The sequence below is a fragment of the Drosophila guanche genome, unplaced genomic scaffold (genome assembly GCF_900245975.1).
Source record: "Drosophila guanche unplaced genomic scaffold, DGUA_6, whole genome shotgun sequence".
Classification (NCBI taxonomy): domain Eukaryota; kingdom Metazoa; phylum Arthropoda; class Insecta; order Diptera; family Drosophilidae; genus Drosophila; species Drosophila guanche.
The window spans coordinates 8721400-8774139 of NW_022995744.1; the positions used below are offsets into that span (position 1 = coordinate 8721400).

General features: G+C 42.9%; 2 protein-coding genes across 4 annotated transcripts; both read right to left on the bottom strand.

Moving 5' to 3' along the window:
• Nucleotides 1–2866: 2866 nt before the first annotated feature.
• LOC117579239 (somatostatin receptor type 5) lies at nucleotides 2867–4667 on the bottom strand. Its single transcript, XM_034265021.1, has one exon. The coding sequence runs from the start codon at nucleotides 4578–4580 to the stop codon at nucleotides 3102–3104; it is 1479 nt and encodes a 492-aa protein (XP_034120912.1). The 5' UTR covers nucleotides 4581–4667; the 3' UTR covers nucleotides 2867–3101.
• A 17306-nt stretch (nucleotides 4668–21973) lies between these two features.
• LOC117579472 (serine-rich adhesin for platelets-like) lies at nucleotides 21974–23135 on the bottom strand. 3 transcript variants are annotated; one of them, XM_034265362.1, is made up of 4 exons: nucleotides 23054–23135; nucleotides 22850–22995; nucleotides 22219–22329; nucleotides 21974–22159 (listed from the first exon to the last, which is right to left on the bottom strand). In XM_034265362.1, the coding sequence occupies exons 2-4, from the start codon at nucleotides 22893–22895 to the stop codon at nucleotides 22074–22076; spliced, it is 243 nt and encodes an 80-aa protein (XP_034121253.1). In that variant the 5' UTR covers nucleotides 22896–22995; nucleotides 23054–23135; the 3' UTR covers nucleotides 21974–22073. The 3 variants fall into 3 exon arrangements, with proteins under 3 accessions (XP_034121253.1, XP_034121252.1, XP_034121254.1); XM_034265361.1 differs by having other exon boundaries at nucleotides 22045–22159; nucleotides 22219–22995; nucleotides 23054–23129; XM_034265363.1 differs by lacking the exon at nucleotides 22219–22329 and having other exon boundaries at nucleotides 22098–22159; nucleotides 23054–23129.
• Nucleotides 23136–52740: the final 29605 nt, after the last annotated feature.

Genomic DNA, 52740 nt, shown 5'->3' on the forward strand with positions numbered 1-52740 from the left:
TCTTCTTGTGAAATCCATTGGATAAACACTCCATTAAGAACAAACCTCTCGTGAAGCAAGCAACTTTGGAGACACTCGACTTTAAGCCAAGGAAGACGCATTTGCACTTAAGAGGTCCGGTGCTGGTCCAGGTCCAGGTCCAGGAAAGCCAACAGCGAAATGCATTTACAGCGTAATCCAATCTTGGCAATAATGAAATGCTAAGTGCCAGACACACACTCACACAGAGATTCCCAATTGGAGTTGCACTCAGAAGAGGCCGGAAGCAGCATCCCAGTAGGGCAAACAGAACACTCTGTTGGCGACCAACCGAAAATGCAACAGACCCTCAGGGAAGTCTCTCTGGCTCTGCCTCTGGATCTGCCTCTATCCTGTGTCACGTTTTGTATTTTACTCTTCGTTGTTTGTGTGTCTGCTGCAGGGCTAAGGAATAACCAGGACAGGATTTTTAATAACACACGTTCCAGATTGCTTTCAAGCCATACTTGTCACCAATCGTTTTTTGACCAGAAATCGGTTTTGTTAACGCTGATGAAAACAACGTTGGGCTGAATGGCACTTCACCATTGTCTTGGAGATGGCTTTTCAGGACCTGACACTGACATCTTTTCAGTGCCCAAGATTGCTTCACTTCAGCTTACCTTTTTTCGACTGGTAGTAGTAGGAGAAAATCGATTTACCCACTCATAAATGAGCACTGGGCAGACCACAAATTCAATTCGACACAAGTCTGACCACAGTTCTAATGCAATTCCTTTCACCATTGACCACAGATGGGTGAGTGACAGGCAGATGGCAGCCAGACAGGCGGGTGGGCACTCAAATTCCACAAACTAATCAACTAATAAGGCTCGATGCTTCAGCCGACAAATAGAGAAATTGCGGAATCAAGTCATAGCCACAACTCTACCCATAAATCAGATACAAGATACAACAGAAATCCTTGTAGGAAAATGGAAACCCCCAGCAGAGTGCCAAAGAGAGATGCAGGGGCTATGTCAAAAGCCAGAAGTAAGTGCCAGGGCATTCAAAAGTCAAGAGTAATAATGATACTGGTGCTGAAGGTGAAGCTGAATCCAAGGCAACAAATAAGCAAAAAAAAAAATCAAGGGAAATTCTCACAAATTTGCACTCGAAAAAGTTGCCAAGCTTCGCTCCGGCTTACGCAAATCCCCCGTTCAGGGCATACACAGACCAACACCCAGCTCTCTGCAGCTTTCAGCTTTTTGCCATTTACACTTTTTTTTGTACCTTTCAGGGGGAGGAGCTCCTGTTTCTCAACCATATTTGAGTTAACATTTTCACTTTTCACCTTCCGACGTGCAGTGCAGCCTAGCGCCGCCTGCAGGTTAAAGTACGAGTATTTCGCCCAACTCTTTATTCTGGGGCGCTGAAACGCATAAATCAATGGGGGTAAAATCAAGTAAGCAACAGCTCAGTTCAGCCCAGCCGGAAGATGGCAGCAAGCCAAGTTCCTAAACTTGATTTAATGCCGGTGCTGCAGCGGCATCAAGGCAGCAAGGAGAATACAATATATTGGCAGGTTGTTCTCCAAAGTGTTGCTGGCCTTAAAAGCTCTTAACCTGACTTGAATCGTATCGATATAAATCAGCAATAGCAGCAAAGAAATTCTCGGTCTCGTACTCGTTCTCGTTCTCGTTCTCAGTGCTGTCGAGGCTCACAAAGACCTTTCGATTTGTTATTTGACAAATGAATTTGTGGCGAAAGCTGATGTCAATCTTTAAATTGTTTAACGTTGAATGGGATTTAAAGGGAAAAGGCAACTGAGGGAATAAATTATATAGTGGCCGCACTCGATAATAATTTATAAAATTCCACTTTATTAACGCACTTTCAAGCACATTTATACGTAGTACATAAATTTAATACTTGTAGCCTAAAGTATAGTTCCATCCATGAGTTTTCACTGACCAACGATGCTTGGTAAACTAATTGAATTAATTTATATGCAACTGGGTAAACAGACGGGGAAACATCCACTCACATCAGCGCAGTCAACCAAGTAACATTTGCATAACTTATTAGGTATTAAATTTCCTTTGCCACGCCAAATATTTTGGAAGACTTGTCCGAGCGAGAAACATTCATTCATCGAAGGCAATGCCAATGCCAATTGCATTTGAATTTTTCTTTGGAATTTTCATGAACTTTCCCTAAAGTTTTCAATTAAAACTTAAGCGGTAGCCAAACAAGGTTCACGGAATCTTTATAGTTCAACTCAGTGGTCGACTGTGGCTGGCGCTCTTAAAAACTTTTTTTAATTCTTATTTTATGAGTGTTCTGGCTTAACTCTGGATGACTCTGCCGCTAAGCTGCTTATACTATGCAAATCTTTCTTATTCTCTTTTAATTGCATAACCAATTGTAATTAGCCGAACGGTTAAATATGTATGAAGTTTTAATAGGAAAAAGATTTACGCAGATTTAAACTAATTTAGGTTTATGTTTTATGAGTAAAGAGGTGTTTTGTTTTTCGGGGAATGAAGAGTTTATCGAGGAAGTACCAGTGGCAGCGTCTGAGTTTATGGCTGAAAATAAACTTTATCTATCTTATCATTTATCGATCCCAAGAAAAACTTTAAATATATAGTTACTTTTCTTACGCATTTTTAGCATATATAATACAAAAATAAATTAAGAAGATGCAAGCTTGCGTGGGAATACTTTTACCTATGTTATATTTTGTTTTATTTTTGTTTAATGATAATATCTTAGGGAACTTAAATAAAGTAAGTGAAGTAATTATGAAAATTGGAGGAGATTTAATGAGAAAGTGTCTAAGAAACAAATGAGTTGAAATTGCTTGAAATTCTCTTTTTTTTTGTTCTCCCCTTTCACCCATTAAAATATTTCAGTTCCATTTTCTTTTCATTTTTCGTTGTGTGGTAGAGAATTAGATTCCTTATACATAAATATTCCGAGCAGGGACACATTATAGTTAATCATTAATACTGCCAAAGTCTCTACTCAAATACGTAGTATTGCTCGAGAAAGTTTACAAGATTGTTTATTGGGTAGAAAATAATGAAATGCCTTTCCCTACGCCCATCGATTAGGAAGATATTGTGTCTTAAAGTTAGTTACAAATCTGTTTGCTGCATTGCACCGGAACCTCTTCTGGCCATAGTGCAGAAGGCCTCTCCCTGCTGCTCCCCCAGGCAGATGATCAGATTCTCCGGTTCCTTGGTGGCTGCAGAAGCTAATTTGCCATTGGAACTACTCGACTTTTGTGCCCCTGTCGATGCCGTCTTCTCCGCTGTCGTTGTGGAGGAGGTGCCGGTCGAGGAATTGTTGTTGCCCGCATTGTTGGCCAGCAGCTGTGGCACCTGGGGATTGGGGGTGAGCAGTCGCTTGGAGCCACCCCGACGACGACTGCCCTGCTTGGTGAATACACTCGGCTCCAGGTGCAGCTGGGCATTGATATCCTGCTGGGTCATGCAGGTGAAGGCCTTGAAGAAGCTCTTGCGAAAGTTTTCACTGAGAAAGGCATAGAGTATGGGATTGACGGCCGAATTGGAGTAGACCAGGGCGCCCAGTAGAAGAAAGATGAGTATCTCCAGGCGCGACAGGTCACGCTGAGCGGGATTCGAGTTGATTAGCGCCAACTGGGACATCCAGTGGGGCAGCCAGCAGCAGATGTACACCGTGATGACAGTCAGCACCAGTCGCGTGACCTTGCGATGTGCCCGCCGCTTCTCCTTGGACTTGGTCGCCTGTTTGGGACCCACCGATTTAAGTTTCCGTATGACCAGATAGTAGAAACTGAGGATGAAACAGAGCGGCGTGGCGAAGCCTAGGAAAAATGTGTACAGTATGAAAGTGGTTCCCGAATGTTTCTTATACGCATCCGGCCACATTATGTTGCACGAGTAGTTGACCCCGTCCTCCTGCTCCACTGTGCTGGCGTAGAGGATCACTGGGAGCATCAGCACTGCGGACGTGGACCAGGCCACCGCCGACACGATCTTGGCTATGTGCAGGGTGCGATATCGCGGCGAGGATATCGGATGGCAGACGGCTATGTACCTGTCCGCCGACATGATGAGCAGGAAGATCGAAGAGGTGAAGGATGTGATGGAGGTGCTGACCATGTACGCCTTGCACATGAATTCCCCGAAGCGCCAGCTGCAGATTCGCATTGTGTAGAGCAGGAAGGGTATGCCAATCAGGAAGCACTCATCTGCTATGGCCAGATTTAGGATGTAAATATTCGTCACTGTCTGCATCTTGGAGAACCGCAGCACCACATAGATCACCAGAGTGTTGCCAAAGAGCCCCACAATGCACACGAGTCCATACAGCACCACAGTGAATAGATCCGCCACGGAGTTCCTCGTGGCTATGCAATGCTCGTACGTGGGCAGATCCGTGCTGTAGGGAGGTGCATCCTCTGGGTGGATCGTGGAGCTGACACTGTCCCACCTCTGGCTCAGCTCTGTGCTGAAGAGACTCTCATTTGAGCCCTGCCAATTTGTGGTGTTTGCATGGGTTGATTCAGTTGACACATCCTCCCCTCGCACCCATTGCAACAGCCCCATCATCATTAGCCAGGTCAACATATTCTTGCACGTCTGTTGTGTGTCTCTGTGTGGTCTAAATTTAATTATATTATTCGGGTGTTGGTTGTTACGGTTGTGTCCCTCATTTGGTTTACCTGCAAAAACAAATTTCATTATCCCATTAAATATTTGATGTGTGCGTTTTGTGTGTGTGCTTTTGTTTTTGTGTATAAAATTATGCAAAATATGAAAACTTTTTGGCTGCTAATTAAAATAGTTTTTGGCATCTACTCGGCATGCGAGAGGAGCATTTTTCAGCTAATCAGCAGGGTGGTAAAAAAGGTAAAATTTAATAGAAATTCTTGCTGAAACTGCCTCAAGGGAAAGCACAATTCTCGTAGCTAAAGTTCCATCTTAATTATTCCCCAATTACTGCACATAAATGCACTCTCAATTTGCAAACAAACATCTTAAACAGGCACTTGTTGGCAAAATTATTGAATCCCAAGTTAAAAGTTAACACTGACAAATTATATGTACATGCAATGCGTTCCCCCATTAAGAAAACAAATCCCCTCCCAGGCTCTCTGACTTCTCTGACTTCACAACCAGACACACTTGGAGCACAACTTTTTTGGGCGAAAACTTTTGCCGACTTTCTGAAAAATTACACCAAAATCTTCAACTTTTTTTCTGACAAGTTGTAGAACAACCAATTCGGAAGGTAGAGCGAATTTATACACACATAAATCATATGTTTGCACAATTTATTTTAAGAAAAAATTGGCCAATTCATTTGCACACAAACACACAGAGAGAGTCCGGGGCAGTGGAAAAGTTGTTGATTTATGAAAACTCAGTTGATTATATATGGGTGTGGGGGATTGGGTGGGAAAATTAACATTTAAATTGAAATCAAATTACACACAATTTGTCAAGTCAAGCAAGCAGGAGAGAGCAGAAGCCAAACAGGAGATTTGTAGCTACCAATAAATAAATAAACAAATGAAATTGAAGCTGGGGCTCAATTTACGCAAGTATTTGCGGAGAATATATATTTTTGCTTCATTAAAATTCGGTTGTTTTCCTGCATTCTGCATAGCGAAGGGTCATCTTTTGATCCCGACATGGCTGTCCATGTGTCCTCGTGCGTGACAGAGGAAGAGTTAATCCTCTTAGTCTATGCTTATTTTAGAATTATCACAAACACAAACTTAAACCCAACTAAATATGAAGCGATGGTCCAAGTCATGTTGCAGATATAAAACGATTATTTTTGCTTCCCATATTAGTTAGTTAATTCCAAAGCAATTATTGACAATTTTAATTGAGGGATAAGTCAGAGAGTGCAGTAATTGGATGCTAAAATTATTGTTGGACTTTAAGGACGCCTGGAGATTATAATTTAAATTATATATTTTAATAATTTATTATGATTCGAACTTATAAGATTTTTACTTATTTGTTTACACACAAAAATCATTTTACGCTGTACAAGTGCTGCCACGTCTTCTGTCAAATGCCAGCTAATTGCGTATTGGCTACCCAATTAGCCCATTCAATTCCATAGATTGCCACCACATTTGAGCTGCAACGAGCAATCAAACTGGGATCAAGGCACTCGCCTGATGACAGGCTCTGCCATGTTCTCTGTGCCCGGGATTACAGTGGCGCAATCAATTAAAGGTGTATTTGACGTTGTTGTGTGTGTAATTAACATGTGATCAGTTGTGAGAGGTAGTCACCAGCATATAACCGTATGTAATGATGGGGATATGGGAGTAAAGGAGCTCTAGGGATTTATTTGGAATGCCATTTAAGCTGCAGGTTGCAGTTTATTTCGAATTGTAATTAAGGGTTGACATGTTTAAATCAATTTAAAGGTAGAGAATAAATTCCAGCCTGCTTCAGCTCCTTTCATGCTGATTTTCTATCTTAAACATTCACTCAATTCCATTGAAATTGTTTGTTGATATTCAATTTGATTGTTTTCGTAGACTTTCTGCAGAGAAACAACCAGTGTCAATACCCCTAAATTGGGGGCCTTAAGCATATCATACAGTCCACTGCCAAAGTATTGTATGTACCCCATCACCCCATGGCGCCCAGCGTTGTTTCCCTTGCATTCAATTCCTTCTTGGCTGGATTCTTTTGTAGCCATTATTGGCTTGTCGCATCCATTGAATTGTGTGGGGGGTTGTCCCTATTCCATCAGTGACCACAATCCGTAACCCCTAACTGCCGTTCCCCCACCCTCACGTGTGCTGTCGTTTGTTTGCTTGGAGATTTAACTTTGCAACCGTCGACAGGTGTAACACCCAGGGCCATCTCTCCCCAGTTTACACCCATCTTTGACTGCACAATTGTTGTTCAACATTTATTTTTTGTTGTGGCTGTGTGTGGCTGTGTGGGTCTGTGGCTGGCGTTTTCCTGCACTGCGTTTATTGTTGTTGCAAGTGTAACTGTTATCGGTAAACCGCAATGGAGGCACAAATCGCAAGGCAGCTGATTGCCTCGGTGGGGCAAAGATGGAGAAAGGGAGTGAAGGGGGATGCACTTCTATTGTGTCTGCAGTTCCATTTGACAACAGGCAACAGACGGCGGAGAAAGCCACTGACAAAGTTCTGTATGGGGAAAGAGACAGATATACAGATACAGATGTAAGTGAGAGAGAGCAAAGGGGGTAAGCTGTGGCCTCATCTGTGCTAAAGGACCCAAGCAACACCCAAAGGAAGGTGACGGAGCCATCATCATCTGCTCATCGCTCCCTTGACCACATGTTATTTTTATCTTCCTCTCTCTCCTTGCCTCTTCTCATTCCCTCTGTGTGCACGTACGTTCGTGTCTTTGTGTGCTCTGTTCTGCAGCATTTATTAAAAATTTATGCATTTTATGAGACCCTCAAGAGTGGCTCCTTAAATGCATTTCCCTCTCTCGCTTTTCTTGATGGGACACGGCATGTCTCTGCTCCTCAATTTTTCTCACTCTGACACTTCTCTCTCCCTTTCGCTCTCTGGCTCTTGATGATGTGACGAAAGGCTATAAAAATCAGCATTTTCAGCTTAGAGGGAGCTTATTTGGTCTCTGGGTTCGGCCATAAAGCTTACGAGTTCTATAAAATTGTACAATATCGAAGGCAAACGGACAAAGGACACAGCATGGCAGTCAATACAGTGTTGCATTTCATATTTTTGGGGATTTTCATAATGGTTTTGGTTACTTTAATAAAGTGAATGTTTTTGTGGAGTGATGAAAGGTTCTAACGAGTATTCAGGGCCCAAAATGTAAGGTAAATTTTGAAATTTTAATTAGGGATTAATTATACAACCCAACAAAAAAACAATTCTGGCCGGAGAAAATAAGAGTCAATCTTCGGAATATATTAATATTTTCCACCCATGCTATTTTAATTTACTTGAGAAACCGAACTGAAGATGCAGGCTTAGTCGATGAACTGCTTGCAAACACACTTCAAGGTAGAACGAACCAAACCTTCAGGTTTCATCGTTGAACTGCTTGCAACATATTACAATGCAGAACTAACCAAACCTTCAGGTGTAACCGTTGAACTGCTTGCAACACAGCACTGCTTCAGGGCTGAACGAACCAACCCTTCAGGTTTCAACAGCGCACTGCTTATGGTATTAATTTTCGCTTTATTTTCTACAATTAAATTCTTTAAAATAATAATCTAATTACTTTGAAAAGAAATTTATACTGATAATGTTCTGCACTTTATAGGATGAACTTTCCCCTAAAGTATTAATTTCCATACTTCTCGTATGTGTGTGTGTACTCCATTAATTGGATAACTCTTGTGAAACATTTTCGGCTAATTCTTGCCACTTAAAATGCTTAAAAAATGTTTCCATTATTTATAGGGATCGAAAACTTTAAGCTTTTATGTTGTACGCTTAATTAATTAAAACTTTATCAAAAGACCCTTGAAAATTGCATACAAGTGTGTGTGTGAGTGCGTGTTGTGTGAGTTTATGTGGATTACGTTACCAAAAAAACAGCTAGACGCCCAAAGAGCAAGACAAACAAGGCGCGGGGGTAACGTTTTACATGAAAAATATACTTGCGAAAGCAGTAGCAGGGGTGCTGGCAGTCTGTCTGCCAGGCAACAGCTTGGCCAAAGTGCAGCAGAAACAAGGTAATGCATTCCCACAAATCTGAATGGGATATGGGTAATGGCATGCCTTGAATAAATATTCCTTGGACCCTTGGCAAATGTTTATCCGCTTGCTTTGGTTTTGCAAGGAGCCCAACAACAAGCCACCCAAGCCCACAAGAGCGTAAAGCAAAGCTTCTGGAGTGCCGATGCATTGGATACCCTTCCTATAATGTGCAGGTATACGTTATAGTCATAAGATTTGCACGTAGAGCCACCTAGGGTTAGGTCTCTATTGAGTTGTTTTACCCATAACTGACCAATGATTCTGCAAGATTCTGCTCCAAGTAATTATACCCTTTGAAGGGACAGGCAACCATGAAAGTAAATCATAAGGGAGAGAGAGAGGCAAATGCAAAGAGCATAATTTTATGGATAAACACACCCAGTACACACTGGCATGTAAGCCGGCCTATACTCCTTGCTATGTTTGCACGTGTCTGTGTGTATGCGTGTCTCAGGATCAGTGGCATGCAAATATGACTACAAAATTTGCATGTATACACAACACACAAACACATAAACACACAAACACATGGCCGAAACACACACCCATGCTGAGAAAATGTCGCCCAGTCTTGTGCACAAGAGTGCACTTGGGATTCCGGGGTACACTTGTTTATAGAGCCCCTACAGCCGAGCATAAAGTGCAACATAAACAAAACTCACTCACCTACACCAGCGCTCCCAGAGTGCCACTACATCCTCCCACTGCCTTCCTATCTCTCTTTAATTTCTCTGTCTGCCTCTCTTACCCGCTTAATCCCACTTTTTTGTTTTGTTGGCAACGCACTTAATCTTTGGGGCACATTTTTGGGTGTTTAGGGCCACAGGTTGCCACTCACCCGTACCCTGGGCTCTGTCTGACCTTTGATAAAACACTCAAAACATGTGTTGCATAACACATAAAAACAACAACGACAACGACAACAACGACAACAACGACAGCGACAACCTCGACAACAAGTGCAATTATAATCCCAAGGGCTTTGTGCTTCAAACCTTTTGTTTCAGAATTTGAATTTTGCACACACACATCGGGCCTGATCAAAATATCAACTTGGGATTAACGCCCTTTGCTGCATTTGTGTATAATACTTTGTTGGGGAATGTTTTCCGATTTATGTACTTATTTCATCCAATTAAGGATTGGAATTGGTGGAAAGATTATTCCGTTGCATGGGCTCTGGGCTTGCAATATATATGGAAAACTTTAAGGCACATTCCAACCTCCACTGTAGAGTTTAACCATTGCGACCAAACCACATGCCTCATGTACATAAATGGTGCCCCGTATATTATCATCCCACCCACTCGGAAAGAGTTGGTTCAGCTTTTTGCTCATTGTCTGGTTGGTGTCTCTCTGTCTCTCTCTCCCGTTGTGCGGTCAGTTGTCTACCGAGTGTCCCCTCTATTCAGCATCCAAAGAGGGAATGCATGTAGGAATGAAGTGTGGCAAGTTGTTCTCGCCTCACACTGTAGGCTCAATTATGCCTGGAAGTTCATTGTTAACTCGTCTGGGGGGGTCCTAGGACCATAATGTCTGGCACCTAAGCCGGAGGTCCTGGAGATTGTTCTTTTCTCTCTCTCTCTCTCTCCCAGCCATTGGGTCTGTTGGTGTTCGTTTTTATTTATGGTAGTCATGGGTCGTTCTCCCACTTGGAAAAGGCAAACGTCTGGTTGCCTTTTAGCACACATATTTGCACCTTGTATAGACTGTTAGATGGGAGCTAGATGGTAGAGTCCTTCCGTGTTTGTGGATCCTTTGATGTGGTCTCTTGTTTGTTGTTTTATGTGGCTGCTTCTGTTGGCGTTGCCGTTTTGTGGTCTCACAGCGGCAGGGCGGGGCACGGCAGGCCGTTTGCCAAAAACTAAAATCTGCCATCGCATTTCCACTTTATTTTCACATTTTCACGGCCCTCACACCTATCAACCCGCCCCTAGCCACCACATATCCCTTCACATCTGTCTTTGAAGCTTTGTTCATTGTTCAGCCACACACACCCTCCTCATCGGTTCCATAGCTGTTTCCGATTTGGTTCTTTGTTGTTTGTGTTGCTGTTGCTGTGTTTTTTTTTGTGCCGCTCAATTCCGTGGAGCTTTTGAAAAATGTTTGTCAATTGCATGCTAAACGTTTATAGTGATTGGTGTGGCAGGAAATGCAAAGGGAAAAGCGATAAATAAAACAACAACAAAAACTTTCGCGATCTGTTGATAATATTCGCAGGAACTGTGACACGGTCTGTTGGCTCTTTAAGGATTTAAAGCCACCCAAAGAGAGCACGGAAACATTTTCTTTCAAATCGGATTGGCTGTAAGCTTCTCACACACACACACACACATACGCTCCGTAAAATTGTTTACAATTTTCCCCTTAAATGTTGTTTCCATGGACACTTTGCCCTTAAGCGGTTTAGGCTTAAGCCTTTTTAATTTTCCACAAATGTGGGAACCACAATTTTGATGCTCATAAGTAGATGACGGAAACAGAAACGACAGCGATTTAAAGAAAATCGTTTTATCAAATGGAATTTACGAATCCTTCCCCGCGGGTAATCCGTCGCCCAATTAGATCGGGAGGGAGTCAGTCCCTTACAAACAATTTAGTTGTGGAGTTCAAACATCATTGGCTGGCTTAAGGGCGCTTAACACTCGCCCAGCAGCACCGAGTGCAATTTATGGGAAGCATTCCCCAAGCCACACTCTCTACAATTTGCATAAATTAGCACCAAAATATATTACCCATGCCTGTGTGTACCCCTCTGTAGCCCTCACTCCCTGCTGCGATGTGTTTATTATTGTTCGCTTGGGGATGTGCTCATTGGTTTGTATGTGTTGGGGGTTTCGGGACAGCTGGATGCTTCGATAGTTCCGCCGGCTAATTTAACATAATTTTCGAGCAGCCATTGATGCTAATGGAACTACTCGTACGAGTACCCATACATTATGGGGTGGACTGTACTGTGGGAGCTGGGTGGTGGGCGGATTATGTTGCATATGTTGCAGGTCAACGAATCGTATAAATGCCCATGTAAATGGCACACCAAGGATTGTCACTAATTGCGTGGCAATCGAAAATCCTTTGTTGGCCAAGCGGTCTGGCTTTTACGTGCATTATGCATGTTATCCAGGGCCTTGGTTTGGGCGTTGTTTCACGGATACAGACACCAAAAATTGTGGTGACATTTTAGCTTACAGTTTAAGTTTAAAGTTTAACGCGATTGCTCACTGTTTGTGGCTAGAAACAAAGGAATTCCTTCCCTCTGTACTCAAGCAGCAACTTAATTGAATTATTTCCAGACAATCAACATCATTCATACGCCCTGTTTGCGCTTCTTGGCTATTTGCTTTACACTTGAAAAGGCCGGTACCAGCTGAGGCCGAGGCCTCTCTCTCTCTCTGACTTCAAACGGAGTTCTTTTTACTCCCCGAAGTTAATCACACAATTTGCTGCTGTCATCATCGTCAGCAGCAAAATGCCATTACCTAGGTAAATAATAACGTAGTCAGGAAGTAGGAGCTGGAGCAGGGCACTTTCCACTTTTAACGTGTCCGACGTGTTGATGGCGCTGCCAACTGACCACCCATAAAAATAAATAAATAAAATCCTCGCTGGAAATGGGCAAGGGAAAATGGATAAATCTGGCAAGCAGAAAATAGAAAACAAATCAAGCTGATTGGAGGGAAAGGCAAGCGCTCGCTCAATCGATTCATTCTCAGTTATTGGAACTTTATTTGTGGCTCGGTTCGCAATGCAATTAGGCAACATGAATGGCCAATTGATTGTTGTTGCTGTTGCTGTTGCTGTTTCTGTTTCTGTCGCCTCATTTGCTGACTGTTTCTGTTTTTTCCAGCAACTATGCCATGACATTCAGTCATCAACAATTTTCATTCAGTTGGTCAATCATTCTTGTTGTTTTATTATTCTACAATGGCAGAGGGGATAACACACACACAGAACTTGGCAGTAGAACGGAGGAACTGTTAGAGTTGTATGTGTATCATAAATGGCATTAAAACAGGGGTAAATATGCGGAAATTGTAATATTTTTTGTAGGGTATCCACTGGCCGAGCTCTCTCGCATTTGGCATTAACTTTTTGTTTACAAAATTTGCCAATTCTGCATTTTAGTGCGTCTTTCAATGTAGTTATTGTTGTTTTTGGTAGCCGATGATGCTTTTACTTTTTGGTTTTGGCTTTTCGTTCTCATCTGCTCATCGCATTCCTCTTCTGTCTGTCCTTCCGGCCGTTCATTGGAGTGTTCTCAATGTGTTTTGCAGCAGGCAGCCATGGCCAAACGGAATTGCCGTTGCTGTTGCTGTTGCCGTTGTTGATTCTCCCAGTTTATGGGTTCAATTAACCAGAAGCCATGAAAATCATAAAAATTATGAACTTTTCTCCCATTCCCCACATCGCATTTAAATTGATTGCTTTATAACTGACAGAATCGAGCGGGGTCTGGAAATACTTAACAGCTGTGTGGCCTAGAAAATTTCCTCATTAATCCAAACCAATTCTATTGTGTGGCGCACTGGACTCGACTCTCTATCCAATTAACATTAAATCATGTTCTTTACTAAATACATTATTTCATTATTCTGTTAGCCATGTCGTCACTCATTCCCCCTCATTTGTATCATTTTTCCATGGAAACTCAATCTATAATGCAGGAGCGTAGCCTTTATTCATTTCGTCAATCGCTAATTGAATTGCCAAATGGTACCAGATGCATAACAACAAAATCGATCGCCAGACATGTCAAATCAAGTAAAATGTCACAAAAGCGTTTGTGCTCCTGCTGGAGAGAGTCGACTGTTCTTGATTGATTGCATGATTTGCATTTGTAGTTAATTTTATATAGATTTCGATAGACCCATCTTTCACTAATAGTTTGTATTATTTTATGGCTCTAGTTCCCACCCACAGATACGATATTGAGTGATTCTAATCATTTGTTTACTCCATCCACATATCATTATCATTATCATTTTGGAGATATTTTGTTGTTGTTTTGGCTTTGGTTTAGTTATATTTTGCTGCTATCTTTTGTCGTCATTAACGTCATTGTTTAATTTGAACATTAATCATGGTCGCACCCTGACAATGGGGGGGCTAAAACTATGGCACAAAAAACATACAAAGGAGTTGGCAGTATTGCAACACAGGAAAAGTTGCGGCAGGTTGTGCGTTGGGTGGGTATTTATGGAGCACGTCTAATGAAGACGGGCAGGTCTTATTATTAGTTTTCTATTCGTACTCCGTAGTGTCTGCATATAAAAGAATTCATGTTGCACATGCGCACAAAAACTATTTCCTGAGGCAAAAAACATTATGAAATTCTTGCAGTGGCATCTGCAGGTCCTGCCCGACTTTTACCCAACATTCTGATGGTTTGGCAAACTTTGCTCTTGGCCTTTTTTTTACCCACAATTCTTGAGCAACCTTTTTTTGTTGCAAGACCTTTTTCTTTTTTACTTTTTCGCTGGACTTTTATGAGCACCTTAACACATAGTTTACTTGAGCATTTTCAGTGCCCTCATCATCTCTTCTATTCTCACTCTTTATTTTATACCATGGCTAATCATCACAGCCAACTGTTGGCTCACAGTAATTGACAGTTTTGCCATCAGTTGGCCCAGATGGAGCCATGGCTAAGTCCTCATTAACTCATCTATCATTATGTGGGGATGTGTTTGGATGTGGCCCCCCTCTCTAGTTTCCATCTCCGTCTCTATTTCCCTTGACGCTTTCATTAATTCTCTTTATGTAGGCCAATTCAGATGGCGGAGTGGGTGGAGACGGAGGTCCTGACACAGTTGGATATGATATCTGGAATTACCAACCACAGTTGGCTCTCTATCCCTATGCCTGTCTTTCTCTTACACGCAGATTATCTTATCTCTCCCCCGCTTAAGTTTCGTTTCGTTTTTTAATTTTTTTAATTTTTTTTTATAGGTTAACTCCAACGTCTGTGCCCCTGGATTCGACCCCCAATCTCTCTCTCTGTTTAAGGTTCTAGTCCGTAATTAATTGCAAAAGTTCCCTTCGTGTTCTCTCTCTCGTCTGATGCTGCACACAAAAAGTTCAAAGTTTATGGATGCTGGGAGCATGGGGGAAAACGCCGCCATCATCCGCAAGTGATGAGTGGCTGAAACCAGAGAAATGTCAATTATGATGAATAATAATACGAAAACTCTCTAATTAGCAGAGCGAAAACTTCATCGATGTATTGTCCTGTGGCTTCTAAACTTTAATTAATTATTAATTAAATGTTAGCGATAACTTTCTGAACTAGTCACCGACAAGCTGTGACATTATTGTTACCTCGAAACAAAGGAAAGGTTTGTTTTTTGGTAGCTTAAAAGTACGATGACAGTTTATGGCAATATTTAGAAGATAATAAAAGGGAATTTAGCATCTCTCCAAGTGAATTTATCTTTTAAATTTGTAGCATAAATTAAATATTAATTACTGTTGATCTGAGTGACAAATCTCTTTCTTCACTTCGGATCAGAAGAGTCACCAAAGAAGCAATTGTATGCTTCTTTAGCCATCAATTACCAGAAAGCAGCAGCAGCAGCAGCATCTCAAGAGATGTTGGAGCATCTCTGGCACTTGTTCCAACCATTTGAATCGTGGGGTTAGTCTCTTCTTCCTTTCGTCAGTCCCACCCGCTGCCTCGCCACTTGCTGGGTTTCTTTGAGATGGAAGAAGGATATGCCATCAGTCTTGTTGTTGTCTGTTTGTCTGACGCCGACGAAAGGTTAAGGCATGCATCGCCTTCCATCAAATTAGACGCATTTTCAACGCGCTTTGTCTGCGTTTCCTTTCCTTTCCTCCTGCTCGTATTGCCTTTGGCTATTACTTCTATCTCTCTTTCTCTCCCTGTTAGCACACCTCTTCTTCTAGCCCTTTCTGGTTGGTTTGTGCTTTTTTTGTTGCTTTGGCAATTTTCGAGCTGACGCCGCTTTGCCTTTACTTTTTATCACTTCATTTGCACTGAAATGTCAATGTGTGTTGCTTTTTCATCTCTCTTCTCTTCCCTCACTCCTCTGTCTGTCTACACACTCTCTCTATTACCCCCTCATCCCTTTCTCACATATTCCCTCTTCCATCTCCGGGTTCAAACAGCATTTGCCGAATGGCAGGAAGGAAGCAGTTTTGCTGCAATGATGTGGGCCATCCTGGGGTTGGGTGTACTTTTTTGGGTGGTCCGTCTTCCACGGTGGCTGATGGCTGCTGGCTGCTGGCTGATGGCTGTCCTGGCGCTACAAGAAATCTGTCTGACAAATTACATGCCCTGCGTAGTCGCCGCAGCAGCAGCAGCTGCTGACTCCTCCATGACTGGGCTTCTTTCTTGCCCACTCCCATTGTTGTCTCTGGCACTGCCTGCCCCACATTTGGACTCAACCCATCAAGCCATCAAGCGAATGAATGGACGCACGTCATTCAGCTAGTCGCCGAGTGCAACGGCCTTTTGATTGGGCGCTAGGTGGTTTTGCCTTTGCTTGTGTTTTTGCTTTGGGTCTTAGCAGGGTGGAGCTTGGTTTTTGGGGTTTGGTTGGCTGCTTTGGTCTGCTTTTGGTGGATGAGCTCATTTCATCTCTTTGGGTTTGGGTTTTATTATGCACAATGTAGCAGGAGTAACTGGTTGCTTGGCACATTAGTTGCTGGGTGAAACTGTTCATCAGGTTATGTATTATTTATGAGAAAATCTTAAGTAAAATATTACAATATGAATTGTAATTTTAGAAAGCTTTTAAGGTGTGGTAAATCTAGTATTTGCCTTCTTTCTACTTTAAATATTTGCACAAAGAACTTTGAACAATTTATGAAACAAACACCCAACTATTTCCTTTGCCATCTCCATTTCGAGTCACCATTTCCCTCTCATCCCATTACTCCAACCGTAAATTGTTAAATCTCATTTCATTTGCCAAAAATCTTTTAGGATTTCCACTAGTCAGGTCAGGCCTGGAGAATTCTCAGTTTCCACATCATCAGGAAAACCAATTCCTCATTCCGGCGGGTGTCGGTTTGCTCTTACAACTTTTACTCCCTTCGCTCGCTCTCGAACACACAACACGCACACCCAACATTCAACATTCAACAGTTACAAATGGCCATTCGCACAAAATTTCGGTTTATCTGACAAATTCCGCCACAAGCACACAACAACAACAGCAGGAATTCAGGGAGGGCGAACCCTTTTTGAAGTGACAATTTTTGGTTGGCAGCCGCCCCACCGCTCTTTGGATTTTGCTTACCCGTTTTAATAACATCCTATCATACGCTTCACTCTTGGGAAGATGAAAGATCTATCCCAGCAAGAGTCTCCACAAAATGCCGCACGACGATGCAGTTTTTGAGGTTCTCAAAATATTTTGGCAAACGTTTCTGCAATTTCTCGGATTTCTCTAATGTTATTTTTCACTTTTGGCCTTCCCCCTTGCCGGATTTATTTGTGATGTGTGTGATGATGTTGCTGGTTTCTGGCTGCTGCTGCTGCTGGTTCGGATGCGGCGTGGATTCTGTTGCAGATTCTAGCTGGGGATGCTGGGGAAGCTGCCAGTGATGGTGCCGGTGCGTATTCTGCCACTTATTTTGTGTATTTTCTTTTGCGTTCTGGCTGCTAATTTGCATTTGCCTCAAGAGGCATCCGTGTCGAAGGGGAGGCACGGGCACAGCCGCCCGCAGCTATGGTTTCTGCTTTCCACTGTGCGTCCGTGTGTGTGTTGTGTGGTTTTCGCGCGCGTTTTACAAAACGGTTTGTTTTTGTGATTTACCGTTGGGTGTTCGATTCGTTTCGAGCTGGGCTGTAGTTTCTGCCGCTGCCACTGCTGCACGTTTCGGCTTTGTTTTGCATACTGTGACGCCGCACTTGCCGGCGAATTTCGTTGCGGTGCAATGCGAGAGACGAGTGCAGAGTCGCCACTCCTCGGCGCCTCCTTCGGGTTCAGGTTCGTCGCCCGATTGGCCTGATGCGTGTTGCGGTTCGGCGATGCTTTTGTCGTTGTTGTTGTTGTTGCTGTTGCTGCTGTTATTGCTGGCTGCATGGCATGGCATCGCAGGGCATGGCTCGCATTGCAATTTCCTTCAATTAACAGCTTTCGCTCGTTCTCTCGCGGGAACTTTCTCTCTCTTATACGAGAACTCTCACTTTCGTTGGCGCTGTTAGCGCGTAACAGTACACTGTTAATAGAGCTGAAGCTCTGTTAGCTTTTTGGGAGGCAATTTGGTCTGCTTGTTGATTGAACTTTGATTAGGACTGGACTGTGACTGTGACAAAAATGATTAGATTTGATGTGCAGAGCTTCGGCACTAAATGGAACGTTTCAGGGCTGGCTGATTAATAATTTTGTGTTTAATTGGATGCATTTTACAGGTGGATGCATGTGAAAATGATTGCCAATTGAAAGCTAGTCCATGTTCTATGTAGTCTAATGAGAGCTGGTATAAGACACCACGTTTCCTTGCTTTGCTTTAATCTTTAAATCCAGAATAAAAATTCTATAAAAAATAATCAAATTTTCCATTTAAATCTTTTTGAATTTCACATTCTCTTAAGTTGATAAAGTAAATAAATCATTTCCAAGAACTTACACCATTTGTCTTCTCTCGCATTTTTGAGCTTTATCGCCTCCAGCATGGACATCTAATTGCTCTGAACCGTATGGTGGAGAGGGCAGAGGACCACCTGGCATTCACCTGGCTGCACACTCTGGGAATTTAGACTGTCCGAGTCATTAGGAGAATATCAAATTATCAGTTTTTGTTAGCACTGAAAAGTTCGGCGAACAACTGGCAAAATAATTTCCATGTGGAACAGATTTAAGTTTCTCTGCTGCTGCTGCACAAAAAGTTGGAAGGAAAAAAGTCAAGGAAAAACATATTCAATCATAGTCCAAAAAGGAGTGGAGGAAAGCCAGAAAAACAAGAAAGGGTAGCAGGAAAAATACGGCAACTGTCGTCTCCTTTTGAGTCGGGCTTTAGTTTCGCCTTTTGAGCAAAACTTTTAATCCCTCGGGTTGAACTTCCGTCACTTGTTTTTGTTGCCTTTCCATTGACACTGAAAAGTGCTTAAAATCCCTACGTAAAAGTAAAAGGAAACTGTTTATTGTTTACCATTTCTCAAATCCCGAAAGTTGTACACGAGCGAAACTTTAAATTAAATGATCAACCACAAGTACAAAGTTGCCACTGGTTTCGCCAGTTGTCTATATTTATTCGGCAGCCAGAAAGGAATTTTAAGCCCAATGTTCGAAATCGAATTACGGCCAAGGCCTTTTTGCATGTCCAGAGCAATTAGTGCCGTCAGCCGATCATTACAGTTTGCTTTTAAATATCGTCCCCAAAGAATATTAAATCGGCATCGACTTTACAGCGTCTCCCGACTGATTGAATTAAGAAAGAATTTAGTTAACCAAAACACACACCCAGACAAGGCAGACGGCCAAAGTTTTCCGTGGTTTACCCAGCCAAGGCGTCTGGGAATGTAGATACATGCGGACAGGACAACACCATCTTAGATGAAGGTCGGTTTATCATTTTCAAAACCGTCAGCCTCAGCCTCAGTCTGTCCGCTCTTTGTGGCTGTCGTCTCTGTTGTGGGAAAGTTTTTCGTTGGCAAAAACTTTTCTTATAAATTCTATTAATTTGGATACACTCTGAAAGGGTAGTAATGAAGACATAAAAAATATTTTATTAATCAGGTCAAAAAAATGTTCCATCTATGTATACAATTCTGTACAATTTTAAAACAAATTCTTAGCTTTTATTTGCATGAAAAGGGTGTAGAAAAACTCAGTGTACTTCGAATAGTATTCACATATTTTTCGATTCAATATACCATAAAAATAAATTCAATTTTCCTCAAAATTGACTTTTGGCAACTCAATAAACTGGTCGAAAAAATAATCAGAGTTTGAAAAGTCGGAACCCCGAATGAATTTTTAATGAACTTGTGCTGCCACATTTACTCGTACTCATATTCGTATTCGGACACAAATATAAATAGAAAGCAGATAGAAATACCTTTCCCTTTACACTGCTAATAATTTGACGCAATTAAGGAATTATGGAATCCACGCCCAAAGCTAATTAATAGCGAAATGGTAATTTTTATGAGTAATTTACGCATTCAGCAATATCTAAAAACAGGGGAAACATTATGCAAATTAAATGACTTGCATGCGATTACAGAGTGAGAAATGATTACATGGGGAAATGGTGTCGGATATTGATAATGAATTCCATAATGAATTAGTTGATTATAAACTAGAAAACATAATTGCGCCCAAAATACCAATGCAGATAAATTGATTGCATTTTTGGGGAATATTTTGTGTGTGGGTATTTTATTTTATTTACATGTCTGAAATATTTCTGGCTAAAATGTTATTTGCCTGGCAGGATAATAATTATTTTCAGATATAATTAACCCCTCGAAAGCGTTCGTGAATTAATTAGAAAACTCGTTGCTAATCTGTGTAGTTTTCTATAAATACAAACCTTGAATTGTTAAAGCATTTTCCATAAACAGTGAAGCTAATGAGGGCTACAGAGGTGCTCCAATTCGATGGAGTAGAATTATATTATAAATAGAGAAATAGCCCAGACGCTTGAATTATCTTTTTTCATATTCTTGACAAGTTGCTGCACATTTCCCAAGACTTTTCTAGGGATTTACAATTTCCATAACAACATTTGAATACATAAATATTTGCGTTGCGTAAAATCTCTTTGCTTCTAGACCTCATCCTACCCACAGTCTTGCAAAAATGTCTTTGCATTTTCCACTCTTTCGGGCAGCAGCCAAAAAGAGGGAATTAATGTTACATTAAATTTGTGCACCATTCTGGCCAGCACACGGATTATAGCAAATGCAAATGAGCCAATCCGAGCGTAGACTAGAATAAATGCATGGCATTAAAAATAATAATAATAATCACGCACAGCCGCACATTAATTAATAGTTTGGACAGAATTGTGTGCACATTTGTTCAGCGGGTCTGGAGCGGTGGCACTGGCATATTTAGTAGGTGTTTAGCCCGGGTATTTCTAGAATTTAATGACGCCAATTAATAATTAAGTCATTAATTTTGTTCATTGCTTCTTTGTATGCCACTCTGCATACCATTTAATTGGGCATAAATAATTGAGAGAATTCTGCTAAATTTAATTATAAAGAAATACATGAATGTAGATAGTTTTCTAGTATTTCGCTTTCGCTGCGTTTTTGTCAGCCGCTTGGACGAGCGTTTTAGTCTGTCAATCAAATGTGGGAATGTTTGTCTCATCGTCGCATCGTTGGCAGCCAGATGAGGATGAGGATGGATGAGGATGGGAATAGACGGATGGATGGATGTGGTACTGGGTGTACTGGTCGCTTGTATGCCTCTGCCGTTTGCCTGTCAGCAAGAATGATTGACAGGCACAAGTGAATGGGCTGTCCCGCCGTTCTCGTTCCCGTTCCCTGTGACCGAAATACGAGTACCAGTGCCGCACTCATATGCGTACTCATATCTGGCAAAAAGTGAATGCAAAGCAAAACACAAATCTGTGGGCCCACCCACCCACTCATTTGCATTCGCATTACGGAAGGGAGGTGGGAACTACGATACTTGTACCATGTGCAATTTCTCTTCTCTTTTTTCCATTTTTTCGAAGGTTCAACGTACTCTCAGCTCGGGTGTACGTTGCCCATATTATATTCTATGAATGGGCCAAGTGCCTGCAGAATATTGGCAGCCATCACCCTGGTCTCTCCTGCCAATTCGTATAAAAAAAGTTTTCAATTTTTCTTTTGGCTTGTTTGCCCTCGTGTCTGGGAATTGTCGGTGCTCTTCAGTTCAGAACGGGACAGATTGGTCAGCACCGGCAACGTATACATAAATCTAGACCGGTCTCAGTTCCAGTTACACTTTCACGCCCATGAGTCATGCCACATAAATCAACCGACAACCGACAGACGTCGTCTCTACTGCTGGAACTCAACTCTCGCCTGTCAATATTTATTTTATTTCACATTTTTCGCCTGAAAGGGCACACAAGTCCACATTGTAGAAAGATCTATGGGTTGAGTCGGTAAAGCTGTCTGTTAATTGCTCACTCAACATTTTTCGGGTGCTATGCCGTGTGGGGTCACACATTTTATTGGATTCTTAATGGTGTCCCTATCCTAAGTAGAGAGGTTCTGTCTGTGGCTGCCCAAGCTGAAGCCCAGCACCAGGCTAAGCGAATGATCATTGCAATCATCAGAGAAAAGCAGTGGGAAAATGATTTTTTCGGACGTGTTACTGATGCTTTCAATAACCCGAAGAAGATAGATTCTAGATTTTTTTTTATGGATAACTTCTCTTATTTAATTCTTATTAAATTAAAGAACTCCGGACACCAGAATTTTCCAATGTCCCATAAAAGGCGTAGTCATGGTGTTGGTTGTCACAGGAAGGTTCATAATATCTGCGGAATAAAAAGGGTTTGTCTAGCATTTGTTGTGAAGTTGCTTGGACTCGACTAACGGATTGATGTTGATGGTGTGGTGGTCTTGGGAGTAACAAACTCAGCCATGCGCAAATAATTTGATGGCTCAAATGTGCTCCAGATCTGATTCTCCTCAAATATGATACCGCCTGCTTGATACCCATTTATCGTGGTTAGTTTTGCGTCCTCGTTCGTTGGAAACCAAGGTGGGATAATGATTGTGGTATGTGGTGCTGTGGTCCAAGTCGGTTTCCTAGTGCTTTTCTTGGTACTTGTTTCTGTGGTGCTTGACAATGTGGTGCTCGACAATGTGGTGCTCGACAATGTGGTGCTTTTCTTGGTACTCCTTTCTGTGGTGCTCGACAATGTGGTGCTCGACAATGTGGTGCTTGACAATGTGGTGATTTTCTTGGTACTCCTTTCTGTGGTGCTTGACAATGTGGTGCTTTTCTTGGTACTCCTTTCTGTGGTGCTTGACAATGTGGTGCTTTTCTTGGTACTCCTTTCTGTGGTGCTCGACAATGTGGTGCTCGACAATGTGGTGCTTTTCTTGGTGCTCCTTTCTGTGGTGCTCGACAATGTGGTGCTCGACAATGTGGTGTTTCTGGTGGTCATCACTGCTGTGGTGCTGGTGGTTTTTCCGGGTGTGTTTAGTGTTGTTTTTATTACCTTCCGAGTTTGACTGCTGTACGGTGGAATGTACATGGCAGCGCATTTCGATTTGCTCCTGCGCACATAGCCATCCCTGCAGACGCACTTGTACGAGAGGAAAAGGTGCGAAGTGTCCTTCACTTTTTTCTGATATTTACCACATTCTGCAGAGGGAATATTTAATTAGCTAAATGTTTTTTTGTGGCCTTTTTGTACACTTACTGCCAGCAAAAAAGGCTTTTAATGGCAAGAAAGCTTGAAAAAAGGATGGAAAACCCATGATGCCATCAACTGAACGTCAAATGTCAACTGTTTTTTATTCCCCTAAAGTTTGGTTTTAAGTGTCAAGTGCGTAAAAATCAATTTGTCAAGCATTTGGTTAATTTACACTCTCTGCTGCTGTTCCATCTGTTTCTAGACATGTCTCGGGTGCAGTGTATTTCTTGATGAGTTCTTCAGCTTAAATGTGGCATGTCCTACCGGGTTTAATAGCTGAATTTCCCCTCTTTAATGTGTGCCATCCAGATAGTGCTGCTCTGGCCCAAAACATCTCTCAGGCTGCTGCTGCTGCTGCTGCCGCCACTTACCAACTTGTCCAACTCACATTCCGTGCAGTCCTCGGGGGCAGTCACTCTCCCCCCTATCTTATCAGGGACAGTGTATGGCATAAGTTGCAAGTTGCAACACTCTCTTGAAGCAACCCGAAAAAAATGGCAAGCCAAGCAGATACTCGTACTTATGACGGCACTCCCCTCTAGCGTCATAAAAAATTCATTTCCAAAAGTTGTCCTCGAGATGGATGTGCATGCAGGAGGATGGCGGATGGTGGGAAAGTTTTCATTTCATAATTTTCAGATCTCTTTTGCCACATGGAGGTGTAGCTGCCCCATCCCCTTCCCCTGCTGATGCTGCTGCTGCTGCTGCTGCTGCTGGCAGATTGCATTCGTCTGTTGTTGAATGTTATTTTGGTGCCCATATGTCATTGATTATTCACGCACCACGCCCGGCCAGGCCAGAGAAAGAGAGAAAGCTTTTCAGCGTTAGCTTTTCACTGTTCAGTTTTCTCTTTTCTTTACCCCAACACCCCCATGAGCAGAATTTCCCTGCTGCTGCATACTTTTTGGCATGCGGGAATAGATCTTTGAACCCTTGAAATTTAATGGTCCGGACTTGGTCTTTACCTTACTGTTAATTGCGTTTCATATGGGTTGCCCATTATCTGTCTGTGTGGCATGTCCGACATATTTCAGATAATGACTTTTTGCGGCTCCCTTTTAGCCATAATAATTGAGCGGTTTTCGGGCACAGTCTCTGCTTCGAAATCCATTCGACATTCAGTTCATTTGCCTGCTCCTTGGCTCTCGGCTCTCGGCTCTTGTCTTTTTTGCGGTTTTCAGCTGGCCATTAAAATATTTTGACCTTCTTGAGTGTTTCGGTTAGATTTGCGCCGCTCCTGACAATATTTGATTGTGGTTTGTGCAGCTCACTGAATTTCGTGATAAAGGGAAACTAAATCAAAGTTTTTCAACTAACAATTAATTTATGTATGTGCTGAAAGTCCCTCAAAGTGATGTTCATACTTCATTGGATTTACATTTATAATAAAAAAATACTTTAGGGAACTAATATTCGTTATATCCCATAAACATTTCTGGTATTTGGCTTTGGAAATGCTTACGCAAAACAGAAATATCGAAAGCTAATTTCGCTTACACCACAAGAGAAGGAACGGGGGAGGCAGTGGGTGGTAACCACATTGCATTGGGAATTGCATCTCCGCCGACAATCATCTACGGCAATCATCAAGGCAATTAGATGCCAAAGAACAGCATCAATTAAATGGTTGAATGCGTTCAAAGTCGACCCTCAATGAGAGGAGCAAATTTCAAAGGCGTTTAATTAGAGGCAAGGCAGAGCAAGCAGCTGAGGCTGCTGCCCCACTGCGGTTGTTCGTTATGCCCCAAGGAGAGAGAGAGAGAGAGAGAGAGAGAGCAGTGTTAGGAGGAGGGACTGGAGCAGAACTGCATAATAAAAACCATGTGACGATGGCCAGGAGCTCAGCATAACGGAGGAGCAGAATATTCCAATGCTCGACGTCTGTTGGAATTCCCACAAAAGTAGTTGGTGGTGGCCAGGACAGGCAGGACAGGTGGCAGATGTATATAAATTGTATGCAATGCCATGGAAATCCAGCCATTCGCAGGACTTACGCGAACCAAACATGCCACAGGAGGTGCGGATATGGGATATGGGATATGGAAGGTTGCGTGTGCTCAGCACCCAGGGCGCGGACGACGATGGCGACATTGACAAATGATGCCCGGCCATGGAACATGGTACATACAGAGAAATACGCACCCCGACCCAAACAATATGCTGGGGCAGGGGATGATGCGAATATTTGTGAACTCAGTGGGTCAGTCGGCACATCGCTCAGATCGCTGCTGAAATGGCAGTGGAAAGGCCAACGACCAGCACTGACCAGGCCAAGAATAACAATGGCATCAGAAAGTTCTTTGTTGCAGCACCAAGACCAGCACCAGAACTGTGCCACAGTTGCAGCTGCATTTTATGTTCAAGAAAAGTGCTTCGAGCTCTAAAGTAAAGTTTCGCCAATGAAACAGGGTTTTCCGTGTGATATTTAAGATTGGTGGCTCCTCTTTGGTGGCGTATAAAATCACCCTGTATCCCTCAATGCACATTCAATAGCCATTTTCCATATGTAGCAAGTTTTTCTATGGCGGCAGTTTGCAGTGCAAAATATATTGACAAAAGTGGCCAAAGGACGTGCCGCACAGCACACAGCCAATTCAACTTGCAATAAAGGGAGAGCTCCGGCAAGTACATGTAACAAGTAGTAGTAGGAGCTCTGGAAAGGTGGCTATAACTGCCGATAACTGGCTGCTTGGTGGCGGATGAGTTAACCTAATTTAAAGAGCAACTCCAACTCCAACTCCAGTTCCCAACTCCTCAGAGAACCAATACACATGTGAGTGTCTGCAGCAGTTTATCTCTGGAGTTGCTTGCACTTGCCAGTCCCTTTTTGTACCGCGCTAATTTGTCAAGGAAACTTTCCTCATCGTTTCTTTTTGGGAAGGAACTTTTGCTTCGCCGGCATAATCCGACTTGTCTGCAAGTGACAAAGTTGCCAGACGTTCAAAATTCCCAGCAGCAGAGCTGAGCACATTATGCAAATGAAAAATTGTCTAACATTTGCATTGGCAAGCAGCAGGTAAATGCCAGGCAGCCAGGCAGCCAGGCAACCACTTCATTCCTCATCCTTCATTCCTCCACTTTGAGCTAGCAAAATGCCATTCCAAATATGAAAGCCAGGCACAAAGTTGCGCTTGTGCGTCAGCGAAAAGGAATCAAAGTCAAATTTGCATTTCACTTGGCATTTCCCTCATATTTATTTCCACTTTTCAATCGCTGCAATCTCTGCCATTTCTGCCATCTCTCCACAGTGCACCACATGTTCCGGCGGCGCACTTGGTGCAAAAATATCTCTGATTTCCGCCCGATGATTGCGTGGCCCGACTTGGGCTTGATTTTTAATAAGCGTTGCCCGCACGACCTTGAAAACGTTTAATGCGGATTGTGAGGCACTTAGGTGTTGGCTGCAAGTGTGTGGTGTTTCCATAGAGAAAGGAAAAACGAGAACTATTGTTGGGTTGGGTTTTCCATGGAATTTGAATTATGTGCGAAAGAGAACAAATGTAACTAAGAATGGGCTACCAGTGTAAGGTTCAACGGCAAACCACTTGCTGCCTCTCGTTAGAGTTGATGGAGCGGAAAGAGCAATGTTTGACTACCCCGGAAAATGGGAAACGAGTGCCTATGTGTGTGAAATGTGCTGACATTGACCTTGACATGAGACGAGCCGTTAGCCGTAAAGTTTCCCTAAATATTCATGAAGCTGCCAGCAGTCCATCATTTTAATTGCAGAATCTCCTACTGGGGGAAAGGTAAAAAGTGGGTAAAAGTAGAGCTTAAATCACTTCCGCTGTGCGCACAGGAAATGAGCAAGCAGCCATGGTGGCTGCCTAGACTGACAAATGCCGACACAACGCCTCATACACCTCACTCGTCACACTCTTTACTCCTCGCACTCATCTCAAACTCGTTACGCCTTGTGTCTGGGTTCGAGTTGGATCTTCTGGCATACGCACACGTGCTGTTGTTGCATGCCACACACATTGTTGCCGCCGCTGCTGCTGCTGCTGCTGGCGGATGTTGGCAATTTCATTGCAACTTCCGCAGAATGTCGACAACAGACGAAGAGAGAGTCTGGCGGAAGAGTTGAGTTTCTTTTAATTCTCAACATAAGCGAAACGCGCCCTCAGGCAACAATATTCGTATAAACATGAGGGGTTCGGCAGTGGCTGGGTGGAGCGGTGAGAAAACCGCCAAGGAAAGTGGGTAAAGTGCGTCGAAAAGGAGAGTAAGTAAGAGACAGACAGACAGACAGACAGGAATACACTTTGTGCTCATTTCCGTTGCATAATAAATGGCGGATGCCGTTGCAGAGCTTCTCGATAGCCGAGCCAAGAGGATATGAACGAAATGTATGCCCCTTTCAGTAGGACAGACAGCCGCAATGCCCTGGGGGTTCTAAGCATTTGAAGCCATTTAGGGGTGTGGCTTTGGGAGAGCGCAAGGGAAATACCTTATTTTGGCAGCTCTTTTGATACAGTTTTAGTGTGAAATTAGCTTTGACTACCAAAAGTTTTATTTGTGCGTTTATTTTATTAAACATTCAACATTTGGAGAGATCTTAAATTAATTTTCAATATTTTCCTGTTCCTTAGGACATCTAAAAGTCGACTCTGCTCCGCCCCAAGATTTTTCTGCTTTATTTTTCTTGTATTCTATTTTTTTAAATGTCGAATTGATTGGCTGCTGCCGTATCCCCGTGGCCCCCCGTTAACATGTGTTGCAGGCCAACTGTTTGCAGATTCTTCAATCATTCATTCCGTGTCTTCTTTTTTCAGTCGGTCCTTTCCCCAATCTGTCCACTCCACACACACTGTGGGCGGAAATGAAAACGAAATTAAACTGAAAATTTAACATATACATCCCTGCGTATCTCTGGGTATCTCTGTAGCTGCGCGTGTGATGCTGTTTCCGCCAGTGTTGCCCTCATGTTGCAGGCGCAATTAAATGAAAAGGAAACGAAACACGCAGTGCCCCTCGCCGTACACGTAAGCCACGAGGATAAGTGCAATTGTATTTGTTTTCCGTATTTTGCCGCATTCTGTATTTTCTCCCATATTGTGTCTGCATCCTTTGTGTCAATGTATCTGTATCTGTGTGTGTGTGTGTGTGTGTGTGTTGTGCATGTGCAGTTGATATTTACAGATAAACAGTTCGGTTCAACATGCTGAGTGGCCCTCTGGTGCTCTTAGGGGTGGCGTGTACGACTTCAACTCCAACTGCGCGTATTTGGATGGGTCGTGGGTCACCAACGACTGGATTGTTTTTACGCGTGCGGTTACCCCCTGGCCCTCCGTGTGCTGGTTGTGCCCTTTGGGGCAGCGGCAAAAGGAAGTTGAGAAACAAACACGTGCACGCCATGCCCCCAGCTGCTCTCTCCCACTCTCCTTCTCTCTGTTGATTTTAATTATAGAAAAATGTTTATTCTAAAAGTTGTATAAATATATTAACGTTTCCTGCACCGTTTTGCAATTTGTTTATATTTTAAACAATTAAATACACACCTCTCCGGGTACACTTTGTGTGAATTTGATCTCACAAATGAAATGTACAATTTAGGCCAAGAAATTTAAAATATTAACCATATTTTGTAATGTTATCTTTCGCAGTCTCTGGTCTTGCTCTATCATTTAATGTATTGCCAAACAATGACATCTCCCTGGCCAGGAATTTAATGGCAACAAAAACAAGAAGCAAAACCATTTTGCGGTTAACCCTGGAGCTACATGGAACTGCGCTAAAAAAAACAACAACATTCCGCTGAATGGTCCCTAAATTACTAGCAATTGTTGACTCTTCTGTTTTCTATATTTTTTCCCCATCTACCATTTCACATTTGAATGCGTTTAATTGGTTTTTACTTTTGCATCGGAATGCAGCTGCATCGACAGCAATTTGAAATCGATTCAATAAATAGGTTTCTTTTTTGCTGTCACGTTTGCAGCAACCGCAAAAATGTTGGCCAGCCAAAACAGTACTATAAAGTAGAACAGAGTAGTAGAATTATGTGAAGCCAATTAAGAGGAAGGACATTTGTATGGGTTACAATTTTTGTATTGGAATTTTCGGGCTGTGGATCAGTGCAAATGAATGGAAATATATTCAAATTCTGATTTAAATTCTCATATCCAGATTCCTTTCACACAAAGGGATGTGGAAATCGCTTTGATAAACACCTTCCTGCTGCTGCCTGTGCTGCTGCTGTCTCAAGGTCACCACAACTGGGGAAAAGTTGTTCGCATTGGGATTCACTCAACAACAACAAGGCAAAAAAGGCAATATCTTTGGCATATCCGGATAGCGAGAGGGCTGGGGCTGTGGGAGCGTTCTGCATAAGCAGCTTTTCTTTTGTTATGTGGAACGCCCGCACGTCTTTTGGCTGGGATACGGCTTTGGGTTGCGGGGGCGGATGGTAATGTACTCGTATGAGCGAGGATGCTTCTGCTGCTGCCATGGCAGCCAGCACCACCACAAGGAAGAATAACTCACCTGGCTGGAACTTTTTCAAAGGAGTCACGTTGGGGTATTTTTATTTTTCAAAAGCGGATGGAACATTTTTCCATGGCTCAAGTTAAGATTAAATTAAATTCTATGCGCTCGCTGCTATTTAGGATTTATTAATTTGCGAATTACAGTTTACAGTTTTATGTCTTGGAAATTTTCGTTGATTACAATTTTCTGTGTGTGTGTTGGTTGGTGATGGCTCTTCCTTGCCCATTCCTTTTTCCGTTGCCAAATCCAATCAAATTCCCTTTTTGAGTGACACTCAATTCGGGTTTGTCTGCTTGCGTTTGTAATTATTTGCCCCTGAGTCTGAGTGCAGTCTGTTCTTTTTGTGCTGTGGCTTTTCCTCTTCAGTTTGAGGGACTTACATTGATGGACATTAGGCAATTACAGGGGGAAAGAGCCCGACAAAGCAATTAAAGTGGAGCAGATACAAATGGAATGATGGGAGAAGATGAAGGTGATTCCACTTCATCTTCTGGGTCGAGTCCTTCGATGGGAATCAATGGACTTGAATGATGCAAGCTTCAGGGCTGTTGCCTTGAAGTTTACTGATTGACACACAACTGATTTGATACGGGGGCTTTTTTCTTGTATTCTTTTTTTGCACAGAAATCGATGTTAACGTGTCTTAAATTCTTTTTGCAGTTCTATTCTCAGTTGGCAGAGAACTCTCTCTCTACGATGTGAAACTTCAAAGCCATTTGGTCTCCATATTCTAATCCAAGTGCCATTACATTCTCAATTCAATTCGCTGCCATTCGAGCTCGGTTCCTCCTCCTACTTACATCCCATTTATCTGGTAAAGCCAATGCCTTGGCCTCTCTTTCACATGTCAGATTTTGAATGCGACCACGCCCACCACACGAGCAAAGACTATCGAATTTTTGGGGCCAGCCTCCTAATGAATGCCTGACCGCCGCCGGCTCATTGAACTGTGGCAAAGACAGCGACTGTGGCGGCGCCTGTGGCACCCACAAAAGCTGAAGGAAGGAAACCCGAAAGAGAAGCAAGCATCTCAAGTGGTTTAAGGATACCCATACCCTTGGCCATTCCTGGTGTCTACTGTGCAGTGTACAGTGAACACACACATGGAACGGTAATGCGTTTGTTTTGATTAATTAGCACACAATTCAGTCCTTTGTATTCCTTCCAAAATGGGTGGGAGCGGAGCTGGGCCTGGGGCCGGGTTTGATGTGAGTGTGATTAACATTCCTTTCATTTCGGTAGTTTCAGCCCCCCTAAAACTGGGTTGGCTCTTGAGTGATTATTGCTGGCATTGTTTATGCTTTTTGGGGCTTGTCTCTCACTCAGTTGAATGGGCCCACAATTTGATGGAATCAAAGGAACAAGCTTTAATGGCGTCTGAAGGTTGATTTTGATAGAATTTCTTGCAGGCAATTTTTGTTTGCTATTTTCTTCTGTGATTTCGAGTAAATCAAAGAACTTTAAAAGTGTTTTAACTATCTCAAAGATGTGCCAGCAAGTGCTTAGAATATCTCTAACATTAGTCTGAAAATAGCCATGACCCAAAAAATGAAAAAATGAAACTCAAAAAAAGATCTGTGCCGGCTGTTACCGATACCCTAATTAGGCTAGAATTTTAAAACACTTGGCACACACGTGCGTGGGTGGGTGTGTGTCCCTTTTCTTTTGAATATTTCGTCAAATTTGCTGCTGGCAAGTGGAACCCGAAAATAGGCCACGAAAACAAACACCCACCGACAGAGGAAAAGGGAGACAGACAGAAAATGGAGTGCTTTCCATTCCATAAGAGTACGAGTATAAGTGGGCACATCCGTTGCACGTGCGACAGACTCAACAAAGTCCTATGCCCACACACTCGACCGAAAAAGTCTACTCCGGCAAAGGAGTTTGAGGAGTCTCAGGTCCATTTCCAGGACTCTCTTCGAGGGTGCTTGCTGCCAGATGCCAATGGGAATGGTGCCTGGCAACACGACCTTGTTATCATAATCGAGTGATTGCTGCTATTGTTGCTTTTTCTGTTTGCTGGCACCCATTCAAGTGTAAACATTTTAATATTTGTAATAAAAGCAAAGAATTCCTCGCCTCTCCGGCTTCAAATTTTTGTAGATTTTACAACACGCGCCGTGTCCCAGCCAGAGTCCCAGTCTCGGCCCAAGGATTCGATGTCTCTCTTTATCGTCGTCGGTTTGAATTCAGCTCGATTTCATTTCCGCTCAAGTAAATTTGGCTACTTTTTTTTGCTGTTTTGTTTTGTGTTATGGCAATGAATGATGGAATGAATGGGCTGATAGGATAGGATGAGACGGTACAATTAACCTGAATGGGAACGAGCTTCCTCCACTCCACGGGTAATTGGAAATTATTAAACGAGCATTGCACACTGAGTGACGGAATCGAAAGCGATGGGAAAGGGACAGGGGCAGGGGCAGGGTCAGGGGCAGGGCTGCGTGTCCCATTATCCTTGGCAGTTGAACTGTGAAAATGGAGCAGTGATTCAAGCTTCAAATCGTTTTGCCGAATTATAGAGCAAAGTCAAGAGTGAAAATATTTTGAATAAATTGGCGCTTCGACTCGTGTTAGAGATAAATAATATTCTGATAATTAAATGTTCTGGTATGCTGGAGAAGACTTTCATTCGAAAAGAATTCTGGGTAGATTTCAAGGTGGAATCTATAAATGTTATGGCAAATATTGGCAACAGAAAATGTTCACTCAAGTCCACAGTGATTCCTTTCCACCATAAAAATCAAATATAATCAAATCGAATCGAATTCTTTTTCCAATTTAGCACCCAAGGAGGATCCATCAGCATCCACATCAAACATTTCCAAATCACTGAACTTGGTTAACGATGGGACTGGACAGAAACGTCCATCCCTTTCCCTCTAATTGCTAATGCATTCATCAAAATTCAGCACCAAACCCAAACACATAGAACCCAAAACCGGAGACATTTCACACCTGTTACACATGACAAGGAGACCCAAACGAGGGACGACACAACTGCTGGAAGTTGAACCTTTCTTTTGGTTAATTAGCAGACGGAGGACGATGTTCTTTCCGACGTCGTCTGGTCTGAATTTGGCTTTGTCTGATGGTGCCACAAACACCCTTCAACCCAATTTGGCCACGTGCAGCTGTCTCCTCGAAGACGTTTGCTGCCAGTTCAGTGAACTCAAATTTGAAAATCCATCAAGGTGGACACTTGGGACTAGCTGACGAGCTAACGAACTAGCTCAGCCCGTGCCGAACAGTCAGTTTATTGATCTTGAAGTGTAAATCTGACCACTGGCCATCAATCAGGGCGACAGGTAAACGCCTGCCATGAAATCTGACGACGTGAAGGTCGTCCCAACTAAGCCATCAATCAAAGGCTTTGACAATAAACTGAGGCGCCTACCACTCCTCCCATACTGTGGCTCAATGGAATTCAATCAATGTGATACAAGCAATTTTGAAAATGCATACGTTTTGTGGGTGTATGTGCGAGATCCTTGACAAAATTGGAATTTTCTAGGGTGGTAAATGGGCGGCAGCACAGGAAAACTTCCCATCTAAATTGAAAATTCAACTCAAATGATATGCAAAATAAACATAGAGTGGGGTCCATCGCTCAGCCATGGATATGCGTGTGGCAACAGGAAGACGAGATGAAGGAGGAGGCGGATCCGCAAACAGAATCCAAACAAATGAAATGAGTGCGAAAAGTTTGTGAGAATCTTTTGTAACCGAAAACTTGATTAAGTTTTCTTGGGGTTTAGGTGGGGAATGTGCTACGACTAGTTGACAAAAGGCATCTTTGGGTCGTTGCCAGGCAATCGATTGAATTGAAAGGCAGAAACTTGAATGACATACTTGGACATGATGTGAGTAAGGGGAGGCCTATGAAGACTGATTGACGGAGTGTGTGGTCTGTGTTTTAATAAGTGAAATGAAGTGCCATTGGCAGGCTAATTGATATTGCTGCATGCGGTTTGAATTTAAAACGAAATAAATGAAGACCTATTAAATGTATCTCTCTCTCCCTCTCTTCAATAACAATACTCCTCTTCAATTACCAAAGCACTCCAATCCTCCACTTTAATCCACTCCAAGAGTTAAGCTCCCTCTTTCAATAGTTTTCCCAAACACCTTGAATTAAGTATTTTGAGTGACTTCAATCAGCATGAGTGTCACGCAAGTGCAGTTAGCTTATTTTATTGACCAATTTTCATTTACACATTTGCCCAGGAATGACCGTTTGACCAGCAAAACCTAAACCAAATGTTGATTTAAGCAAATTGAAATGACGAAGACACGCCACACGCCACACGCCACGCTACTCCTAATTGCTAGACAAAACTAGACAAAGCGGGAAGAGATATCCCTTGTATCCTTTTGAACTTTTGTCCATCTAAGATTTCATATTCGCAACACGTTTTCTCGTCTCTCTGTGAGTGTGCTTCGGGGGCCCAAGTGACTGAGCGGTGGGAGGATGGGGATGATCATTTGAATGGCGGGGATGGATGGAATAGCTGGCTGGCTGGTTGGGATGAACCGATTCAGATTAGGTTTACAATTTGCAGGCTGAAAGGCGCTGATTTATGGCCATTTTGCTGGCCAAGGCTATTGCCAGTCTGCGGTCATGGACGTTCAGTGTCTCTCGCGATGTAGACCTGGCCACAACACCCACAAACAATAGAGGGCCGTGGCCAAGTGTCTAGCTGGTGTCTGCCGTCTCCCGGCCCATCCTAAATGCCGTTTATCTTCCAAAGCTAACTACTCCTTTGGGTGTCTGCCGGGAATTAGCGCCTGTTGTTGGTCCCCTCTTCCTGTTCTTTAAAAAAAATAAATAGAAGAATACAGAATAGGATATCTTGGCATGGAAAAAAGGGCCAATCACACAACAACAAAAAAGGACAAGGCGTCGCATAAAAAATTCATTCATAAAGTGGGTTTATCTTTTTCATTTCTAACCATTTCTTCAGTCCGTCCAGCGCTCTACCCCACTGTTTCCCTCTGTCTCTCATGAAATGTAAGTTGATGTTTTTCTCACATTTCGGCGGATTTTGCAGGCCGCCTTCAACGCTGAAGCCCTCAAGGCTGTCGCTTAATATTTGCCCCGATTTTTGTGGGTCCTGCGCGTGCCATTGGTTTCTGATTTTTATTCTCCGTTTGTTCTGTTCTCCCCTCCAAAAAGGTCTTCTTTTGCCCGATTTGTCCTTTTTCTGGAGGCGGTTTTCTGCTTTAAGTTTGTATTTTACTTTGACAAAAACGTTTTTCTTTGAATACTTAATTGAATTACTTAGCATTTCGAGTGCATTTGAGTCCTTTAATCTTTCCATGCGTGGCACGTGGCACACACTCACATCGATAATTAAAATTGATTGACTTTATTACTGATACTCGGATTAATTCGTTTTATGTATGGAAAATGTGTGGTAGTTCATTCTGGGATATTTCTAATGACAGAATTATGAGCATGTAAGTACCACAATTCGAATATTTAGTATAGAAATTTAGAGAATTTAGAGTAAAACTTAAAAAATAATTCATATATTCTATTAGTTTGTATTTAAGGTACTTTTTGTGAGGAACATTCGAAAAAGCCCAAGAATAAATGCAATAGGAAATGAATTATTTTGAAGCACAAAAGATTCCTATAAATACTTACATTTACGTTTGGAAAATGATTATCAAACTTAATCATATTTGGAAAATAATTAAAATACCTCCCCTACCAATTTGTTGTTTATTTTAGAATACCATTTTTTCGCTTGTTTATCTAGTAATTTGAATCGGATGGATCTGCGCAGCTAATCGCACATTTCACGATGTTCCTTTATTCATATTTTCTCTGTTATATTTGCTTCTCTTCTTAAGTCCTCGCTCATGAACAGTGCCTTAATTATTTTCTGTTATATGCTAATGCCGGAGAGTGTAGGTTTGAGATTCACCGGCCTCCCGGTGCGAGCGTTAACTGCCTAGAATTCTAGAATATACTCGATAATGAATCTGGACCTGCTTAATACCCCCATGGAACAATCGATATTTTCTCCACTAAATCAGAAACGCCAAAGGGGTCTCCTCCGCCAGTGTTTATCCGAAAGCTGTCACATTTTTCCGGATCACAAATCGGCCGACAATTTTGTGCACGAGTCGTACGCAAATTGCTTGCTAATTTTTGGCACAACATGTGGCCTTATTAGAAATTCTGCGATTCGACACACCGACAAAGAGATTTGTTCCGACCGTCTGCCGACAATTTTGCGGGAGGCATTTTGCAGCATTTTTTTTGGCAGAAAGGCGGCAGAAAGTAGGCCAACTAGCGCTGGCCTGAGTGAACTCGGCAGCGGCCATTTCGCTATGCTTTTCCGCTTTTCTGCTTTTCTGCTTTCACTTTGCAATTAAAACGCAACACACACAAATGGAAAAACAATGTTCTCCCGACTGCGGGGCATTAAGCGGCGACGATATACGAGGGTCAACGAGTATATGGCATGTAGAGGCGCAGGAGGGACACGGATTGGGGCAGGAACGGAGACTGGCAAGGGCAATTCAGTTGGAGTGGGTAAAGTGTCTGGGAAAATCCGCAAGCATTTTCATTTGCATGCTAAATGGAGCAATGGACACGGGATGAAAACGTTTTGGCGAATCGGAAACATAAAAGAAAACAAAATTGAAAAAACATCAACAAAAACACAAGGAAAGCCAGAAAAAGACAGGAAAACAATCAAAATTAATAACTAAAGTTTTCCGGGCCTCTGTGGGAACAATTCGATTGGAGGAAACCAACTGGGAAATGCCAGGGAAAACGTTTACACTTTTACAAGCATGTAAAGAAGGAAGAAAGATTTAATTGCATTAATTCTTGTTTAAGTGTTTTTAAGTTGCATTAACAAGAGAATAAACTTTTTTCAGTTTCCAATAATAGGTTTCTGGAAGTGGGATAAGAAAAGAGTATTTTATTGCATTTATTTAAGATATTAACAACCTTGCCAGCTGATAAATTACTCTAAAGACACATATACGAATTATAATTACTTTTCCTACATTTTAATCCCACTCTTAATTAAAAATACTTATAAAACTTCTCACCAACCGTGAACAAACAACCGCAGAGTAAGAGAAAACTCTCTTTATAAATCAAATTTTGTGTGACAAACACGACGGCAAAAACTTAATTCGCCGAAAGATTCTTGGCCAACTTTTTGGCGCAAATGTTGCCAAAAGAAAGTCAAAATTTATACATGCCAAAAAAGCAAATTATGATAATGTGCCGTGCCAGAGCAGAAACATATTGAAATTCTCAGACAAACCAATTGTCAAATTAGTTGTTCTTGTTCTGCGAGCGGCTGCCAAAGTACAATTTATGTCCCAAAAGGACTCTGATAAGCGGGGAGATAAGATACAAGGCACAGAAAAAAACAAAAAAGCAAAGAAGAAAAATTGTGGGAAAATAAATTGTAAAGGTTTTTGTGATTACACGCACAAAATAGGCGGGGGAAGGGAGGGTAAATATTTTAATTGCGAATACACCATATGGATGAACCAGGGGCCAAGGCCCCTTGGCCTGAACCTAAATCATCCTGCTGGGTTTGGGTGGGACGGTGGACGGTGGACGGTGGCTCCTACCATTAAGCAAAAGTGTCAAAGGCTGTGCCAGCGATAAAAACGTTTTCCCAGCAATTTATTTATGTCGATTTCCATTTCCATTTCCATTTTGTTTTATTTCATTTCATTTTGCGTTTTATTTACTCAGCGACGGGCCTCGCCCCTCGATATGCGATTTGGACACGCACCATTTGCCGGAGTGGACATGAGGCGTTGCCTGCCGGTCCCAGTCTGGTCGAAGGACCCCATCCACCCCCCGCCCTAACTCCCATTTGTCCAGCTCAATCGCCATATGGATGAACGTTCCAGCGGCCTTTAGTTTGTCACATAAATTAAATACAATTAAATTGGTTAGAGTGACTCGGACGCGATAAACGTCAGGCGGCGAGGAGTGTGTGAAGTGGAAGAGTTGGTTGGGAGGGACATTCTCGTAGTATTCTTACAATATTTGTTATGGCTGGACATGCCTCAGGGTGGGGGTTTTTAGCAAATTAAAGAACAAGATGTGGTGGTGGCAAACAGCTGATTTTTTGGCGGCTTTTCCAGGCAGAGAGCCACTGGAAAGCCGAAGGGCAGAGCAAGAGAGCGCAAGAGTTAAAATCTTCGGAGTGCGAGAGCAACAGAGCAGCTGTTATCTCTTCCTGTTAACTGGTTAACAGAGGACTTTTAACAGTTTTTTTCGGTATCACTATTGGGTGAAAGGCGGCATCTAGATGGACACCTCCGTTTGCGGCTCACAAGCACTGCATTCATAGGAAAGATTTCACTTGCTTTTTATCTCAGAAGTGCTTACATTTTTCTATTCAAATCACTTTAAAGCCATCTACAGGCAAAAAGCACTTTTGTGAAATGTTTGACAGTCTGTCCGGGCGTTGAAAAGGGTTCGGTTTTGCGACAAATCAGATGTGTTTGTGGAGAGGTTTGAGGCTAATGGGATTGTAAAAACATAGACCCGACACGAAATGCAGAAGCCAGCTGTTGGCTTGGCATGGAATGGATTGGGATTGGCTGTTCATTCTTTAATTAGTTAGTTTGTAGACAAAGCCTCATTTCTCAGTGGGTTTATTGAGTGATGACAAATTCAATTAAATTCACAGAGGAATTATTCTAAGGGAGAAACCCACAAAAAATTGACATAAATTTAGAACCAGAGCCAGCTTTCTTAAGGGATGAAACTCGTACAATTGCTCAACTCAAATTTTGATAAATTATTACATAAATAAATATAGATTTTCCGTCAGCAATCATCTTCATCTTCCATCAATAAAACAAAGGCATTTCCATCATTCATGGCTCACTGCCATTGCCAGTCCTTCGACTATTTATGGACATCTGTTCAGCAGCTCTGACAACATCCGCAACACAATAGATTCTTGCCGTGCTGTAATAGGTTTAACTTAGACCAAACCCAGCTGCAATTGTTCCTTGTTCCTTGTCCCTTGAGATGATATTTAACAATTAGAAAGGAGCACAGTCCGTAGGGCACTTATGCAAGTTGTCCACACCTCTGCATAATCCGATATACTCTGCGTACTCATTATGACCTCAATGGGGGACCTCTCTCTCTCTTTCTCCTTTTGCTCTATAATTACGCATAAAGCTGCACTCGGCCTGACGTCTCTGGCAACCAAAAAGTTTATATAAAACTCTCAATGACGTCGACTGGGAAGTGGGTAAATGGCAAATGGGAAACAGGTACTCAGATCCAAGTCCGTGTCTGTGTCAGGCATGCTCGCCCCCTCATAACCAGGTTGTAAAGCCTCTGCCCTGCTGGAGGCAGGTGGCAGGATGCAAAGGAATACATTGAGGTTGAAGCAAGTGACGTTATTTACCTGCCAAAGGCGGGGGCGGTGAGCACCTTGCATAAGCAAAAGATGCCGCAAGTGGCAACAGAGCTACCAGAGACAATCGGATTTTGCAATCCTCTCAACACCTGTCAGCCTGTCCGTCCGTCAGTCAGTCGGGCAGTCAGTCAGTCAGTCAGTCAGTCAGGCAGACAGGTGGTGGAATAAGTGTATAATTAATTTCATCGCAACAAGAATGCCAATAGATGGAGGAGCATAGAGGGGAAAGGGCTCTATGGGTGTTGCTGGAGAATGGTAAAGGTAAATAATTTTAGCCTGACAAATTGTATTCGAGATGCAATTGTCACCAGCAGACATCAGCCAGGGAGGGGAATGAAATGCGATGCCAAATGGCAGAGGAATTTTTATTTAACTCCCTTTAGCCGGGGATTGGTCCAATTGAAACGCATTTGAATTGTTCAACAAGCCAAGCGGCCTTTTTTCTGGGCCCCGTTTTTTGTTCAGTGCCAATCCGAAAGTAAATACCCAATTTTTATGACAGGAACAGGAATTATTTTGGGGCAGAGAGAGCCATCGATCATTTGATTATGCCTGGGAAAAGTCAACCTTCGCTTGGTGCTATTTTATAGCACCGGTACAGCAAACATTTGAAATGTTCCGTTCCTCCCAGTCCTCCAACTGCAATTGAATTGCACAGGAAAAATCAGACATATATCCGCATCGATTGTTCATCAATTGGCCAATCAGTGGTCAATGCATTTAAAGAGCTTGCTTTAATTTTTAGCACGAGTTTTGGGTAGAGTTTTAATTTGCACTTTTGCTGCTAAAACTTTGCAATGTCCTTGGCCAATTTTCGACGCTGAATAGCAAATGGAAGGACCCAGCCCGACTGCAGCAGTAGCAGCTGCAGTGTCTTGGCTTCCAACTCATTCTCCAGTTGGGTGCTGCATGTATGAAAGGAATTCCTGAGACCCTGGAACTAAGCACAATACGGAGAGGAGAGCCAAGGCACAGGCATGCTCGGCAGCTAGGCCCAGTCTAATCGTGTTTTGTGGCGTGGGACTGAGGGTAAATTAATTTATAATAAGCACACACACCTTGATGCCTGATTAAATTGCTCCACACTGCATAGCTGAACGGAGGGCTACCTAGCAGACACGATTACCTGCAGTTCGGGGGAGGGCTTTTGAGAAGAGGTTGTGCTGGAAGGTATTCAAAATATAATCCAGCATAGGTGGCTCATAATGCATTTAAAGTCTAGAAAACTATATAAAGGTGCTTGATCTTTTGTTCCCATCAACTCAGTTCAGCACCCACTTGGTTAAACACCTTCACGACACTCGTTACAGTCATGATTTGCAGCCTCATTGCTTATATAAAATATATAATACATATCGTAGCCCCCGGGCTATGGTCTCCCCCAATTTGCAATGAGTTGGGAAATATTTATCGCTTATGGCACCGACAACTGTTGCCCCATCCGCCCCCTCTCATATACCATATAAATTTGTTGTTGTGTGCTTTATTTATCAGACGACGCCGCATGACGCTCATTATTTTCATCAGGCACCTCCTGCTACATCTCAAGGGGAGAGCTGCCTGCGCCATGTCCTGACCTTAGCCTGCCCCTTGGCACATTTCATGTTCAAACACAATGAGCGGGAATGGAGAGTACAGAAAAAATGTTGTGTTTTAATATTTTACATGCAGTGTATCCCGAAAAACTTGGCCAACATCTTTCGTTTTGTTTTTACTCTGCAGCACGTGGCAGGCTGCCTTTTGTAAGCATACCCTTTTCTTTGGGGCAAGTTTTTGCCTTCATTCGAGTGCTGATAATATTCAAATTGTCAACAACTTTGTCAAGAGTTTGCCCCAATTGTGTCTGTTGTGGCTCCAAGGCTTAGTCAGGGAAAAACTACAGTCATCTTCGGATCGAAGTCAGCTGCTTCGCCTCGAAGAAGTTCGTTCTTGTGTCTTGATTTTCATGCTGAGCCATTTACAAATTATGCCCGACCCTTGCAGTGCCTGAAGGTCCATACAAAGAGCCTTCTCCTGGCTCCTGTTCTACATGCTTTTGGGCAAATCGATGGCTCTAGTGTTTCTTTCTGGCTCTGAGGTTCAAACTCAGTTCAAATGTCACAGGCAGAGAGAGAGAACCCTGCAAATTGAGTGACAATGATGCGGTCGATGCCTGGGCCAGCAGTTTGTTTCTGCTTATCGTTTGCTTTATATTTCCATGGGCTTTTTCTTTGATTTGATTTTACTTTTAAAAATATATTCTGTTATATTGTTGCACAAGCACAAACACGCATTCGTTCTCCGAGCATGTTTTCGAGTTTATTGATGCAAGGCAATTAAATGTTTTCTTGGGGAAGTTTCTTTTCCTTTTGTTGCCATGATTGCTTCAATGCTGTGATCCAGCAAGGTGTATCCCACAATCACAGCAGCACAGAAAAAGGACTACGTGTGCGTATCGACTTCCATGTCTTCCACCTTCTCCGTGGCGTAGTTCCCCGCCCAATGATACTTTGAAACTCCTGTTTGGTTGCAGCCTACATGTTGCTTTTGAGACGTCTGAGCACATGCTCCTCCTTGCCTAAGTAGCTCATAATCTGCCAATTGCATGGCCAACAAACAACAATTGAGGCCAAGTGGCAGCTGCGTCCGGGGCGGTGTGCGCTGCAATTGAAGGCGGAACTCCGCTCCGCCTCTCCCTGAACACATGATGGGGGGGAGCGTGTTGCTTCTTACCCCCTTTGTTAATTTCCATAGCAAATGTTTCTGCTGCTGGGGGGGGAAACTCCATCAGGCCCCCATCATGCCATCATCATTGTAGGCAACAAAACATTAACACTGCCACGCAAATTGGGTTAATTACCATTGTGTATGACATTTTAGCCATTTTGTTGAGCGGAGTTCCCCAGCACCTGCAGCCCCCCCCAGCGGGACATGTAAAAATCGCACGCCATGAAACGCAGCAATTTGCATAAACCTCAATCCATGCAGCGTCTGGAGCCGTAAAAACAAATGCCACGGCAAATTGGTAAATTTATAAGCGACCTTTGCCCTCACCCTGCCCTGCGCTCTCCCACGAGCATAACCTTGGGATAAAAAAAAAAGGGGTAAGTGTGGGGGAGGAAGGAAACCCGTCAAGTTATGGCATTTTTATGAACTGAACTTCTCCCTCAGACTGGCTGGCAATTACTCGAACTTTGAGTTTTATTGAGGCTCAACGTTGAGACACACGAGTGCTGGCGGTGGCTCTGGCCTTTGGTCCAAGTCTAGTCTCAGTCTCCCCCTTTTCCTTTCCTTTCCTTCCCTCTCTTAATCTTTATTCTTGCTGTGTTGTTCTTGTCCCTTGATTCATGGCCATAGTTACCATGTCTGTCTCTCAAACCCGTAACCCCCCCGCCGCTCGCTAAGTGCTTGTCTATGATGTCTGCCCGCTGCCGCTGCCACTGCCACTGCCAATATGTTTGTCTCAACCGAAAAAAAAAACAAAAGGCAAAACTGACAAAGTTTATGTCTAGAACTCAATGAGGCAGCGGACAGGCAGAAAAATGCTGCCCCAAACAGACAAATAGGAATGCCACGAGAGATCAAGAAGCATATAGGCGAAAATAGTTGAAGAAGAAATATAATGAAGAAACTTCAAGAGCCAGCCAAGCCTTCTGTTAATTTAAATCTTAATTTCTAATGGAACTTTAATGAAACATCAGGGAGTAGCCCTGAGCGAGCGAAAGATCTAATTCCAATGCCCAACTGGAAATCTGTTTGTGTAGGACAATATCCCATTAGATTTAAATCCTGTTTGGGTTTTGTTTGTGCTGAAAACTTTGCCTCGAGGCAGCTTACAAAAACTCTGCATGTGTGTGCCAGTGTTGACCCATTTTGTTTTGTTGTTTTTAGTTATTTTTTGTTTTGTTGCTGTGGCCCTTGCTGGATGCTCCATCAAGTTGCTCGATGTTTGTGCACTTTTTGCCAGCATCCCTTGACTGATTTGCTTGCATACTCGTTCACGGCGGAGTCTAGTATTTGATGTCGGGGCGCAAAAAGCAGAGGCAGAAGCTGTGGCAGAGGCAAATCGCGTTATGCATGTCACAGCAGGACTGCCAGAATGCCAGGACAACAGCAGCAGCAACAACAAAACATAACCATACAATGCCATAGCAAATCATATCATATCCATGGACTTACGGTCTGGCACGGGTACTAAATATTTGCATGGGGATATAGTGGGTGACAGGACACGACACGACACGACACGGACAGGACACACCCCAGGCTGTTGCTCTTACACTCGCTGGCGCCATTGTTTGGGCATCGAAGAGTTGGAAGGTGTCCTCCATTTGGCTTTTGTTTGGCTTAGCCCCGAGCTGATTTCATTGCCATATTTTCATAGATTATTGTCGGGGCAGCCTGTAGGTACGAGTGCTCGTATGAGATTTTATTTGCTGCTATTCTGCTGCCAAACTCAAAGGCAAAACGTTGCCAGGAGAGAGCTCCTGCAGATGCCTTTCTCGAGTCAACTTTTGTGTTTTTTCTTTTCTTTTTTTCTCTTCTAAAAAGGTTGTGGGTGAAAGGATGTGTGTGCACACACCACTCTCTATATGACTCCTCTCTCTATATATAAACGAAAAGTTAATGTTATGCTTGTTGCTAAGACAATATATATATTAAGAAGACCCTGGATGCTGCCGACTCCTGCTACTCATGAATACCATCCACCCTGCACATTCCTCTCTCATTAAGTATGCTTGCCTGACTCTGCCTCCGGCAACACAATCCTCCGGGGCCCCAAAGGGAAACACACTCGACCCCACTCTAGATGCAGGCCCGCTCTCTTTTTTATGGTTTTAATTTTTCTGTTGGCCCATCATGAATTTCTATAAAAGTGGAGGGGAAGGAGCGTGGGTTGGGATGCCTTCTGGCATCGTTTGACGCTTAACATCCTTGTTCTATTATGCTATTTGCTGGCTCCTTTAATAAGGGTCCTGGGCCATGCACAAATTGATTTGCGAGTAAGTTGATTTCTATTGATTTGAGTCAATAAGAAATCGAATTGCAAATCAGATCAACACACAAACCTGTGGGTGAGAGTAAGAGCTCTGTCCCTTGGCATTCGGCACTAAATTATTTGATTATTGCAAATGGACAAGGGACGCGGGGGACTGTGTCCACTATTCAAATTAAATTTTGGGCCCAAAGTAAACGGCCAAATGGTGCGTATCATTTGGTTGCTTTTTGCCACTCCTCACCTCTGGCCATCATCGTCCACGGACTGTAAGTCGCACCACGGTCGAAATAACAAGCTTTCAAGCGCCACCATGCTGCCGTTCCTGGCTTCTATTTGAGGCTTCTGTACACTTGCGAGCTGGCAGGGTATGATAGTTATGACGGTTGTGGAGCGGAGAGCAGACACAGATCGACAAAATCGAGCGACTAGTGGAAAAAGTAGAGCAACAGGCAAACACCTTGGTAAGAAGTAGAATCATAGGGCAATGTAGGGGACTATCATTAGATGTCTGACATTCTGTTCAAAATATTTTCTATTGTTTCTTTGCATAACCAAAAACATTTCCAGCTTCAATTGCAAGAGCATCAAATGCTCGTCTTGCCCAAAGGTAATTTCCGGTTCCAGGAAAAGCAAAATCAACAAAATCATAATACAAAAAAGGAGGGCATAACAGACCAAATGGAAAATGGACCTGGAGCTGTGGGACGCGAAGAGGAGAGTCAGCAGCACAGCTGCAGGGAAGAGGGAGGCCAAAGAGGCGTCTCAGTCACCGCCATAAAGGGGAGGGCAAAAATAGCCGAAATTGAAATGCAAAAAGAAGCGAAAACAAAACGTTTAGATAACCGCAAGAGCACAACAATGATAGCATTGAAGGAGGCGGAGTGGAGCAGCAGTTGGAGTAGGGAAATGGAAGCAGCGGGCGGGCGCAACAATGTTGCGCGCAGGAGCCGGAAATAGACAAGGAATGCCCCTGGAGCACCCCGTGCTGCTCCCCGCTCAATGGCGGCTTAAATGTGGCATGTGTGTAGTTTTTTCCATGTGTGGCAGGTTCATTGCATATAAAAATAAATATATTTCTGTTTTAGTTTATTTTATTTGATTTTATTTCGCCCATTCCCGCCCATGCCCATCCCCAAGCGTTGCCTTCTCTGGAATTTATGCAAAAGCCAATGACCAAACAAATATATTTCGTTGTGTCTGTGTGTGTATTTTTGTTGTATCTGCATTGTAAGTTGTAAGTTTGATTATTGTGCTGAGCTCAGACTCGACCCATTCAGGGTTCATGCATCTGTGGCAAATGTAATGCAAAGTGATATGCGGATTCCTTCGTCCTTCTCCTTTTTTTTGGCCCATTTGCGTAATTTGAATGGCATTTTAATGCAGGAAAAGCTGAGCAACAAACAAAAAGCAAGGAAGCAGGAAACCCAATACGAGTTTGGCCATTGATATGTTTGCTTTTGGTTTATTTTTGCGATTAAAAAGCGATGTGGAAACTTCTTTCAGAGCTGAACAAATCATTTTGCTCGAATGAGTATGTGAAAAGTTGAGACTTTTCGATTTCCATCAATGGGACAGACATTTAGGAGATCTCTTTATATTAATGGATTACTAAAATGACGAGTAACTGGATTTAGTATCTATTTTCATTGATTATTTGACTTGATCATTTCGTTGTGGACAAAGTTTCCCAACAATTTTCTTGTGTGTGTTTTCCACAGTAGCTTCGTAACACGCTAAAATGTATTTGAAAGTAATTTCCAAAATCCAGTTTAAGTCCTTGACATGTCCACTGGCTAAGCCCCAACAATTTTTAGTTACTTGCGAACAAACAATTTCGTTAATTTGTTTATTTATTTAACAAGTGTAAAGCCCAGCAACAGTATTCGTGCCAATATCCCCACTCAATTCCATTGAAATTGCGCTGTAAAAGTTTGTTAATTTTTGAGCGTGTGGTGCTGTAAATTGCATGCAAGTCAATCACTTGAGAAATTGTTGAATAAACAAGGAATTCATTGGCCACAAAATCAGTCGAATATTGATGCCAGAAGGCAGCAAAAAGGGGAAGGGAAACGGAAGAGCAAACTTCACAGCAATAAAATATCAAAAAAATCCAGGAGAAGAGAGACGGTGACAGCGAGGAGGGGGAAGGGTAAAAAAACGTGTGAAAAGTGTGTAAAAGCAGCCAAAAACATGTGCGGAATATTTGGTAAAAAGGTTGTTCTGCTTTGGCATTGGAATCTGGTAAATTAAGCATTTTATTAATGCCACTTGGCTGGTACATATGATTACGCGTACATCTGTATGTAAATCCCTTGTGGATCTCTCATGCCCCTCTGTGGAGCCATCGTATCGTGGCCAGCATGTGTGAAATATCAGCCACCAATTTATGACGCTTGTGTGGCGCTGACTATTGTTTATAAAATACCCTTCCTCTGTCCCGAAATTTCTGCTCTTCCCTCACTTGTCCCATCCACGTTCGATGGTGCAGCAAATGAAATTAAATTTAATGAGCAAAGTGATGCCGCAGCAGCATTTGGCCCGCATTCACTTTTGGCCAACAAGAAAATGGTTCGCTTAGCAAATTAATGTAGGAAAAAAAGGGTTGCAGAGCGAAAGTGTGGCTTACATAAATTCGCATAAATTGCTGTAATTCTAACAAGCTGCGACAGCCACGGCAAAGGCTGCAAAAATGAAAAAATTGTGGAATTGGAGCCTATGAAAATTCCGCAAGGCCGAAGAGAACTGAATAAATCTCTGGTAAAAAAAGGGTTTCCTAGATACATTTTTACATTCGTTAGCAGCATGAATGCTAATTAGATGAAGGACTCTGTGGGACTAATATATGTTCTATTTATTTAAATCTGCAGCAGGAGCATAATTTGGCTACTTGCTGACAGAGGTTTTTATGCAATTATTGTGGAAGTAACCCAGCAGCTGAAATCACAAATTATGGAATGAAGAATTGATTTATCTTCAACCTTTCATGGAAAAATAATCCATCTAAAGGGATCCATAATCAAGGCATTGTTTTTCATCCCTACCCATTAATATGCACAAAAACCGCACCCAAAAACACACACAAAAATACTTTGACCGTCTATTAACCCGAAGTAACATTTGTTAGCCTACCGAGAACTCATCAGTCTCCGAGGGAATGAATGCATGTGGGGGTCACGGCATCAAAACTATAAATAATATGTACAAAATATGGCAAGCAGTTACTAAATGCCGGCCTCGCCCACTTTAACCTCTTGCCATCGAGCACGAGAACGAAAGTCATAAATCAAAGTTAATGGAGAGCGATTAATTTGTGCCCCGTTCTGGCAGAGAACAAAAACAAAAAACTCTACGCATCCACATGTCACGCCCAGAAAAAACTTATATTTTAGGCTCTGGCTGGGAAATTAGTTAAATTAAAACGATGCTAAAAGGTTCTTCAGTGAATGATGCACGGAATGATGGAAAGCAAACTCGTACATCAGACAAACACGTGCGGACAGAGGTGGGACCCCTCTGTACTTGAGTGACAGTCGGCTCAGGTGTGAAGTTGGCTCTCCCAAAAAGAGAGTGAGAGAGAGAGAGAGAGAGAGAGAGACAGTGTCTGTCAGTAAGCAACACTTTTGCCCCCTAAACATTCTGCAGCATTTTCTATCCTCCATCCGCATGATGATGATGAATGACACACTGTCGCAGCACAGAGAGGGATGGGACCTCACCGTACATGAATATTCATGGGTCGGGCTTAAATGGGGGGGATCTATCTGTTTTCGGCTGAAGCTTACACTAATTCATAACGCAAATTCGTACATGTGTTGCCAGGGCATGGCCTTAAGAAAATGTGAAAGCATTTAGCAAAGGACACAAATTACTTGACTGCCGCCGCCAAGGCATCCACAAAGAGAACAACGAATTAATTATGTTACTGGGCTAGATCTGAAAATAATCGAAAGCAGTTAGGGCTGGCTAAGTGGTTCAAAGCCAGATGGATAGGAAGGAGCTCCCCTAGTTGGAGAACACTTCAACATAAATTTGGTTTTAATCCAATGACGAATTCAGCCTCAAGGCTTTCCTGGAGACCCTCCCTACCTCAACACTTTCACGCGTTCATTGTGAAATGCAATTTTTATAGAAATTTGATTGAATGATTTTGCATAAAAAGCTCTGTCCATAAATATTTGCCGAAGCAATTGAAAGGCAAACACCGAACTGGCAGAAGATTTCTTTGTTTTTTTGTGTTTTTTTAGAGGAGCCTTTGGAAATTATAGCTGGGGATGAGAGAATTCTGGGCACTAAATTGAAGAGGGAATTTTTAGAGGACTCTAATGATGGTGTATATCCATGGTTATCTGCAAGCACCCGACATTCCTGTTATTTATAGAAAGCTTCAAAGCAATCGTATAATTAATATCTCTAAGTATTTTATATTTAGAAAACAATAACGAATGAAATTAGTGGTGCGTGCCACGAATGTTGAGTAAGAGCAAGTAGAGAGGCCGCCTGCCACGCGTTAAGCAAACATTTCCATTTAATTCCAATACCACGAAAGTGATTTTATTTTCGATGTATTTTGGCATTGGTTGGGCATACCCCAAAGCATAAAAAATAAATATAAATACGTGTGTAGCAATTCCTATTTGAACTGCGGAAATACTCGCAGTTTTCCCAGCCGCGGGACATCTGGTTGATACTTTTTTTGGTGGCAAGTCAGTCAAGTAAATTTGAGTTTTATTTCAGCCATGGGAATACTTTAAACTGCTCTTGTGTGGATTGCAAGAACAATCGAGATGCAAATTGTGCATGCTGTGGAAATTTAATAAGTGAAATGAATATGCAGCAGAAGAGGTGGGGGCGAGGAAACACACAGAAAATTGATCCCAATTGTTGCCCCGTAAACTTCCTGCTGGCTGGTTGGCTGGAGTGGACAAGTGGCCAATAAATGCACTCAAATGATGCCAATTTCTCTCTCTCTCTCTCTCTCTCTCTCACTCACTGTTCCTCTTTCTTTATAGCTTTCTGTCTTTCTCTTTTTATTTACCTCTCTTACATTTCATCTCTGCTTTAGACTAGCTCTCCTCTCCTATACTCTTAAAAAGGGTATTATTATTTTCGCAAAGTGTTTGCAAGTGCCCAGAGATGGAGTCATCTGGTGACACGTTTATAGCTCCAATATAAAATATAGATAAAACTTGAGCAGTCCTTGATCGATTTAGGGTTATCGGAAACGAATTGGATTGAAGTGTATATAAAACTTTGGAACCATTGGCTATTCATATTCATTCCGTTCTGGTTTTACCCTCGCATTATTTGCACTCGAGTGAGACCATAAAAATTCGATGCGATTTGGAGAAGAAGTGGTAGAGAGCGAAAGGAGCAACAAAGCTAGCTGAGAGATGTACGGGGTGGGTGGAGGATGGTGAAAGGTAAGAGCTGTTCGCTGCTGCTTTGGGTAATTGCAATTTTTGTTGTTCGCTCACGTTCGCCTTTTACCGAAGCCATGCCATGCCATGGCTCTATTTGCACTTGAACTTAAAATGATGGCACGCGCAGAGCAGAGGTAACACCCACACACACACACACACATACACACGTACACGTAAACAACAGACAAACAGAGAAAAGAGAGAGAGAGAGAGAGAGTGAGAGAGCTGAGAGCGGCAGATAGAGTTGTTTGTTTACACGTGAGCAGAGTCCGTGATGTGAATTTTTGTGGATAAATGTAAATAAATGTTCAACACATTACCGCGCAGCAAGTCTTACTCATTTGAGTTTGTTAATCAAATATTAGTGGCAAATATGCAAAGGTTTAAACAATTATCATGGGAGTGCTTTTAATGGCATTTGCCCCCGTATAAGCCTCCTCCACGTGTAGCTTATTTGCAGACAATATCCACCTTTGATTCTTGGCGGCCATCCTGCAAGTCATTTTAGATCTGGTCAAACGATTTGTAATCATTGAAACGAAGCACTGAGACACAGCCACAGATTGAGATTGAGATGCATGCGAAATTGGGATATGGAAAACAGCCAAAGATTGACTGCCAAAGGCGGAGTGGAGATTGCAGCTAAAATCCTTTGACACACCATTGAGCATTGACCGTGGGGTATTTAGGCAGAAAGCACTCCATATACCCAGCAGCACGAGGGAGAACTAACCGTGGGGAGCGCTTGAGGGGGAGCTGCCCAAACAAAAAACAATGCGGAAAACATTTTGGCCTGGACGGACAGACCCCTTCAGCGGGGTAACGGTAACATCAATTACTTTGAGGGTTTTTTTACGAGTAGGAGAAGCAGGAGGGAGGAGGAGTGGGAGTGGGAGGGAGGTGGCCGGCCACCGATGCGAATAACAGTTGGAATGCCGTTTTGCCTTTTCAGCGGTCGCCAGCGCAACGCTTTTCAATTTAACAAATACGAGTTCGAGTACCCCTCAACCACCTAATAGGAGACAGCTGAAAATTACCCATCAACTGTGAGGTACTCATTATGCAAACTTATAAAGTATAATAGCTACGTTTTGGTAGATGAAATTCACACAAAAGATCACCAACAAAATTCGATAATTGAATCTCAATCGCATAGCCCAAAATTCCCCACCTACAGGGTACGAAAAAAGGCAACCAAAATAGTAGAGTACGAACGAGGCCGAGCACAAAAATGCCCGCCATGTGAGAGGATGGTTTTGGGGGCGGAAGAACCTGCGGTTGTGTGGCGTTTTTTGTGCCCCTTGGCTGGATGGTTGGACAGAGGGGGGAAGGAGGAGGATGAGGACCAGGGCGCATGGAAGAATTCCCTCTTTTCGCGTGTATTTTTTTTTTTTTATTCACGCCACGTTGCCACCCGTCCAAAGGAGTTGGCCAAGCATATAAATTAAATGATGTTCGAGCGTTCAGCGATTGAAATTAGGCGGTCGACCGAGCGATGGATGTAAAAGTTCTCGCGAATCAAATTTAAATTCAGCTTTCTCTTTTTCTGTTGTACATTGGGAAATGGCAACGAGATGTGGAAACAGGTCACTGCATGCCCGAAATATATATAGAACCTTCAGTTTGCGAGAGTTATATTGGGCACTTGGCACATAAATAACATTGCAGAGCGGCAGAGCAACCGAAAAAGCAGGCAAAGCAGTGGGAGAACTATCTAAGATATCGCCTGGGAGACCATTCATCATCTGGGAGCAATGCAGTTGGGACCATTAAGAGGGAATGCAGGACTTATGGCAGTCATGGGCCATATGTCAATGCTCAATGGACTGCCCAACAAAGGAAGGAAGACGGTGAAATATCGCCATGAAATATGTTCGGTGAGTGTTGCGATGATTATGTGGCAAAGGGAACAATCCATTGAAGTATCTACTCATAAACTCAATAATGAATGATGGACAAATGTAAACTGTCTGGCTGTACTTGAAACAAGAACGAAAGAAGTGTCCATCTACCAAACTCACAAAGAAGGAAAAGCCATCCATGAACAGATTTCAACAAATAAACTTTTTAATTGCTTCCCATCAACAAGTTGCCTCTTGGCTCTTGCCAGAATGACTCTTTTAGCACTGAGTGTGTCCCCTGCGAACCATTAGAGAACTCTCTCTTTCTGTCTCTCGGCAGTCATTAGGAATTAATTAGCAATTACGTTGCTACATGTGATAACTGGAATCATGATAATACCACTCGTAAAACTATCTGCTTTATGTCCTTGTCCTAGAATGGTCTCTCCCTCCCGCTCAAAGGTGCAGCAGGGCAACCTCAGAGATGTATGCATAGATGTCCTCTTAATATCGTAAGGATATGGAAATTGTGCATTTGCCATGTGGGGACTGACCCCTGACCCCATGCCGGGCCAGGTGCTGTGTCAATCTTTGTGCTGGCAACCGCCAACAGCCACGGCCAACAGCCATCACGCAGCGGGACCGCGGCAAATGTCAACAGCAGAGCAGGCAGGTTGCACACGTTGCCCCTGTTGCAGGTACAGGTGCAGTGACATGTTCCGATTGCAGCTGGGGCGGGGCTGTTGTGGCATCCAATTTCAGCATAGCTCAGGCGACCCCTCAGCCAAGAGGCAAGGGTCTCAAGCCAGAGGGAAGCAAGAGTGTTTCCTTTGCTCCCTTGGACTTTTTTAGCGGGAAAAAGAACAGCAAAGCAGAGAGCAAATAAGCAACGCAGGGAAAACAGAAACGAAAAAGAAAACCCATGCCAACGGAAACTGCTGAACAATAGCAGGAAATGTTGCTACACACACAGACTACACACTCGATTACATGCCATGCACGCCCCAGCACACGCACTCGAAAGGCTTGCCACACACACACACACACACACACACACCACTCACACATTACGTATACGTAGTGGATGCTCGAGTTGACTTGCGGCATGTTGACAACACTTTGCAATTGGGTTAATTGTACATTGACGACGAGCCTCCGCATCCTCCACCTCCTCCTCCTCCGCTCGAGGAGGCGCCACTTGAATGTGGGTCAATGCATTGGCCAAGCTGCTGGCAATTGGTTTTTGGTTTGAGTTCAGGATGATGAGAGGGGAAGGGGCATTCTGTTTGGACTGCTTTTGGGGCTTTTGTTTGCATTGCTTTATTTGTGTCGACTTTGTTGGGAATTGTGCTCGAAAATCTAGCATTTAAATTCGTTTGCCACTTTCCGTTTTTAAATGTAAAAAGAGAAGCAAAGCCTCTCCTCCACCACTCAACGCAGGCTTCAGGGCTCCATCCAGACAGTAGACTCAGTCGCCGAAAGCCACACCCACGTGGAAGCTGAGCTGCGTCTTTTTTTGCGGGGACAG

Excerpts from the sequence above, each read along its gene's own strand:
- LOC117579239 (XM_034265021.1), bottom strand. The coding sequence starts at position 4,580 with ATGTTGACCTGGCTAATGATGATGGGGCTGTTGCAATGGGTGCGAGGG.
- LOC117579472 (XM_034265361.1), bottom strand. The coding sequence starts at position 23,111 with ATGGGTTTTCCATCCTTTTTTCAAGCTTTCTTGCCATTAAAAGCCTTT. Across the intron at positions 22,996-23,053 it reads AAAAGCCTTTTTTGCTGGCA|AATGTGGTAAATATCAGAAA; the intron begins GTAAGTGTACAA and ends TTCCCTCTGCAG. Across the intron at positions 22,160-22,218 it reads CACACCATCAACATCAATCC|ATATTATGAACCTTCCTGTG; the intron begins GTTAGTCGAGTC and ends TTTATTCCGCAG.